Raw genomic sequence first — 72089 nt, forward strand, 5'->3', positions numbered from 1 at the left:
TAGATAAAGGTACAAACACCAGGAGCACCCAAAGAAACGCCCTCCAAATAGGTCAACAAGTGAATAACTAACCTCTCTAAGAATGGGGTAGAAGAACTCAGAGAAACAAAAATGACCCCACATCCCCAACATACTTAATTTGAGGCTCAAGGGAAAGTCTTTTAGGATAATCTCTAAATGGGGAAAATCTACATGCCCATCCATTACTCAAGCCTATCTATGACTCACAACTCTCCTTCTAGACTAGGCTCTCTCTTTAAATAAAGGGTTTATATATCTAACCTTATAAGATCTAGTCATCACCATCTACATAAAAAAGAGTGAAATATGAATTAGACTGAAAGGTATGAAGGAAATTTATAGGATTTGGATCCAAATAAGGGAAATTTCCTAAAGACATCCTATATCCCCTCAAATATTGATACAAACATCTATGTACCAATCTAAGAGAGTTTATTAGATATACCATTCTTACACTATTAAGACTAATGAACTTGGTTGCTCTAATACCAATTTGTCACAACCCAAAAACCAAAAGCCATGATGGCACTTGTCGCAGTAAACCTAGGTTAGGGTTAATCCATAATGAATAGGTTGAATTTATATTTTGAACTAGCTGAAGTGGCCAGAAGTACAAAAGAGTAAAAGGAGGAATTTGTTATAAATAGTAAAAAGTAACAAGACTAAACTGCTTTTGATTGTACTATATTTGAGATGAACACTACGATTGTGTTCCCCCTAGCTTCTTAACTCTGTAAGTTTATCATGCTCAATTTGGCTATCTTACTATCCACACATGTAGAACTCTACAAGATAGGTATCAACAACCGTCTTATGAATGCCTTGGTAAATTTCACTCTTTACCGTGTGAGTCTTAGAGTGTCACCTTTCAAACCCTTGTGTTTGATCCTAGTTTAACTATCACCTTATTAGTACCAAAGTAATTAGATAAGGGTTTATTGCCTCGAATCACTATTATAATCTTTTTTTCCCAATCTTGACTTCTTTTGTGAAGATGATCATGAATACAGACAAATCCTTAACTTCTACAGTAGTTAAGGAAGAAAACAAATCAAAGAAGATCACAATGCATGCATAAATAATGATCTAGAAGAACCTCATATGTCTGCTATTCCACCAGGGTTCCCACGACCTTAGCTAAGGGGTTTAGCTACTTATAGTAGTAAGAAAACCACAGAATGCAATAAAGAAAGCATAGAAATAATCTCACAGCAATGGAAGAATAAAACCCAAAGTTCCAAATTAATCAATAAACCAAAAGCCAAGAACATAAGTCTTCCAAGGTCAAAAGTCAATCTTGAAATCAATATATATTTGTGAATAATATGAGTGTGTAAAAGTGCATAAAATAACTAAAAATATCAAAATGTATTTATATATTATATAAGAACCCTAAAAATCTAAACCAAAATGAACAGGGAAACTTGGGTCGATGGTAAGTGGCACCTGCTCCACATAGGTAAGCATCATAGGTGGCAGGAAACTTTAGAATCCCATCATGCTGTAAGAACTGTATTTTTAAAGACACCTATAGGGTATAAGTGGTACGTATACCTCATAGGTTGTATCATCATATGTATCAGACAAAGCTTCAGTATTTAGATTCTTAGGACATCACACTCTGATACCCACGATGGTACTTATGGCATTGTAAGTAGTACTTATGTGTTGTAAGTTTCTAATCCTCAATATCAAGAACAACATTAACTTTCAGAGTCTCTGAATTCACCATTCTAATACCTCATGAGGCCACCTAGGACATCGTAGTTAGTACCTACACTCAGCATATAAATAGGGATGATAATAAATTGGCTCACTACATAGCTAATCTAGTTATTGACAACATTGACTAGCCGGTTTTTATTTTATTTTAGGAATTACCAATGTTAGGAAGGAAAATCATAAACATTGAAAAGTCATAGATCCCATTATTAAGATTTTAAGAACAATAAGGATCAAACCACACGAACAAAATTAACATCAGAGATAAGACATTTGACATGCAGATTTTAAGCAACCTAGATATGTAAAAGAGTTTTTACTAATATTAGGAATGTTACTGCTACTAAATCAGATAGGTTAATATATGTTAGTACATAAAATTCATCAAAAAAAATAAATAAAGGAGAGTGACATCATATCTTGCTTTAGCTTTGGTGGTCAGCTACAAGCTTAGCGATTGAGAAGAGAAGAAAGATCCACTCCAATGGACATCCAGGATAACTGTGCACTCTAGTTGGCTACCTCTTTCGATGTCATCAAATGAAAATAACGCATTCTCATAAATATTTAAACAATATCAGTAGAGAAAAGAAAAATAAGCTTGCAAAAAAATGGTAGATTTCTTTCCTTATTCAAGTGATACATTTTGTGTGTAGAAGAATAGGAGCAAAGCATCAGGATCGAAGAACACCTAACCAACAAAAGAAAAAGGTGCAGAGCTTGGTTGCAATGACAAAATGAGGCAACATAGTTGAAGAAATTATGTGCTCAAAATGGGGAGAGATGGCAACTTATATAGATAGTTCAAATATGTGCTCAAATCCTTGATCTATCTCTGGTTAATATGAAAATACCAAAGGTATAACATGAACCCCCACCCCTCAGAACAAGCACATTAAAGCCCTAAAACTAGAAGTTTTCTAAATCATGCTATCCTTATGGTGCCTAAATTATTACACAAAACTACAAGATTAATCTTTACAAATATAAGTAATATGGATAGGTAGATTTAAATATCAAGACATTACCTTTCCATTTGCACTGCCACCATCATATCCTTTCTTCCCATCAGTATTACTCGATGAAACTTATTCATCCCGTAAATTAAAAAAATTACAAAAAGCCTACTTCATAAAAAAATAAAAACTAAGAAAAAGCTATTACTTCCTCTGTGCTAATTTATGTGTCACTTTTTATTTTTGAAAGTCAAACAATTTAAGTTTGACCATAAGTTTGGGCACGAAATCTTCAAGTTTTTTTTAAATAAATTTTTTTTTATAAACTATGCAAAAACAATTATGTCAAAATTAATGACAATTCAGAATATTTAAAAGATATATGAAAAATTGTGATTAAAGATAAACTTGTTTGAATCTCAAAATCTAAAAGACGACACAAAAATTAAATTGTTTGATTTTGATAGTTTCTACAATTACATAGATCATATCTATTTATACAAATACCTTAATGTTTTTCACTCGTTAATACATATAGTCCAATAAGCATATATTGAATTGGTAAAAAATGGGATCCCCAATAGCCAAAGACAAAAGATTCATATAAGAAAACATAAGTAAACAAGCCTCTACTTGAGCCTTCAAGGATAAAGGTACATGAACAACCATTTGATCTCCATCAAATAGCATTGAATCCCTTGCAAACTATTAGATGTAAGAAAATAGTGTGTATATCCACTAAAATAGGCTAGAATGCATGTATGTATAATCTATGCAAAGTGGGTGTTCTATTCAGCAATACAGGATGTCCCTGCATAAATTCAAGAAGGATTTCTCATACAATCGGCTCTTGTATAGAATTTTACTCTTAGGAAATCCTATATTCAAAGAAAAATATTATCTAATTAGACCATAAAAATATTTGGAAAAGTTCTATTGCTATTTCACGAGGCAATTCATATTGATGTAATGAAAGTGAAGGACCCATGACAATGATAGAATGTCTTGAATAATCTACTCATTTTATAAGCAGAGTTTTATGTAATTTTTCTTTATTTTCTTCAATTACATCAAAAAATGGATTGTGAACTTTATTTTGACCGTCTTTCATTTCCTGTCCCTAGATTCCATTATCAAGAAATGTAAACATTGCTTCTTGTACTAATTTCTCCTGACACATTACTAATTTTCCTGGCATAGATCTACTTATTGTTATTTCTTTTTCAAGAATTGTATCCACGACTTCTTATACTAATTTCTCCTAACACATTACTAATTCTCCTAGGATGATCTAATTGTTGTTAGTAGATCTCTAATGGTATTGTCCCAATAGATAACTCTTTTATACAGTTTAAAAATATCTAATCTTATTAGTTTACCCCCATCAATCTGAATGATTTGTCTCAAATCAGGATAAAGAATTGGTAATAGACAAACAACCATCGATTCTAGCTCAATATTTGTTCAAAAAAATGCTTATAAAATTCCACACATCTAACCAAAAAGTCCTTTCTGCTTCCAACTTTTCGATCTTCCCTTTCATTCCCAGTGTGCCCTTCTTCGCCTTACTTTTCCCCATTCAGATAATTCATATTCTGAATCATCTAATTATTCTCAAAAGCACCTATACCAATAGAGAATTTTCAATTATGAAATGTATCAAAACACAGGGTAGTAAAAAAAAGTGGAATTTTGTATTTCTAAGATTGGATGCATATTCAAATAAACCTTGTAATTATAAGAAAGTGGGATTTTAGTTATGGGCCTTGCAAAAGAAAATTTGGAATAGGATTCTATAAGGTCTCCCCCTTTCAAAATTAAACATGAAACTTTTCTTTCATCCAACTCAAGTAGTTACACTAAATAAGGAAAGGAGTTCTCATTTTCAAACTCTAAAAATTGACAACATGAAAGCTTTTTTACAAAGTAAAAATAGAAATTCCTCTTTATTTGATTTGTTACGAAATCTAGATCAATTTCCTTTTTATTTAGGAGTATTGAATCTACCTTAATTTTGAGCTTCATGTTACTCTTTCCAAGTGACATGTCAGGTCCAGAGCATCTCACTTGGATGTACTAGGATGACCACTTTATCTTCCAAGTATGTAAAATTAGAATTTCATCAAATCACATATCACGGTATACTAGGCCTTCTAATTCTTTAAGAGGTTTATCTAAAATTTTCTCAATATAACTAGTAAGAAATTTTAAATACCACACATGGGTTACTAGGCATGAAAGTTTGATGCAACCCATTTGATACCTTTGTATCTAAGAATAAATAAATCCAACTCTGCATTGTTCATAAAATTTTGGGTCTTCTTTTTCATCTCATATTTCTAGATAGTATCCATAAGCACAAATTCTACATTTTATAGGACAAAAATACTTTCACAAAATTACACATCTTTTTCTAGTTTGTTAGTTTTGTCATAAAAAATATAGGGTTTTGTTACCTCTCCAATTATCTCTCCATTAGCTAGGATGTTTCTAGATTAAGCACTTATTTATTGAGGAGAAATTGATCCAATTTAGAGTTGTTGACATTTATATTGATCCTAGAAAAAATCCTCTTCATTTTGATTAATCTTCCTTCCTATTAATCTGGAAGTTCTTATCAGATATAAGGAATGATTCAATTCCAGCACTAAAGATTGTACTTCTCGAATGAGAAATCAAATAGATTCTAAAGCATACTCAGGATTAGGTTTGTTCCCCCCAATGATCGTAGTACCAACTACTTCCTAACGAAACATAATATGATCCAATTTGTAAGTAGCATCTTTTGTAAAATATGAGCAACCCAAAACCCTTCTAGATCCCAAACCTCTATTTTTCTTGCGTATTCTCCCCATTGCTTGGATTTTCTTCTAAGGGGTTGTTGTGTAATAAGTGTATATGTCCACTGGATTGCCCATAGATTTTATCATTAACTTGATGAATTAGTTTCAAGATATAAGGCTTTTGTATTATCAAGGTTGGTTCAAAAGGATTCCCTATCGTTCCATCAAATATTCTATTTTTTCCTAGATATTTAGCTTCAAATATGAAACACCCTAGGTTCCTAGTCCTTGGAAAATTTCTTAGATTTCTGGTCACTATACAGGATATGACTAGGGAAAATGACTTATACACTAGGATACTAGTGGTATGGGTTATTCGTATGCTAAACAGTGTTGGTTGGTAGGTTAGATTTATTTTTGGAATGGATATGACTTGGGTGGTATGAGTCGTATCGGTGGATACGGGTTGTCTAGTTACTTCACTTAGTCTTACACTTGGTAACTTAAGTTGGATCTAATAATGAGTTTCCATGAGTCGTATGCCAAGGTACGAGTTGTACCATGGACTCTTATGGTGGTCCGTATTCAATTCTCTTGAGATTTTATTCTACCAGTGGTACAGATCATGGGTACTAGTCGTATACTTAGATACAACATGGTTTGGAGTGATTCATACCTTGGATATTAAGTCTATGTGAGATAGCCTTGGGTACGAGTGGTGGGTACCACTTACATTAGAGGGTCTGAATGGTATGGATAGTCGTACCCGCCTAATTGGATTTCTGGGAGTTTAAGTGAGTGCAATCTGGATATTTTCCCACTTAACCTAATAAGGCTCCAGGACTTATATTCCTTTTGGGAGGTTATTTTCCTTATTATTCAATTCATTAACACTTAGAAACTTCTCTTAAACACTCTACAATTTTGTCCCAAGTTTTTGGGTAAGGGAAGGCTAGGGTTTAATCTTAAGAATTAATTTGGGGCTTGTGTTGGTGATTTTTCTCCATCATATTCTTAGTTTAAGGAATTTTCTCTTCCTTCATTGTTAGTTCCAACTAAAGGCATGGTTTTATAAAATGTTTTCATGGTTTGATTATTGTATGGTTTTGGATGTTCAAATATAACTTGGGGGTTTTGGTTATAAATGCATGGTATGGTTTTACCATGTTTTAATTATGCTTTTATATGCATTAATGGTGTTTTTGGGTAATTGGTTGCATGGGAATGGTTATTTGGTAATTGTCTTTGGTTTTGGAAATACTATCACCCCAATGTGTTCGATATAATGCCTAAAGGAATGTTTTCACTACATTATTGGATTTTAGTGGAACTTATGCATGGTTTAAACTTGGTAATGGAACCCTGAATGGTTCAATGGTTTGAAATGGTTTGGTGGTCACGGTTATGGTTACTTGGACACCTTGTGGGGTACAATAAAATCCCCCAAGTAAACATGTTAATGAATAACTTGTGGGGTACATGGGACTCCCCCAAGAAACTTAATTAATGGAACACTTGTGGGGTACATAGGACTCCCCCAAGTTAACTTGGTAAATGGGTACACGATAATATATTTACCTTAAGAGGTTTGGCTAAGGACAATACTTGCAAGTTATAGTCAGTATGATGATACCACTATTCATAGCCTTGGTACGTAATAAATGGAATAATGGATTGGTTAGTTAGGAATGGTTTTTATTGGGTAATAATGGAGAGGTATGATATCTAATCGTTAAAGTGGGAGTTCCATGAATGAGCACTAGAAACTCATTTTGCCCACATGAAGGGTAGGGCATGACAACCCTTTTACGATAATATGAGGTATGTGCCAATCCTCTAAGTACATTGTACATATGTATCATGGAGGGTGATGATACTTGAGAATCCCTTACTCTTGTGGTATCTCTGGTTCATGCGGCTACACGCATCGAGGCCCGTTCAGGTGGATACGTTGGACCCATATAGCCCGTGGATGTTTAAGGACAGTTAATCTTCACATACCTAGGTTAATGGTTTGAAATGCAGGCTAAACCCGGTTCTCTTTCCCGGCATGGTTATATATATATATTGTTTGTATTCATATGGTTGGTTTACTTTGTTTTACTGGTTGTCATTCTTTTATCCTTATCTTGAGTTCATGCTAACGTTCACCTGCTAACCATCCTCGGATTGCTATATCCCTAACGATGTATAGGAACTGACCCTTCTACTCCTCCTTCTTAGCTATCAGACTTACAAGATCAGCTACTGGATTGAAATGGTGAGCTTCTATCTTTTCGGAAGGCTCCATTTCATGAATTTTATTTTATAGTTTGTTTTATGTATGGATATTAGTTTTGGCTATAGTTGGGGACATGTCCCAACTAGATTTTTTTGTATTCTTTTGGTTAAAGGATTTTGTAGGACTACTATAGGTTGGTATGGGTGGGACAGGTAGGGGTGTCAACCTAAGTATTGGCATTGGTATTGGGGCTGATACCGGTTGATGGTATTGCTGGTTGTTCCATCCTCTTTTATTTTGGGATTATATATAATTATTTTGGAACTCATATGGTTATGGTTTGGTTGGTTTAGCTATTGGTTAGGTTCAGACGGTTGGACTAGATTGGGTCGGTCTCGGTAATAGACCTATTTCAGAGTTTGTAAATTGGATAGTTAGGCTATCTTATTATATTCTTGAAGTTTATCCAACTCAGGGCATGCGACTTAAGGTTGGGTTTGGTAACAGGGGTGGTATCCGATCCGTGTTGGACTTGGGATGCCTATTACGACAAGGCCCCAGGTTGGGTTATGATAGAATACTAAAGCATACTTCCTTATACTTCTTCTTAGTGACATTAAAATACTTTTTTAGTAGATTCAAAAGCATCAATAGATGAGATTAAATATAACATAAGGTGCAGTCTATACCCTACGGGTTTGAGGAATTGAGACTTTCTTACTCTTAGGCTCACTGTAAGGCTAAAAATATCAGGAAGACAAATATTAGATTCTTCCTTTTATCTGAACTAAATTTAATCATGATTTTTACTCTATTATGATACCTTCCTTATTTCAATAGAAATCAAGGATGGAGGTGACATAGCTATACTTATTTATAGTGGGAAACTCCTACTCAAAGGCCCTAGTACTACAGACTTTGCACTAGATCAAATTGAAGCCTTTTATGGCATCCCTTCTAAGAGATCTTATCCCTTGCCTTATTATGTGTAATCAGCTACTTGACACCTTTCTTCATTCTGTTCCTTTCCTTTTATATCTAAGGTATTACTAATTATTCTTGAATTGCCCTATTGTAAATAAGGTTACACAAGGGTACAAAAGAATGATATTCTGAGCCTGGGCACATTCCTTTGACAACTTTTTTTAGCCTTCTTTACTATGTCAATTCATGTATATTGAATATGGCTAATGGCGATCCTTTCCTTGATACTTTACCTAGAGGATAATCTCAACTATCATCTCTTGACCAAATAGGACTATGTCACTAGAATAGGTGAGGAAGACCTCTAATAGTTGTACTAGTAATTCAAGATAAACTCTGCCCATACCAAGAGGTGGAATGTTTATTTTACAAATTCTACCTTTTTTCATGCGATCTTAAAGTAATTCTACAGCTTTCTCTCTTTCCTGTGCTTTTTTGTAGTCTTTCCAAAGGGTAGTGAATGCCTTCCTTATAAGTTCTCACTCTCTCAAAAGGATATAACACATAAGAAATCTTAGCTTCTCTAAATTTATAAGGTGTAAGCTTTTCCATGATATTAGTGTCTTAGCTCTTCACGCTTTCTACAAGATATTTTATGAAAAAAGTGTAAGGAGGTTGTAAGGAAGATTGGTCTTCTTTGAAAGGCTAGGTTTTTGGTTTTCCCCTATGTGGTTGGCTGTCTTACCAACCTACTTCTCTTTATTTATATGATATATCAATAACTGAGCTCCACCTTTTCTTATGTTCTTCACCAATGCTCGCCAGATGTATCACTCATCATACTCCTTACGGGGTAGTAAGGAGTCTTCTTATGTGTTATAATTATTGCGATAATGAATCACATATATTGGTTGAGAATCACTTAGGAATTCATTGATAATAATTGTGCCAAGTTCTAGGGAGGCTACTCTACTTTTTTGTTAATTAAGTTGCTTTCCATCAGTCCACTCGTCTAGCATATTTCATGAATTTGTATAATTGATGTCATAAGGAAAGGGGCCATAATATTGCACCAGATATTTCGAGGTGTAGAAATAACAATTGTGAGAAGTGGAGAAACCATCAAAAATGATGATAGTGCGTGTAGGTTTCTAACTAAAGACTCATAGGTTCTGTAAAATAGCATAATTACAAGTACCTAGGAGCATACCAATGAAATGAACAAAATATGAACATTTAACATAATAAGTTCATAGATTGTATGTTGTAACTTATTCATGAGCAAATTTTTTGATGTTGTACCCATGACATTTGGAAAGTTCCGAACACTGGGAACTACCGGGGGAAGAGTTAGGAACATGAACAAGGAGAAGAGAGAACCACTTTAATAGAGTAATCAATTGTATTTTGCCATTTGTTCCCTATAGCAACTGTGGATCATAAAATTCCAAATTTGATGACTTATTAAGGGAAAGACAAATTTAGAGCATGTTATTGATATGTTGCAAAAAATATCAAAAGGCCTTCGTTGATTGTGTATGAACAAAATATGAATCCAAAGGTAGGGTAAAAAGGAGTTTAGCTAATAGAGATATTAACTCTTCTAGGAACCAGTAACACATAAACTATGTCACACCAAGACCAATCAATATTCGAATAGAATGGATTTGAACTTCTCCTAGAATGATTTCTAATGCAAACTAAAATTCATAAGATACATCTGAGTAATTCAAAGCATAAGCAGAAATATTTGATAGGATTTGATTTTAGTAATGACATACCAAATAGGATTAATTATGTATCATAATTATGTCACTACAAATCAGAACTTAAAGGACTGTAAAAATAGTGTTATGATGTTTCCGTATCAAGAATAAAAAGTTCTTCTCTTAGAGAAACATTTTCTTGACTTAGAGAAGTATTCCTTTTCGATAGGGATTCCCATAACCCTCGTAAATCTTGATGATGTTGCATTTTTTATTGGGATTGGTGATTTTATTTTGGACAGCCCTAGAAATACTCTATCTATGTCATTTTTATATTTTAATGGAGATGCCTATCTCTCAACACATAGCTTTTCAAAACCTAACATAGAGCCGAGTGATTGAATTCAAAGGGTTCAAGGTGTACTTTTATAATAGAATCTAGGTGTTGTGGATCAATAAGGAATTATAGATCCTACCACCCAAACAAAATTAGTTGATAGTGAGAGGAAATCTAGTCATGCGTGGAGAAAAAAACTTCATTTCTAGGAAATTATGCATTGTAACCTCATATTCTCTGTAAAAGGGGGGGAAGGGGAGGAAGTCCTCGAGTTTGTAGGAATTATTGTATGAATTATACCTATTTAGGATCCTTATTTGAATCATTCATATAGTGTCCCAAGAGTAGGAGTTTTAATGTAATAATAGAAAATAGGGAATGAATCTCATCAAAGAAGTTATGCTAGAGTTGATACTCAAAACAAAGTAAGAATTAAAGATATATAAAAAATTTTAGAACTTAAATAGCCGATCATAAATTTGGCCTAGTTATATAGAAAATAAAATATTTTAGTTGCAAATCTGCTCAGAGGTAGAACCTTAGAAGAATAAGAAAAAGATTGTTACCAATTAGGCTAGGAAGAAATAGTAGCGTCGAAAGTAACTTACTTGAATTGTGAACTATCCTATAATACTATGAAGTGGGAAAAGATAAGGATAACCTTTTTAAAAAGGATTGAGCATCTTGGCCACTATTTGCACATCTGGAGTTCTATATTGAACTAGGGAATAAAATTAAAGGGCAATGAAGGCCCTTAGATAGGACTTCACATATGAATAGAAGAGATTTTCTTTATAGTAGAGCTCATTATAACATCATAACCTAACTCTAGGACTACTACATACACTGATCCTTCTATTAAAAGTTTTCTTCCTCCTCTTGAATGTAGTTTGTCCTACAACTTGCTAAAGTGAAGGTTATTAAGAACTCTAAGCAAGTCACTCTTAACCCTATAGTGAATTCAAATATTATGTTCTAGGAGCTAATGAAAGCCAGCTCTTTTATCTAAGGCTAAGTAAGTAAAGATCCTTTGATACCCCCCGTTCAACTAATAGAGATAGCAAGGAGACAAAATAAGTCATATTCTATGATTGGTAAATAGATCAAATGACTTTGGGTTTTGGCATGAAGTACACATGGGAAATAATTCCATTCAACTAGTTTAATGACCCTAGAGGGAATAAATGCATTAAGCTTGAAATAATTAAATTCAATTGCTAGCTGGACTAACTATTTTCTCTCTATTTTATTTTGTAGTCTTCACTTTAGAAAGACCGGATTTTAATAGAGAGAATTTACTTATATTACATATGAAATTTAAGTAGGGATTCACTAAGACTAAGTTCTTAACCTGCTATGATATGATAATGACTTATTGCTTTGTTTCCTAATCTCATACCTTTGTTAGTCTTTAATCATCTCTAAAGGGAGTGAAGTCAAATTAGGGTTAGAATCCAATGTGATCTTAGAAATATTGACCCTACCTAACTAACTCTCTCTAAGTAAGAGCTTGCCCTGACTTATTAGTCTTATCAAAGTCGATAGGGAAAAGACAAAAGGTCAGTGCTTGTCCTATGAGTGACTCTGAAGTGGGATCCTTTAACTTGACTATTTCTCTTTTTTAGAAGGGAGAGACTGAATCCACCTAAAGCTAAGGAAAGCCCAGAAGTATGCAAAGACTGAAAAAAAGAGACGTGTACTATGAGACCACCAAGACTGATAGGATTTCCGACCAAAAGGGGTAAGTTTTCTTATAGGATCCACCCTCCTAACAAAAAAAGTATTTATTTGTTGTGGAAAAGCTATTTAAGTTGAAAAGCATAAAGATTGATAGAAATACACCTTCTCTAATTAGAATGGTATATGACTTTTTTCCTAAGAAAGGGTAGGGATGAATTAAATGAGTGACTATGAAAGTGAGGCAAACCTACATAAGGAAAGAAATCAATATATTCACTTTAATTCAAGCCTTAGAGAATCCAACTAAAAAGCCTAAAAACAAATTCACCTCCCTTTGAGTTTGATTGGAAAAATAAGGATGGCAGGCTTAGTTTTCAGTAAGCTAATGGTATTCAAGAATAAATTTGAATATTCCTCAATCCAGAATTATTAATGTAATCAATTCACTGCCAGTGCCTATGTGGATGAGGTTATCCCAAAGTAAATTACCCCGATACCTATAATGAAAGTTCAAACTTTCATCCACTATAGATTGAAAGTGTTTTTTTGTTAGTGCATTAAGATTGCATGAACCTACTCCTTACTAAACAAAGACTCATTAGAAAAACCACCGTCAGTACTCCTCCAAGTGGTCAATACTAGCGAGAGTCCCATATCTACCTTATTTCATTAGGCATATCGTGTTTTGGTCAGCTTTAAAGGCTAAGATAACCCAATCATATTTTTGCACCCTTGTGGAGTCAAGGAAAATCAAATTATCAAGTAGGAATACATAGAGCGTGAACCAAGGTTAATAGGTGGATCAAAATCAAAAGGCAAAGTTGTTGGTAAGACGTAGATAAAACCAAAGTATAGTTTGATGAAGCCATAGAAACTATTGCAATGCAATATCAGCTACTGAAAGCTAACTTCCAAAGAAGAATGAGTCACTTTCCAATACTTAATCCCTAAGGTAACTCTTAGCCTTATAGCTACATTAGCTATATTAGGTTATATAGGGTTAACATACAAGAATCTCAATTTAAAAATTCTTGAGATAGGATTACTCAACGATCCTTGTTACATCAACTCCCTTCTCCCGGGATAAAGCCTTTGAAGGAAAAGTATATGCCAAAAACTCTTTAGATTTAGATGTTATATGAACCCATAACAAGAAAATGTAGGCATATAGCTATCGAATTATAATCTTCTCACTCTGGACATAAGGTTCTTCTTTTAAAAATCTAAAATCCTTTCTTTATTTGCAAATATTTATATAATAATATTCCTAACAAATATTCCATTTAACTTGACTGTAGGATATCAACTTCCATAATCTAATGGAAAGATAAGAAAATAAAAGTGATGAAAGCATGCACACTTTCATTGGCTAACACAATGGATCAATATAAGGGAAACTGGCTAAGAAGCCTAAGCTAGCTACAACTGCCCTAGACTAGGCTACCTTTGTATGTTTTGATTCTTCTAGTGAGAAAATGTAACAATCTCATTTATCGCAAGCTATCAATAATGAAAAATGAGTGAGAGCATCTCAAACCACTTTAAGTATTAAGAATTAAGCAAGATCCTACATCTACCCCAAAGCAGTGGTGAGGTGGACATTTATTTTGTTGAATGGATGCCTACCTTGCATGGTCGCTTTCCTAGTTCACTGAACTAGGCTATGAAAGGCTTAACATCGGGTCCAATATAAACCAATCCTTATAAGTGATGGAGGCTCCATATGGGTAGATGTAGTCCCTGAAATCATAACGAAGGTAAGATAATTACAGGGGAAAAATATGTGGTCTCGAGCGAGTTCGAACTAAAATAGTATACAAGATCATCAACATAGTAATAAGATGCATCTGCTAAAGCCAATAATCAGGTAACAACAAGATGGACTGAATCTCAACCATAATTTGTTTTGGTCATGAATCTTTGTCATATTGACAAATCTGTCATACTCTGAAGGTTGTCCAACAAGAAGGAATGTAAACATATCAGATTGGGACACTAGTACATTGATAGATTCTAAGGAGTCACAACTGTTCTTAAATATATGAAGGTAAGATACAATATATGCAAGGGTTTATTCAACCTTTCTTGCATTTAGTTAAAAAGGGGGATGTTTACTCTTTCATTTAGTCTCAGGTACACTTCTGTCAAATATCCAATACATATTAAAGCACTTACCGACTAGGTATTAACATATTTAGCCTACGGATTGGTTCCCTTAACACGATAAAGGTTGAACCATCAACACTTTTGAGCACCCAAAAAAGTCAAAGTTCCTACATTTTCATGATCCAACTATTCATGAGTGTACCCACCCTAACCTATGGTGGGAGAACCATACTAAATCTCATCGTTACTTATTTAAGCATAATTATCACCTTCTTGATAGAATTAACTCACATGTTGTTAAATAATTCTAGAAAGGTCTCATTCAACAACTAATAATCAACCATAGACATTATCATTCATAAAATGAATAGAGTGAAAAAACCACTATTTAAAAAAGATGTGACCTAAAGTCATCATACAAAAACATATAAAAATAACTAAGTATATAAGTAACTAGAATATCCCAAATACATGATGATAAAGAATCATCTTAGTCCTAAAAATGGGACATCAACACCACAAGAAGATTTGAAGGTTACGAGGAAATGGTGCTCACCCTCAAAATTAGATTTGGACTGCTAACTAGAGCCAAGGTCGCGTGTCAACCACTATAATATGTTCTACACTCAACAAAAAGAATAGTAAATGTTTAATAAATACATCAACAAGTCTTGGAGCATTATAGGCTGATTAACTTAACAATGTACAAGTAAGTAAGCTAAACAAGTATAAAAATTATCAAAATACTCATAAATCAAGACTTCAATAATAAACACATCATAAATTTATATCTCATGAGGTTACTTTCACAAGATCTTATACTTAGTCATTTTCATAAAAAACTCATCATCACATAAAATCATCATAAACACACTCTACATATATGAATAAGTGTGTGCATGTAAGATGTGCTCATCATCTCTCACTTTTCTTAACCTCATCAACAACATCATATCATATCAACAAGGTACCTGACCCCTTATCATATCATCATCATTCTCGTACTGGCATGGTAACTGACCTTTCATCACTCATATCATCACAATGCAAATAAAATAAAATACAGTCAATAATTCACAATTCATGTTAGAAAGCAATCATACATTTAATTCACAAACAAGCATAAATTCAAAAAAGTCTAAGTGCTACAATGAAACTATAGCCTACCTCAATTCCTTGCTCAAAGTCACCTTTTAACCATTCTTTTTCCCTTTTATTCTTGTTCAACATGTTCTTGGTCTATATAAAAAGAAGAATGCACACTCATTTCAATAATCCATTCATTTTTAACCACTAGGGATCATAACCCATTAAATTTAGTAATTAATCACCCTGTTTTATCAAGATAGGGTTTTCTATCATTTAAACCTCATGAACCCTACAAGAATTAGCATAAAAAATCATAATCCTAGTTTCATTAGTATTTTCTAACACCCTAGGATCATTCTGTACTAAATTTATACACATTTCTATCATTTTTCATCAAATTCTATAAACTAGGATTAAACTCCAAACCCTATCATCAATCCATCTCTAGTGATTTTCTAAGGTTAAAGGAAGTAAATTCAAGTCTAGAATGTAATTACTTACCCCTACTGAAAATCACCTTCCCAAGAGTACCCTTGTGCTTTTAAAAAAAGTGGGGAATAAAAATGTTTCTGGTATATAAAACTGTCAAATTACTAAATGTTACCGCTGTAGTCGTTAATGTTACTTTATAGTGGTTCATAACTTAAACTGGGGTGCATTGTGGTGGCTCATTTTACTGCTGCAACAACTAGTTTTTCTAGTACAGTGGTCTGATGTAGAACATTGGGACCCCTCTTTAGTTTTTACTATTTTACAACAGATTTTCCAAGTTATGAAATTGTGAACCAACCCTCTCACGTTAAATTCTATAATCGGAGTTATATAACTCTATTTCAGGTGTTGGAAGTTGTTATGACTTTATAAAAGCATTGGCTCTCTAATTATTGCAACAAACACCACCAATAACCCACACATTATACTATATTCTAATAGATTATAACATCCTTTAAAACTGCCCAACATCAGACTGGACTTGAATTTCTCAAAATCTAACTAAGGGAAATCTAGGTGAGATTCTTACCCCATATTTTGATGTAACAATAATTTGGGTCATTACATTAGATACCAATTTACCACTGGGTCATCCTCAAATGAACACAGGCCCAAAATACATATCAAATAAAGGAGGATTACTTGAATCCAAGAACAAGTATGGTATGGCTTGTGCAAATCCACTTTTGTGTCCCACTTAGCTTCCTCAATAGTCAGTTCCTCTACTGAAATTTCACACAAGAACAACTCATGTCCTTAAATTTCTCACATCCTTACCCAAAAAGGCAATAGGTTCCTCTTTGTAGGTCAACTCTTTATTGAATAACTTGGGTCCTAATAAACTATCAAGTCACCATCTTTGTGGTACTTTTTAACATTGTCACACGAAATAAAAGGATAGACCCCAACATATTGGGAGGAAAGGACAACCTATACGCTACGCACCTTTCTCTCTTCAAAACACACATGGCCCAATGCACCTTTGACTCAACTTGCCCTTCTTGTTAAACAACATTACACCCTTCATGGGTGACACTTTTAGTTTTACTTTTTGTCTCCCCTTTAACTTTATGTCCCTTATTTTTTTATCTCCAACTTTCTTTTGTCGCCTTTGAGCAACTATAAGCTTCTCTTGTATGAATATCACTAAGCAGGCTATGCTCTATGACCTTACCTTGAATGCATCAAACCATCCAATTTGAGACCCACACCTCCTACCATATTATGCCATAAATAGAGCCATATCAATACTAGAGTAGTAGTTTTTGTTGTAGACAAATTCACACAATGATAAGTATTGGTCCTACTGGCCTTTGAAGTTTAAAACACCATCCCAAAGCATGTCTTTAAGCACTTAGATAGTTCGCTATGACGGCTATCGATTTGTGGGTGAAAACTTGTACTCAGGTCCAACTTGGAACCCAACTCTGACTAAAACCTTGCCCAAAAATAAGAAGTAAACCGACTACCTTCATTGGAAACAATCAAAATAGGTATTCTATGCAACGTCAAAATTTATTTCACATAAATATTGGCTAACTTAGCTGCACTATAGTCTACCTTGATCAAATGAAATGAGATGACATAGTCAATCAGTCAACGATGACCCGTATAGTGTTGCACTTCCTCAATGTTTTAGGAAGGCCAACCATAAAGTCCATGGTTATCCTCTCCTATTTCTAATCTGATTAGGTATTCTCTAAATGGTACCCTCTAGTTTCCAATGTTCATACTTGACTTGTTGATAATTTTAATACTTATCCACAATATTAACAATGTCCCACTTCATCATTCACCACAATAATGTTACCTCAATTCTTTATTTATTTTATTGGCACCCAAATGTATAGAGTACCTAGAATTGTGAGCCTCTTCTAGGATGGCCAGAATCAGATTATCCTCTTGAGGCATTCATAACCATCTCCAAATTCTCAATACTTCTTTATCATCTAGGATGACCTCTCTTATTTTTCCTTACAACACCTTCTTTTTAAGGTTGCTTAACTTCTTTTCCATGAACTGATAGTTTTTTATTTGATCATAGAATGTGGACCTGACCTATACATATGCAAACACCTTTCCTTTCCCAATCTCCTATGACATAAAAAATTTTAGCTGAAGACAACACCTCTCTCGTTAATGGGTGTTTGGACACTGCCAGCAATGTTAAAATTCCCATTCTCACTAGTTTCTAGCTTAGTGCATTAGCGACCACATTGGCATTTCTTGGGTAATATAGGATTGAAATGTCATATTTCTTAATCAACTCCATTTACATCCTTTGCCTCATGTTCAAATCCTTCTAAGTAAACACATGTTGTAGGTTGTAGTGGTTTGTTAACACTTCACAGGTTACTCCATAGATATAGTATCTTCAAATCTTCAAAGAGAATATTAGCACTGCCAATTCTAAGCCATGTGTAGGATAATTCTTCTCATAGGTCTTTAATTTTCTTAAAGAATAGGCAATCACATTTGATCTGCATCAAAACAAAACTTAAACCCAATTGTGAGGCATCACTATAATAAAGAAATGTTTACCCTTAATAGGCAGAGTTAATATCAATGCCAAAGTTAACAAGTTTTTGAGCTTTTGGAAGCTCTCCTCACACTTTTAATCCCACACAAATTAAACCTCCTTCTAAGTATAACGGATCATATGTGAAGCAATGGTAGTGAACCCTTTAAAAAACTGATGATAGTAACTGGCCAACCCCACAAAGTTGTAAATTGTAATCAAAGTTGTTGGTCTAGCCTAATTCTTAACAACTTCGACCTTTGGCGGGTCTACCTTAACCCCTTCCTTAGTGTCCCAAAAAGGACAACGAAGAAATCTAGAATTCATACTTAGAATATTAAACATATAATCTCCTAAAAAGGAAACTAAAGAAAGCTACAATTGACACTTAGAATACTTAACATACAATTGTTTCTTCTTGAATGACTCCAAAATAGTAGGTAAATGAGTTTCATGTTTTTCTTCACTTTTAGAATACACTAGTATATTATCAATAAACACAATGATGAATAAATACAAGAAAGGACTTAAAGACTCTACTCAATAGGCTCATGAAAGAAACTGGGGCATTGGTCAAGCCCAAGGACATAACTAGAAACTCGTAGTGTCCACAACGAGTTTGAAAAGTGGTTTTTGGAGTGAACTTTGACCTATTCTTAAGATGATGATAACGCGACCTCAAATTAATTTTGGAGAAAAATACAGATTTTCGAGTAGGTCATCTATATTAGGCAAGGGATATATGTTCCAAATGATTACGTTATTCAACTGGTGGTAGTCTAAACAAATCCTCATGTTATCATCCCTTTTTCAAAAATAAAATAGGTACACCCCAAAGAAGGAACACTTGGAGATTAAACACTTTTCAAGAAACTCTTATAATTGAGACTTCAACTCTTTCAACTCTATTAGTGCCATAGATTATGGAGAAATAGAGATGGGTCAAGTCTCGGGCTCTAATTCTATATAAAAATCAATCTCCCATTCTTGAGGCATAACAAGAAAATCTTCCAAAAACACCTATAATAATTCACACACTACTAGAACTAATGATATAGGAGGGACTATGGATTTATCTTCTCGAAGATGGGCCAAAATGCCCTACAACCCTTATGCACTATTTTTAGGCATGAATGGCTAATACAAACCTCACAAGGCTAAGAAAATAAGTACCCTCCCACTCTAAATTCTTATTTTAGCATTGTTATAGTGGTAGTTTTGTCATAAAAAGTGAGGACAACACAATGGGGAGACAACCAACTCATTCTCAAAATTATATCAAATTTCTCCATGTCTGATAATTCTAAGTTTGCTAGAGTCTTTCCCCCACAGATATCACAGGACACGTACGATATACCTAATCAATGCACACAGACACCTACACTGGTATAGATACATACATAAGAGAATTAACGTATTCATATTCCAAGTTGCAACCCATAGTGAGTTTCATAGACACATAAGAAATAAAAGAACTAGGATAAAATAATATAGAAGCCATATGATCACGGACAAGAATAGTAGCTATGATCACGACATCATAAAATTTTGTCTTAGGGAATATCAAAACTATATAACAATATGCTCTAGCACTAACTTGACCACCACCTCTACCTCTCTGAGATTCTTTCTTACCAATATGTCCTCCAGCTCGGTTAGCCTGGTTGCCACCCCTAGCTGAGCCACCATGCCACCTTATGGAAACCCCTTACTATTTTCTTTACAACCACGACATACTGGAACCAGAGTAGTCGAAGTTGGTTGCTCAGTCAACTGACCTATTGTCAAAATATTAGGACAATACCTTCTGATGTAGCCTGTTTTTTCATACTTAAAGCATATAGATCCTAAGGTAGGACTCTAAATCAAAGAGAATGATGGTTTATAGCTGTCAGCTTAGGAAGGCTGATAACTAACCTCAGATAAGCCCCTTTCAAACACTGGCATAGATAAATTATTAGACCGAGAAGAACGATGCCCTTATGAGAAAGTTTTGCTAAACTGGCCTAAAGTTCATGCCTTTTTCTAATCTACTTTAATTTTTTACTATTTTTCAAGTGACTTAGCCTTCTTGACAAACTCAGTGATATCCTAAAAGGACTTTCGAAACACAATCCCTCGATAAAGTAGCCAAATAGTTCTCTTAATTCAAATACTTCATAAAAAACAAATCTACTCTTTTTTCAAGGTGATTAATTGTATTGAATATAAAAAGAGGGCATGAAACTTACCCTCATAGGTTGCCATAGACTTCTTACCCTAATCCAACCTAAAAAATGCATCCTTCTTCTAATCCCTATAAGTGCAGGAAACATACTTATGAAGTAACACATTTGTAATACCCTGTACTTCTACCTATCTTAAAATTATCCCAAGTATGCTAGAAACTTACTTTGAAATATGAATATGCTTTTATATATGTGGAATTTCAAAGATTTTCACTTTTTGTAATATGGGAAATTGAATAAGCTTTCCATCGATACCTATTCTATCAAAATTTGACATTAGAAGAAAAAGTTATGGCCAAAATACAAAAAGCAATCAAAACTACCCAGGAGTGACGGTGAACGATGACGGACGATCGAGATAGCGATAGAACATCGCCCAAGACATTATAAAGGAAGTAGTGAGACCATATTCTGCTTAAGGGTGATGGCTCAGGACAACGGACCATCGAGCTAGCGATGGACCATCGCTCAAGCATTGTAGCAGAGGCAGTGAACCCCTATTCTGCCTGGGTGCAACAGTCAGAACTGATGGACCATCAACCTATCAACGGACCATCACACCCAACATTGCATAGTTCGTTCAGTTATTTTAAAGTCATTTTTAAAAGGGTATTTGGATCTTTTTCCATCCATTTAACCCCTAATTATATCAAATCAAGGCTCATAAGTTCATTATCCATCTACAACATCTAATTAGGGTTTTCTCTCAAAGATAATCCCCAAGAACAAGATCCAAATCATTCTTTAAGAAACTAAGAGATTCCAAGTTCTTTAAGTCCAAGAACTTCAAGAAACTCACAACCTAGGTATGCCATGTGTTGATTCATCGGTCCTTTTCACCCATAAAGCTCAAGAATATTTTTTCAAAATCTAAGATTTGTGTATGTATGAATGTTCATGATTTAAATCGAATTGAAATTCATGTTCATGATGTTTTGGGATTTTTTATTCATATTTTAAATTACATATTCCAATGATTGACCCTAGTATGTGATGATTTGCATAATAATCATGATAAACCCTTCAAACTTGAAAATTTATTCATGTAACCATGATAGTTAGATGCATTGATAATGGTATAACCAAAGTATGCTCCTCATGTGTTTGATTAAATGCCTATGTGAAGGAAAAGTGCTATACTAGTATGATAATATGAAATCCCCAATCATGTACAAGTTTATGCATGCCAAATGTTTGATGAAATATCTTAGTCAGTGAATTATGGATACATGTGTAACCCTTGTGGTGCTTTAGAACTTCTACTATATGAAATATCTAACTTATTGTATTATGGATTGTGATGTTGGTCATGTATTCAAGAAAGTCATGCTTTGTCAGTTTCATGCTATCGAGTCTTGGGGGTACTTGTACCCAACAATTTAGCTGTGTTCCTAGAGCCAGTGTCATGTTTTTAAGATACTCTCAGTCGAGCAATGTTCATAGAAATTCAGTCAGTCATGTGACTTAGGAAAACTCAATAATCTCAGATATTCAATAATCTCAATAGTATTCCGTCAGTCAATAGAACTCAGTTAATATAGTCCAGTTTAGTTCAGTAATCCATGTTTAGTGTCTATTCAGATGGGAGTAGAAATTAGCACTGAGTGATCCCTAGTATGGGAACACACGCTGTAAGATGAGGGTATGATTCTTAGAAGTCATTCTTGCATTCAAGAACTATGTAGCCAGCATAGGTTGAGACATCAACACTGTCAGATAAGGGTTGAAGAGGTGGATAAGCACTGTCAGATAAGGGCCCCACCATTCTTTTTTGGGGATACTGTCAGATGAGGGTCACCCACAGCTTGTCATTACCAATGGCACAGTATAGACACCTGTCCAATCAGGGCACAAATTGGACCCAAGCTCAGCTATTGTGGCATATTTTGGGGTATGTCAGTTAGATACTACTTCCTACAGTTTCAGTTATACAATCAGGACTATCAGATACTGTCATTCAGTCTCAGTAATAGAACTCAGATAGTTCTACAAGATTTTGGACTTTCAGATAGATTTAACTCAGAATAGTACAGAACTTAGCTAGTTTTATCAAAACCTAGAATGTCAGATACAGTCGCTCAGTATCAATTATTTCAGTTACATAGATATCAGTATCTTATGTTATCAGTACTCAGAATCAGTAATCATGTTATCACAAACTCAGTTATAGTTATTATTTAGTCATGCATGTTTTCTCATGTTCATGTTATGCAATCAGTTAGTATAGTCATGCATGTGAACCCTTTTGCATTCAGTCTACCTCACATGTATACCAATACATTCAAATGTACTAACGCATTTGACCTATGGTTTTTATACCATAGGTTTAGAAGCACGAGCTCCAAAGTATTAGTAGCATTTCAATCTCAGCAGTCAGAGTTAACAGTGAGTCCTTATCCTTCAAGGACATGACCATTACTTTATTATCTGATTAATTAATTTATTTCAGTAGTTGGAGTTAGTTGGGGACATGTCCCATCAACTCCTTATTCAGACAGTTCAGTCAGTTAGAGGCTTTTCAAACTATCATATTCAGACAGTTTATTTCAGTTATTTAGGTATTTCATACCCCATCCATATGTTTTGTTTTATCAGTTATCTTATAGTTTTGAACCTTATGTCCTTACAACATTTATTTTTACATTTATAAAGTATATTATGTAGTGTTCAAGTATAGATATCAGTCATGGGTTAGCTTGTGGTCCTTTGGGGTCATGAGCACCATGAAGCATTCTAGCTAGAAGATTCGGGGCATTACAACATTCTAGAATTATGCTCAAGTGAGTGGCAATAAGGAAATCTTGTACTCTAAAAATGATCTCCACCATTCTTTGGCTTCATTTTGTAGTTAAAAATAAATAAACTCTAGCCCATAACTTTTAATAACTCCCATCTTATGTAGATGTTCATGACAATCAATTAGAAATTCAAAAGCATCCTTAGACACTATAAACTATAATACTGGAGGCTTTATTTTCTAAACTTGTAGAATAAATAGTGCTTATCTCAAGTCATTACTGGAACAAGTACATATTGGGATACATCCGTATTTCAATGCCCTCATCTATTCTTGGTTATATGTAGTTATATGCTATAGAACTAAGGGTGGAGCAATCAGGGCAGTTGGAGTGTATCAGGTACCGACCAAGCTACCTAAGAACCCTAACACATGCTGATTTACCATTGCAGATTAAGGTACTAGAGTTGAACCATTGGTTTTTGGTACCATATTCTCAAATGCGATTATCTCCTTCCTCTCAACTACTTCTTATTTATTTTGAACATTCCCTATGGCATCCGTAGGGGAGAATGAACAACTGTTGTACCCTACTTATGATAGACGCAACACCCCATCCTCTTTTCTAGCTTTACCTCTGACTCGTGGCTTACCCCTAACTGTAGCCTCAGTGGATGATGTGGGTGCTGCTATGGGTATGGAAGTTATAGATATTGCTACTCAAGTAGTATGAGTATTCACTATCTGAAAATAAGAGATAATGAGTTAAATACCAATTTGTATCACCAGATACCAATTGGACCTAAGTAATACCATGAAAGAAGAAAGGAAATAAATTATTTTCCTACAGTCCCATAGAATCATAAAGAAAAGTACAGATATCTTTGTACCATTATATAGGACTCTACTAGACCTATTATTGTGCGATGAAATCTAGGAACATAGTGCTTTGATACCATATTTATCATAACCAAATTGGTCATGGATGACACCCACTCTAACCTATAGGGAGAGAACCATACTAAATTTATACTTACTCATTTAAGTACTATTATCACCTTTCTAATAGTATGAACTCATATATTATTAGATAATTCAAGGAATCTCTCATTAAATAGGTAATAAATCATAGAAATTATCATTCATAAAATAAATAGAGTGCAGAACCTCTATTTATTACAATCTCAAGACTTAAAGTTACTGAACAAGAACATATAAAATCAACTAAGTATAGAAGTAACTAGAATATCTCAAAACATTAAGATAAGAAATTTTCTTGGTCCAAAATAAGGGTATAACACCCTGGGTTACCCTTAGAAAATTTCTTGGATTTTTGGTTTTTGAACAAGTTTTGACTAGGGGGACGAGTCATACATTAGGGTATGAGTGGTATGGGTTGGTCGTATACCGACCAGTGTTGGTTGATAGGTTGGATTTGGTTTCTGGAATGGATACGACTTAAGTGGTATGAGTTATATTGGTGGATATGGATTGTTGGGTTTGGTCCTTTACTTCACTTAATCTTAGAATTAGAAACTTAAGTTGGATCTGAGTACGAGTGGCTCACAATGATCAATAAGCCAGGGTATAAGTCATACCATGGACTCATATGGTAGACAATGTTTTTTTTTTTTTTGATTCTAGTCTGCCAGGAGTACAGGTTAGAGGTACGAGTTGTATTATTTAGGTACGATTGAGTTTTGGTTAGACATACCTTTGACAATGTTGGGTCCAAGGGGAGGCCTAGGGAATGAGTGACAGGTAACACTCATATTAGAGGGTACATCTGGTATGGTTAGTCGTACCTTCTGATGAGATTTAATGTAGTTTAAGTGAGGGAAATCTATACATTTCCCCACTTAACCTAATAAGTCCCTATTTAACTCATTTGGGATGTTATTTGCCGTATTATTCTAGTCATTATCACTTAGAAAACACTCTCTAATCCTCTCTAAAAATTTTGGGCAAATGAAGCTAGGGTTTCATCTTAAGGATTAATCTGGGGTTTGTGTTGGTGATTTATCTCCATTATATTCTCAATTAAGGCATGTACTCTTCCCTCATTGTTAGTTCCAACTAAAGGCATGGTTTATACAATTTTATTATGGTATAATTTATTGTATAGTTTTCAGTTTTCAAATATGTATTGGGGATTTTGTTATAATGGCTTGGTTATGATTTTCCCATGTTTTAATTATGTTATTACATGTTTTAATGGTGGTTTTGGATAATTTCTTCCATGGGATTGATCACAGATAATTGGTTTTGGTTTTGGAAATACTATGCCCCCAACATATTTAATAAAATGCCTATGATAATGCTATTACTATATTATTGGACTTTTAATGGAACTATTGCATGGTTTGAACTTGGTAATGAAACTCTAAATTGTTGAAATGGTTTAGAGTGTTTAAATAGAATGGTTTGATTTTCATGGTTATGGTTAACTGAACATCCTTATGGGGCACTATACTACCCCGAGTCTGTACCCCAGATGCTACACGGTGCTTATAATCCTGAAGGACCACAAGCTAACCCATGACTGGTACCTGCTGTAATAACTGAGTAATAAATACTGTAATTATGTAGAAATAGGCAGAAACCTATGCCATAAGGTTCAAATCTGGAAATAAATCTGAATGTGGCATCAAAATACAAAAAGTAAATATAAGTACTAGAAAACTATTTGAATATACTCTTGTCTGAAAAAACCTCTAACTGTCTGAACTGTGGAATTAATAGGTCAAGTCCCCAACTAAATCAATCTACTAAAATAAAAATGAACTTCTGTAAATAATAAGCATGTCCTCAAACTATAAAGACTCACCACTACTCTGAAAGCTAAGAATCTGAACTGCTAAGGGTGCTCCGGAGCCCGTGCATTTGAACCTATGATATAAGACATCGTAGTGCAAAGAAAATCATGCATCAGTACTTTGAATGTACAGGTATGCATAGTGAGGTAGGCTGAAATGCATGGGTTCATGTGCATGAACAATAATAATTTGATAACATGAGTATGACCGAGTAAGAGTACATGCATGAACACATAGACTATAACTGAGATCGTGCTAATATTGAGTACCAAATCAGAGTACTAATAACCGATATCTAGGTTTACGAATACTGTATTACTGATTATCTAAATGACTATATTTGACAATTCTGAGTACTGTGGAACCATACAGAGTTTTGTACTGAGCTGAGTGATCATGTCTGATAGTCCTGAATCTGTAAAACTGAACTGAGTTCTATACTGAGACTAAAACTGGAACTGAGACTGTGGGATTTAATTATCTAACCGATATGCCCTTTCTTTAGCTGATTTGGGTTCCAACCTATAACCTAAGTTGGAAGGGTGTCAATATCGTGCCACGAGTAAAGACAAGTTGTGAGTTAACCCTCTCTGACAGAAAGCTCTTCCGTCAACCTTCACTGGTAGGATAACTCACATGAGAAGTATCAACCCTCATAATATTTGGCAGGAAGATATCTCAGCATATGCTGACTACGTAGTTCTGGAACACAAGAATTTCTTTTTAGGATCACGCCCTCTGCTGGCAGGTGAGTCCCCATCCTTGGGTTCACTCGGTGCTGAATCCTACTCCCAACTGAATAGACACTAAAATGGTTTCTAGTCTGTACTAAGCTGGACTAAGATGTCACTAAGATTACTATTTAGCTGAACTGAACTGATGTTACTAAGATTACTGTTTAGCTGAACTGAACTGAGTTCACTAAGTTCCATTGACTGATGAAATACTACTGGATTCTATTAGCTGACTGAGTTTACTGAGGTCTAAACTGGATACTGAATTAAACTGGACTAATATGGATTCTACTGATTTTTCCTAATTTTTGTAATTGACTGAGAGTACTACTGATCGTTTCATGACTGATACTATTCTATGACTGACCATGGCTCTAGGTAATCAGCTAAATTGTTGGGTACAAGTACTCCCAGGACTGGATAGCATAAATTAAGAGACAGGGAAAACATAAGACACGTAAACTATGAACTTGATCATTATCCATACATTGGGGCATTTTAACAAAGACTTGCATGATATAACTTGCAAATAAGCTAACTTGACAAGATTTCATTCTATTAATAATTCACATGGACACTTTATCAAGATCTTGGTGAGCATAGAATATGCACATAGTATTGGACAACAAGTGAGTATCACAATTTATCTCTAATTTCACAAGTCAAGGGTTTTGTCATGGATTCACATTAATTTACACATATAATAATCAATTCCACATGATATATATATATATATATATATATATATATATATAAAATCATGAATTAGGAACTTAATCCAAATAGCAATCATGGATACACTTTAATTAAAACCATGGAAATCATAAAATCAATTACTTGAAGTTCAAAAGAGATTCTTGGACTCCAAAGGTGGACGGAACCCTTGGATGAACACTTCATATACCTTAGTTGAGGAATTTCTTAAAATTGATGGTAGAACTCTTGAGATTTGAATCTTGAATTGAAAACCCTAAGGCTTGTTCTTGAGAGATTTTGAGATAAATTGAGTATACTTTTGTGAATTAGGGCTGAATTTCATATTTTTGGGGGATGAAGGTTGGGTGGAATAGACCCAAATACTCCGAAGGATGCGGTCTTTTAAATGACTGAAAATTGTACCATCGATGCATAGACCGATATGATAGCCAACGCATCACATCGAGTCCATGTCGACTCATTGGAAATTGATGCTAGGAGCTGGGGAAAACATTTATCAATGCAATAGTCAATACGGCGCGCTAAGATTGCGTTGATTCACTATTTTAGGTTTTCAAATGAGCTTCAAACGAAGTTCGAAAAATCCAAAACTTTTTAGGAAACACCTATGGACATTCCTGATCGTGAATCAACCTAAATATCAATATTTAATGGATGTAAAGATCATGAAATAAGATTACCAACCTTTGTAGGTTAAAATGACACTAAGTTTGAGTACTTAGCTAAAATATTCTAAGTGTGGGACCCCTTGATAAACCTAAAGGACTGAATTAAGCTTAGGATTTTGTTGGGTGTTACATTATCTCCACCTCGGGAACATTCGTCCTCGAATGAGACTGCTGAGACTGAGAATACTGAGAGACTGACTTACTTACTAGACATAAATATCTGGAACATAAGTATATGACTGATATTACTGGTATTCTAAATTATCATACTGAACATGCATATCTGATGCATGAATATAACTGAACATGATTAATGAATGCATGACTGGGATTACAAATAAACTGTATCGATAAACTGAACATGCATATACGATGCATAGATACATGATTGAACTGGCTCCTGAACAAATAAATGTAAATGTAATGGTAACTAATACCAAATTTGTAACTAAAATCTGAACATGAAACTGAGTAGGTTCATGGAAAAACTATTACTTAAACTGAAAAATACTGATGGAATCAAGATTATTTTTGTAGTATGCATGAACGGGAACATAAGAACATAACTGATATTGGAACGTGATACATGAACTGAATATCATGAACTAAACTAATCCCCTTGAATATGTGGCTTACGGCTAAGATTGGAACTTGAGGGTCAACTTATGAGTATCCACTACTCCAAACTGGATTTGTTATATAAAGAGAACTTGGAGGTTTAGGATATGAATGCTCGGGGTTATAGTGTATCTCCCCCTTGGGACATTATGTCCCTCAAAGAATTCTGACTTGGCTGAGATACTGAAGAAAACTGGGGTGATACACAAGGCACCTATGAACTGAATCATGACTGAATATCTGGGATATGAAACTGAGACATGATACATGAATAAGCTTAGCACGCACTACTTGATTGATATATCTTGGAATAATTTAATTCATGAGACATCGAACAAAGAAACTAGATGGAAAGGCAAAAACCATATCACATGAACTTGTCTATTTGACTTCCAATACTGAATTACTGGCTTTAAGGAATAACTCACACTAAAATCTTATTCTTAACTATACTCTCCACCTTAGTATGACACTTCACCTGGGATTACTATAAAATAATCACATGGGCCCTGCGCACGAATGCATAAGCATACTAACTTATCTGATTAACTAAAATGACTAATAGCTAAATACTAGGTAGGTAAGACTGAACTGTACTTAGTATGAATAACTAGACTAAAACTGTAGGGTATTATGCATATGAGGAAGGAACGGACTGAGTAACATGAGATAATAGAGCATGAATTCATGAAAACTACATTATCTGAGAATGCAAGACCAAACATATAACATGGTTCTGAAATATTCTATAAATTGGTGTACTAAAATATTGATAACTGAATAACTGCTAACTATATGCTATGGTCAAGAAAACCTGAAACTGAACTGAGTTACTGATCTGATTACTTGACTGAGAGTAAAACTATAACTAAGACTGTAACTGAGACAATGACTGATTCGGTAACTAGGACTAAACACACTATAAGGCATGAGTGCAGAAGTCATGAGCTGCATGACCTGAGTTTGGAGTTCATGATTTCACGAAATATAATTCGTACTTCTGAGTGAACTGAAGCTCCTCATACTAGGAATTGGAAACACATATGAATCTATAGAAAGTGTGTGAATATAAGACCTGTTCATGGAGCTGAGATGTAAAGCATGCATAGGTATCATGATGACTGAAGTACAAGCTTTGAACTAATGTAAAGACTGTTTGGGCATCATTCCCACCCATTATTTTTTTGCACATACCAATATTACTACTGAAATCTGGAAGCCTGACTTCCTAAGATATCATAAGTGGAGAGTTCCTGTATACCCGTCGGGCTATAATAGACTGACCCACTGGGGTGGAGACTGAGAAAGGTTTTGTTAATATCTGGTCTAACCTTAAAGTTAACTGCTATACAAGGAGTTACAAAAGATGGAGTAGCTCCTGGATTTGATGAGACATAAATATGTAAATGGGAGGTCTGTAACTTACTAGTGAATGCATCAGGAGAACTTTCTCAATCTTTTCTAGACTGAAGTGCATAGCGCCTATTTGGGTGCTTCCCACTGGCGGCACTAGAAATGGCACCCTACTGATTCGGGTGATCGAACTAAGCTGAAGGATGATTGTGCTGAATTTGTATACCAGTCTTAGGGTAGTCTAGGACTCTGTGACCTAACTTGCCATATATAAAACACACATTACTTCCGGCTCTACACATACCCTTATGATTCTTACCACTTTCTCTACAAAGTGGATTAGTACGAATACCGCTCGCACTACTCTAGGTTTTGGAGCCTGGCGCCCCATTATGTCTATCATTCCTGAACCTTAGTACTAGTTTACTATCTGAAGATAGAACTAGGGATAAAAACTTATGACTAAACTAAGAACGGTTACCACACTCTGACCTTGGCTGGGCAAAAATAAAGCTACCGCTCTGGCTCTCTTATTTTCTCTCTCCTTATTCTTAAGTTTCTATTCGCCAATCTTTTGTGCATGGACCATAAGACTAGATATGTCCATCTTCCCAATCAACATCACAGTCCTATACTCCTTAACCACTCAACCCGATATTCAAGACACAAACTTGCTCATTCTAGATCTATTGTCTGCTACTACATGGGGAGCATACCCGGTTAACTGAGTAGACTTAAGGGAATACTCTTTCACACTTATGCTGCCCTGCCTGAGATTGATAAACCCTAACACCTTGACTTCTTTCAGCTCTAAGGGAAAAAATCTATCTAAGAAGGCTATAGCAAACTCTTCCTACTTTATGGGCTCTACATCTACACCCCTGTCTACCTTTCACTAGTTAAACCACGTATAGGATACATCTTGTAGCTGATAGATAGATAATTAAGTACTCTCACTAGAATTCACTCCCATGATATCTGTGAATTTTTGTACCTGATCAAGAAATTCCTGGGGGTCCTTATCTGACTTAGACCCAGTAAATGATGGAGGGTTCATTCGGGTAAAGTTCTGGATCTTGGAAGCAGTAGTATTGACCACTTGGTTGGATGGAATAGCTACTGGTATTTCATTTTGGGCTTCCACAAAATGATTTAAGGTGGTAAAAGTTGCTCTGAACTTTGCATGGGAGACATGCTCGCCTAAAGGATCTTGATATATGGGATGAGGGGCTGACTAATCTCCTGTTCCTCTTCCTTGAGTCCTCTTTGGAGACATATTCTAAAAGTAAATGAGAAACTAGGATTTTAAAGAGAGTGTAAATGGAGCTCATACTCACTCTCATGCCATGAATACTGAAAGAAAGGAAACTATTCCTAAAACATCTCGTAGTCTCATGTCCATAAGTGTGGCGCGCAACACACCTATGCATAAGATCTACTATATGAGGCTTTCAAACTTCATAGAACTCTGTTGAACCTTAGGCTCTGATATCAAGTTTGTAATGCCCTGATTCTGTACCCCGGATGCTATACGGTGCTCAAAATTCAAAGGACCATAAGCTAACCCATGACCGACCTGTTGCAATAACTGAGTAATAAATATTATAATTATGCAAAAATAGGCAGAAACATATTCCATAAGTATCAAATATTTAAAAAAATCTTAATGTAATATCAAAATACCAAAAATAAATATAAGTACTAAAAAACTAAACAACTATCTGAATATACCCTAGTCTGAAAAAGCCTCTAACTGTCTGAACTATGGAGTTGATGGGACAAGCCCTAAACAAACTCCATCTACTAAAATAAACCTGAAGTACTGTAAATAATAAGCATGTCCTCGAACTATGAGGCCTCACTGCTCTGAAAGCTGAGAATCTGAACTGCTAAGGGTGCTCTAGAACCCGTGCATCTGCACCTATGATATAACACATCATAGAGCAAAGAAAAGCATCCGTCAGTGCTTTGAATGTACTGGTATGCTCAGTGAGGTAGGATAAAATGCATGGGTTCATATGCATGAACAATAATAATTGGATAACATTAGTATGATTGAGTCAGAGTACAAACATGAACACATAGACTAAATGAGATCGTGCTAATACTGAGTATCGAATTGAAATACTAATAACCAATATCTGGGTTTATGAAAATTATATTACTGATTATATGACTGATTGTACCTGACAGTTCTGAGTATTATGGAACAATACTGAGTTTTGCTCTGAGCTGAGTGACCATGTTTGATAGTCCTGAATCTGTAAAATTGAACTAAGTTCTATACTGACATTGAGAATGGAATTGAGACTGCGGGAGGTAATTATTTAACCGACATGCCTCTTCTCTAGTTGATTTGGGGTCCAACTTATAACCCCAGTTGGAAAGGTATCAATACTATACCATGAGTAAAGACAAGTAAGTTAACCCTCTCTGACAGAAAGCTCTTCCGACAACCCTCACTGGTAGGATAACTCGGATGAAAAGTATCAACCCTTATAATATCTTGCATGAAGATATCTCAACCTATACTGGATAGTAGTTCTGAAACACAAGGATTGCTTATAAGGATCACGCCCTCTACTGGCAGGTGAGTCCCCATCCTTGGGTTCACTCGATGCTGAATCCTACTCCCAACTGAATAGACACTAAACTGATTTCTAGTCTGTACTTGGCTGGACTAAGATGTTACTGAGATTAATATTTATCTAAACTAACTAAGTCTACTTAGTTCGATTGACTGATGGAATACTACTAGATTCTGTTAGTTGACTGAGTTTACTAAGGTCTGAACTGAATATTCAATTAGACATGACTAATATGGATTCTACTAAGTTTTTCCTGAATTCTATAACTGACTGAGAGTACTACTTATTGTGTCATCACTGAGACTCTTCTTTGACTGGCTGTGGCTATAGGTAATTAGCTAAATTATTGGGTACAAGTACCACCAGGACTCGATAGCATAAATTAAGAGACATGGCATAACATGAAACATGTAAACTGTGAACTTGATCATCATTCATACATAGAGGTATTTTAACAAACACTTGCATGATATAACTTGCAAATAAGTTAACTTGACATGATTTCATTATCTTAATAATTCACATGGACACTTTATCAAGAACTTGGTGAGCATAGAATATGCACATAGTATTGGACAACAAGTGAGCACCCTAATTCATCTCTAATTTCACAAGTCAAGGGGTTTTCATGGATTCATATAAATCTACACATATAATGATCAATGTCACATGAGATATATATATAATCATGAATTAGGAACTTAATACAAATAGAAATCATGGATACACTTTAATTCCAACCATAGAAATCATAAATCAATTACTTGAAGTTCAAAAGAGATTCTTGGACTCCAAGGATGGAAGGAACCCTTGGATGAACACTTCACATACCTTAGTTAAGGAATTTATGAAAATTGATGGGATAATTCTTGATATTTGAATCTTGAATTGAAAATCCGAAGGTTTATTCTTAAGAGATTTTGAGAGAAAGTGAGTATACTTTTGTGAATTAGGGCTGAATTTCGTGTTTTGGGGCGTTGAAGGTTGGGATAAAACACCCAAATACCCCAAGGATGCGGTCTTTTAAATGACTAAAAATTGTACCATTGACGTGCAGACCGACGTCCCACATCATTAGCATCAATGCGATAGAAAATGCATCGCGTCGAGTCTACATTGACTCATTAAAAATTGACACTGGGAGTTGGGGTAAACACTTATAATGTGATAGTCAACCCGTTGCACCAAGATCGTGTTCATTCACTATTTTAGGTTTCGAAAGAAGCTTCAAACGAAGTCTAAAAAATCTAAAACTTGTAAACACCTACAAATATTCCTGATCATAAATCAACCTAAACATCCATATTTAATGAATGTAAAGGTCGTGAAATAATATTTCCAACTTTCGTAGGTTAAAATAACACTAAGTTTGAGTTCTTAGCTAAAATATTTTAAGTCCGGGAGCCCTTGACAGGCCTAAAGGACTGAATTAAGCTTAGGATTTTACGGGGTCTTACAAGTACAATAGAACCCCCCAAGTAAACATATTAATGAACAAATTTTGGGGTACATGGGACTCTCCCAAGAAAATTTAATAATGGAACACTTGTGGGGTACATGGGACTCCCCTAAGTTAACTTGGTAAATGGGTACACGAGAATCTCTTTAACTTGAAAGGTTTGGCTAAGGAAAATAATTGCAAGTTATAGTTGCTATGATAATACCACTATTAATATCCTTGGTTAATAATAAATAGAGTAATGAATTGGTTTGTTAGAAATGGTTTTAATTAGACAATAAATAGTGGGATGTGATAGCTAATAGTGAAGATGGGAATTCAATAAATGAACACTAAAAACTCATATTTGCTGATATAAGGGGTTTATCATGGAGACTATATATGATACTATAAGGTACGTAGGAATTCTTTAAGTACACTATACATATGTATCATGGAGAGATAAAGGTACTTAGAAATCTCCTACTCTTGTGGTATCTCTGATTCGTGTGGCTACACACATTGAGACCTTTTTAGGGGGTTACACTGGACCCATATAGCCTGTGAGTGGTTAAGGATGGTTTAACTACATATACCCAAGTTAGTGGTTTTTAAATGCATATTATACCTAGTTTCCTTTCCCTGTATGGTTATATATATATGTATGTTTTGTATGCATATGGATGGTTTACATGGTTTTGCTGGATAACATTATTTTATCGTTTTATGAGTTCATGCTAGTATTCACCTTCTAACCTATCCTCGAGAAGATGTATCCCCATGCGATGTAAGAATTAGCCATCCTATTTCTCCTGCATAGTGACCAAACTTAGAGATCAACTTTTAGATTGAAGAGCTGAGCTTCCATCTTTTCAGAAGTCTCCATTTCATATTTTGGATATTTTTCATATACTTTGGTTATTTTATGGATATTGGTTTTGTGAATGGTTGGGGACATGTCCCAATCAGATATTAGTTTTCTTTTGGTTAGAGACTTTTGTGAAATTATTATGGGTTGGTATAAGCGGGATCGGTATTGGTGTCATCCTTGGTATTGATATTGGTATTGGGGCTGATATCATTGGACTTAATTTCTTATTGTTCCATCTTATTTTATTTTAGGATTATATATTAATATTATGGAACTCATATGGTTATGGTTCTAAATTATGGTTTGGTTGATATTGGTTATCGATTGGGTATCGAATAGTTGGACTTATTTGGGTGGTCATGGATATAGACCTATCCTAGAGTCTTAGATTATGTAATGACGCTATCTTTTTATATGTTCAGAATTCATCCAACTCGGGATATGAATTGGTCTGTTGGGTTGGGTAGCGAGGGTGTTCTCCAGTCCCGGTTGGACTTGGGGTACCCATTACGACAAGGCCCTAGTTCGGTTTGTGTCAAATGGACATCAACACCATAAGAAAATTTAAAGGATGCTCAAAAATGGTGCTCACCATCAAAACTAAATCTGGATTGCTAACTAGAAATGAGGTCGCGTGTTAGCTGCTGGAATATATTCTTCACTCAAGAAAACAAAGTACAAGTAGCATCAATACAACAAGTACGGGTAAGCTTCATAGGACAACTAACTTAATAATGTACAAGTAACTAATCCAATCAAGTATCAAAGAAATAAAAAAAACTCATAAATCAAGAAATCAACAATAAACACATCATACAATTATATCTCACAAGGTAACTTTCATAAGCTTTTGTACGTAGTCATTATCATAAAAAAACTCATCATTACATAAAATCATCATAAAGAAACTCAAAATATATGAATGAGTGCATCATCTTTTTCTTTTTTTAACCTCATCATAAAAATTATATCATACTAATATGGTATCCGACCCTTATCATATCATCATTATTCCCATACCTGTGTGATACCTAACCCTTCATCACTTATCAACATCCCAATGAAAATGAAATGAAATGCAATCAACAATTCAAAAATCACGTTAGAAAGAAATCATAGGAGAATAATTCACAAACTATTACAAATCCAAGAATGTCTAAGTGCTACAACAAGACCATAGCTTATCGCAATTCCTTGCTTAGAGCCACCTTTGAACCATATTCTTTCCCACTCATTCTTGTTCAATATGTTCATGATGTATGCAACAGCAAGAATACACAACCATTTTGATAATTCATTATCTTTTAACCACTAAGGATCATCACCCAATAATTTTAGCCATTAACTCACCCTATTTAATCATTATAGGGCCTTCTATCATTTAAACCCCATGAACCCTACTAGAATTAGAATAAGCAATCATAATCCTAGTTCCATTAGTATTTTTCAACACCCTAGGATCATTCTTTACTAAAATTATACATATTTTTATACTTCTCATCAGATTCAATAAACTAAGGTTAAACCCTAAATCCTAGCATTAATATATTTGTAGTAATTTTCTAAGGTTAAAGGAAGTGAATTCAAGTCTAGAATGTAATTATTTACCTCCAAAGATGAAAAACTTTGAAACCCCACTAAAATTGCCTTCCCTAGAGCTTCCTTGTAGTTTATAAAAAGTTAGGAAATGAAAATATTTTATGTTTTTAAAACTGTCAAGCTAATGAGTGTTGCTGTTGTAATGGATAATTACTGATGCAACAGTTTACAGCTCAAATTGGGGTTCACTGTGGTCCCTTCTTTTTCCACTGCACTGACATACTGCTACTGCAATTACTTTTGTTTTTGTAGCATCTGAGGTAGAACCTTGGTACCCCCTCCTCAATTTTCCTTATTTTACAATACACTTCTTAAGTTATGACATCATGAACTAACCCTCTCATAGTAAACTCTTTAACCAGAGTTTGATAACTTTATTTTACGTGTTAAAAGCTGCTACAATTTCCTAAAGGTGTTGTCTATCTAATTATTACATCAAGAACCACCAACGATACATATTAATGCCAAATTTTAATTGATTACAACACCCTCTAAAACCAACTAATATTAGACTAGCCCTGATTCCTCAAAATCTAATCAACGAAAGTCTACATAAGATGTTTACCCTATTTTTATATGTAACAATGATCTAGGTCATTACATACAACTTCTAGGGTAATGTGATACTATGGTTACAAAAATAGAACTATCCTATCAGAATATCACTAGAAAGATCAGCAGGCAATGAAGGTCCAAAATAAGTAAAATATATAGGACTAAACTCTTGTTGGTACTTAAATTTCTACATAGAGTGGCTTTGTTGTACATCATGAAACTTTATGTTAACACACCTCTCGACATCCATTGGTTAATCTTTACATTCGTTGATGCTATTTTGAGAAAATAGCAAAAAGGGGACAACAATTGGAACTCCCTTGTTTTTTTTTGTCCCTTAGAAATTTCCTAATCTTTAAGCTTACTACCTTTATTACTAAATGACCATATGAGTCATATGGTGTCTTTATGGGTTAGGTGACCCTAGTCGTAGGGTGTCTAGTAGATGGTGTTTGGGTTTTTTATCTTATTTACGACTTGGTTATATGAGTCATTAAGGGTGATGACGAGTTGTTAGGACAAAAATTAACCAATTCATTAACTTAGTGTATTTAATTTTCTCTGAGTACAAGTATCTCACTAAGAGCCATGACGATAGGTTATGAGTCGTGTGGTTAAGTCATAGGTTTTCTAGTGTTTGACCTATTTGAGTATTGTATTAGTTATGACTAGACCCTATGAGTTATTAGGTCAGGCTACGAGTGGGATCATAGAGTTATAAGGTGGACACTGTATAGGTTTCCAACTCACTGTAGAGGATACGACTTAAGGCTATGAGTCATTTGATTTGGTGACAAGTCTATGGGTTGACTCGTAACCAAAGATAGTTTTTTTTTTTCAGATTTTAAGTTGAGGATATTTTGGACATTTCCCACTTTAAGTCACTGTGATACCATGACTTCAAACCTTCTTTGGGACTTTATTAACTCATCATTCCTAATAAAATACTCCCACATTCTATCTTAAACTATCTGTTTAAGCTAAGTCTAGGGTTTTAAAGAAAGTGGTCATCTAGGATTCTAAGAGTGTAATCTCTTCAAAATTTCTTGGTATTTCAGGAATGTTACTCTTCCCTCGTTATTATTTTACTAAAATCACATGTTTTAATAAATGGCTTGTACGGTATTGAAATAAAGAGTTGTGTGATGTAGTGATGAGTCAATGGGTCGACCGTAACCAAAGATTGTTTTTTTACAAATTTTAAGTTAAGGGTAATCTGGACATTTCCCACTTTAAGTCCGTGTGATACCATGACATAAACCTTCTTTGGGACTTTATTAACACATCATTCCCAATAAAATACTCCCACATTCTCTCTCAAACTCTCTGCTCAAGCTAAGGCTAGAGTTTCAAAGAAAGTGGTCATATAGATGCCATCTCTTCCAAATTTCTTGGTATTTCAGGGATGTTACTCTTCTCTAATTTTTATTTTACTAAAATCACATGTTTTAATAAATGGCTTTGATGGTATTGTTATACTATTGAAATAAAGGTTGGGTTGTTTGAACGCCTAATGTTGAATGATGTTTTCTCATTGTTTAATTATGGTTTTCCAAATTTTCACTACGGGTTTGAACATGTGGGTGCATGGGTATTGTGGTAGAACTTAATAATGGTAACTTTCTCTAAATTTGTGACTTTTGAAATATTTATGATCCCAACCTTGTACTATAAAATTGGTTTGTAGTTATGAGAATGGTGGGAATTTGAATTAGGGGTACAATGGAATCCTAAAGTGTTTGGTTTGACTTATTTTGTGAAACAAATACATGTTGTAAATGATTAAATGATTAAGCACGGTTTTGAAAACCTTTTAGGGTATAATGAAATCCCCTAAGTAAATGAATTATGAAAACCTTTTGGAGTACATGAGAATTCCCCAAGTGATATTAATAACAAAGTTTGTGGGGTGCATGGGAATCCCCTAGTGTTGTCTAATGACCTTGTTTCCAAACTATAGTCAGTAAGATGATACCTCTTAATAATGCCTTAATAATTATCTCCTGGAACTGGTCGTTTGGTTATATGTTAAATATTCTAATTGAGTAATAATGGGATTATGATAGCTAACCATCAAGGTGTGGGTCTAAAGGACGGACACTAGGAACTAATATTTGCCAACATGAGGGTTTGTCTTGTTGACCATATGCTTGTGGGGTACATAGAAATCCCCCAAGCCTATATTTGTATATATATATCATGGAGGGTGAAGGGTACAAGGGGATCCCCGACTATCTATGGTATCTCCAGTTCATATGACTATATGCACTGGGGCCCGTTTAAGGGGTACATTGGACTAATATATCCTGCTTGTGGATTTGTGACATTAAAGGTACATAATCCAGGTAAAGGTTCTAAATGCATGCCAAACCTTGTTCCCTATCTCGGCACAATATCTATAAGTATGTATATATATATATGCATATGCATTTGTATGTGGTTACTTGCATTGGTTTGATATGGTTTTGAATTGATGGCATTATGTTATCTTTATACCTGAGTTAAATGCTTAGCATTCACCCCGCTAACCATCTTTAGGCGTTGTATCCTTAGACGATGTAGGAACCAACCATACTTCTACTCTTTCTTCACAGTGACATAGTAATTTAGGGATGACTTTTGAGTCAGACTAAAGCGGCAAGCGTCCATATTCTAGAAGACCCTATTTCGTGCTATCAACTTCCTTATATCATTTTTATTTCTTTGGTTTTGGTTTTGGCTATGGTCAGGGGAACATACCGACTGGATATTCATTAATTCTTATTAGATGCTTTGTTGAACTACTATAGGCAAGGACGGTGTTGACATTGGTATTAGCAATAGTATTGGTATTGGCATTCTGATCAGTAGTAGATAGCCATTTGGTTGTGGATGTTTGGTTTTGGTTATACACTTATTTTAATGTCCTTAAATTAATGTTATCTTATCTTGTTATATTTTTAAAATTCAACCGACATGGGGTGTAGGGAGGTTAATAGTTTGGGTATTGGAGGTGGTCTCCAATCTTAGTTGGACTTGATATACTCGACACAACTAGGCCTTGGTTTGGTTCATCCCATATTGGTATCAGAGCAAGGTTCATGGTCAATTGGGCGTCCATAAAGCTATGTTGAGTAGAGTCTCTTTTAAGGATGTGTAGCATACCACACTCATAAGGGAGAGGCTACAAGGCATTTAGGAATGTTTCTCTTTCTTCTATTCTATTTTCAGGCTGTAGAGTCTAAAGTCCTAAAATCTTCTCTAATTCTCATTTGTTCTCTTTTTAGATCATGCCTCCCAGTTGATTTGAAGCTCACAGAAACTCCTATATCCCACCTGAGGATAATATTGTTTGGACACATCCTACTTATGGGGTCCAGACTTGGTCTAGGGGTCCAGTTCTTGCTCTCTTTTTTGGAGTTCTACTGGTCCCCTTCATTCCTTCTTAAGCTCCTAAAGCTGATTTGATGAATGTTGAGTTTTGTCAATCCATATGTTGACTCATTTTGTAGCTTCTCTATCTGAGCGTGGTGCTTCTATTACTCCAGCTTCAGAGGCCACATGGGTTGTCTATTTTATGAGGTTGAACTCTTCGACCTTTACTCGAGTTAAGGGCAAGGAGGATCCTCAAAGTTTCCTTAATGAGATGGAAAATATCTTCCATGTAATACATGTCACTAATGTGGAGGGCGTGGAGTTTGTTACCTATAAATTAAAAAATGTGTCATACCAGTGGTATGAGGAATAGGACCAGTAAAGGGGTGGCGATGCTGATTCAGCCCCGTGAGATGATTTTTCTAATGCTTTACTAGACCATTTTTTTCTGAAGGGTTGAGAGAGTTGAAGTAGGATGAGTTTTTTAATTAGAAGTAAGGAAAGATGTCAGTTAAGGAATTTGCCTTGAATTTCACTAGTTATCTTAGTATGCTCGGGGTCTTTAGTACAACGGCTAGAATGAGAAAGTTTGCTTCAGGGTTGTTTTGAGACTTGATTTTTAAGAGTAAGGCTTCCTTATATATAAGAACATAGATATCTTCAGGTTAGTTGTGTACATATAACAAGTTAAGGAAAAGAAGTAGAAGAAGGAGGATTTAGGGAGAGGCAGAGCAAGAAGTTTAGATTTTTTGAGTATGGCGATGGACAACAACATAGTGGCGGGGATGGTGAAAAGTGGTCGAAGAGGAAGTGGGTCAATTTTGGTTCCTTCTCGATCGCTAGTGCTCCCTACCCAAAGTCATATAGTGACAAGCATTTTTAGGGGAGAAATGGTTCTAGGGCATAGGGTGCTTAATCTCAGGCTAGTGGGGATGAATTAGCTTCATCATATCCTTCTGTAGATTTTATAGTCGAAAGCATTAGAGTTTCTGTGACGTGGAAAGGGATAAGTGCTTTAGGTACGATCAATTAAGGAATATTCTTAGAAACTATCTAGTAGCCAAGGTTGTTTCTGGGTCAAACAAGGTTTTGATTGCCTTTTCATTAGCTGTGGCACCATAGGGTGCCGCATCTGGCTCCGACACTGGTCAAAATTGACTCTGTGCTCTCACTACCCTTTAGGAGTCTGAGGCATCACCTAATGTCATTACTGGTATGTTAAAACTCTTTTCCCATAATGTGTATTGTTTACTTGATCTGGGGTCTACTCTTTCTTATCTGTACATTTTAGTTTCGATACCGAGTGCAGTTTAGACCCCTTTTCTATTTCTACCCTGGTAGGCAACTCTGTGATTGCTCGAAGAGTCTATAGGGGTTGTGTGGTATCTGTGGGTAGTCAGAAGACTTTAGTGGATCTATTTAAATTAGACATGGTTCATTTCAATGTCATATTAGGGATGACTATGTCATACTCATGCAATGCTTCTTTAGATTGTTGGACCCGTAAGGTCATTTTTAAATTCCCTAATAAGTTGGTCATTATGTTGGAATATAGTTCTCTAGTGCCTATGAGGAGGTTCATATCATATCTTAGATCCTAGAAGTTAATCTCCAAGGGGTGTCTCTAGCATCTGAGCTAGGTTAAAGATTCTAACTTGGAGGATCCTTCTTTACATTGTGTCCCGGTGGTGAATGAATTTCCTGAGGTCTTTCCTATGACCTTCCCAGTGTCCCTCCCAATAGAGAGATTGATTTTGGGATTGATCTTGTTTGGACACTCGTTCTATATTTATTGCCCCATATAGAATGGCTCAAAATTAGTTAAAGAAGCTTAAGGAGCAATTAAAGGATCTTTTACGCAAGGGTTTCGTCCGTCCTAGTGTGTCTCTGTGGGGTGCACCGGTATTGTTCGTGTGTAAAAAGGATGGGTCCCTAAGGATGTGTATTGATTACCAATAATTAAATATGGTAATTGTAAAGAATAAATTCCCTCTTCCAAGAATAGATGACTTATTTGATCAGCTTCAGGGTGCTAAGTTCTTTTCCAATATTTATCTTTGATCTGAGTATTATTAGTTAAATATTAGGGAGAAGATATCCCTAAGACTACCTTCCGTATCCAAAATAGGTATTTTGAGTTCTTGGTTATGTCTTTTGGGTTGACTAATGCCCCGGTAGCATTCATAGAATTGATAAACAGGGTCTTCTATTAATTTCTAGATTTATTCATCATCGTATTCATAAATGATATTTTGGTATACTCAAAGAGTGAGGTGGATCACATCGATCACCTCCGCATAGTACTGCAGACCCTAAAAGATCAGTAGTTGTATGCCAAATTTTCAAAATGTGAATTCTGGTTGAATGTTATAAATTTTTTGGGTTATGTCATTTCTCGTGAAGGGGTCATACTGGATCTACCAAAGGTTGCAGTGGTTAAGAAGTGGCCTTGACCAATGACTCTAACTGATATTCAAAGCTTTTTGGGTTTGCTAGTTAGTATAGGAGATTGGTGGAGAGTTTTTTTACTATAGTTGCTCCGTTGACTAAGTCAACTCAGAAGAAGTTAAATTTCTTGTGGTCCAATGCTTGTGAGGGTAGTTTTGAGAAGTTAAAGGATAAAATAACTTCAACTCTGGTCTTGAATTTGCCTTAAGGCACTGATAATTTTGTGGTCTATTGTGATGCGTCCCGTGTTGGGCTCAATTGAATTATGATGCAGAATGGCAAAGTGATAGCTTATGCCTACAAACTGTTGAAGGTACATAAGAAGAATTATTTGACTCATGACTTTGAGTTATTGTCTATGGTATTTGCATTAAAAATCTTGTGTCGTTATTCATATAAAGTGCATATCAATATCTTTTAAGATCATAAGAGCCTGCGATATGTGTTCGCCAGAAAAATCTTGACCTCAAGCAAAGAAAATGGCTTAAGCTGCTCAAGGATTTTCATATGAGTCTTCACTACCATCTAAGTAAAGCTAACTTGATTGATGATGCTATTAGTAGGTGATCCATAGGGTGTCTAGATCATATGGATGAGGGAAAATGAGAATTGGTAAAGGACATTCACCATTTGGCTTACCTTGGAGTTCGTCTCTTTGACTTGAAAGATCGTGGTATATTTGTTCAATATGTGGTGAAGTCATCAATTGGTGCTGAGGTGAAAGAGAAAAAAGTATTAGATCCTATCTTAATGCAAATTAAGGGTGATATAGGTAGACATAAAGCGGTGGCCTTTGAGGTTAGTGGTGATGGTACCTTGTGGTGCCAAGGGATATTATATGTTCCCGATGTAGATGGATTGTAAGAAAGGATCTTGTCTGAAGCTTATGATTCACGTTACACCATTCATCTTGGTTCGATAAAGATGTATCATGATCTTAAGGAAATATATTGGTGTAACAATATAAAGTAAGATATGGCATATTTTGTGGCTAAATAAATGGTGTGTCCATAGGTGAAGGTTGAGCATTTGCAAGCCAAAGGGTTGTGTCAAGAAATTGAGTTGCATGTATGGAATCGGGAAGTGATCAATATGGATTTCATTACCGCTCTTCCTCATTCCCAGAATTAGTTTGATTCAATTTGGGTCATCGTGGATAGGATGACAAAGTTTCTCACTTTTTGCCAGTAATGACAAATTTCTCGATGGAAGATTATGCCAAATTGTTTATTGAGGAAATTGTAAAGTTGCATGGGGCATCTATTTCTATCATGTTCGACTGTGGTGCTCAGTTCTCATCATACTTTTGGCGGTCATTTTATAGAGGTTTATGGACTAAAGTGAGTCTTAGTATGACTTTCCACTCGCAGTTAGATGGACAAGTAGAAGGGACTATTTAGACATTAGAGGATATGCTTTGAGATTGTGTGATTAACTATGGTGGTAGTTAGGTTGAATATTTTCCTCTTATAGAGTTTATGTATAATAGTAGCTACCATTCTAGCATTGGGATGGTTCCATTTGAGGCCTTGTACAGCAGGAGGTGTAGGTCTCTATTAGATGGTTCAAGGTTGTTGAGGTAGAGATGTTTGGACAAAATTTTGTTCACCAATCCATGGAGAAGGTGAAGGAGATTTGGGATAGGCTTAAAGCCATCCAACGTCTCCAAAATTCCTATAAAAATGTAAGGAATTGGAAGTTAGAGATTGGGGATAGGGTATTCTTAAATGTATCTCCTATGAAGAAGGTAATGCAGTTTGGGAAGAAGGGAAAGCTCAGTCCCTGGTATATGGGTCCTTATTTGGTCTTAAAGAGGGTCGGTAATGTTGTATATGAATTGGAGTTGCCCCTAGCTTGATCTCCGTTCACCCGGTGTTCCATGTGTCTATATTGAGGAAGTGTGTGGGTGATCTATCGCTGATTTATCTAATCAAGGATATTGGTATTTCAGATTTCTTGTCTTATGAGGAATTCCCTATTGAGATTTTGGATCGGCAAGTTCGTCCATTTTGAATGAAGGACGTAGCTTCAATTAAGATTCTATGGAGGAACCACAAGGTTGAAGAGACTACTTAGGAAGCTGAAGAGGACATGAAGTCCAAGTATCAATTCTTTCTTTTTGCTCTGAAAGATCATGCGTAGGGTATGTGTTATTCTTAAAATCTTTGTTTTCTGACTTTGTTAAATAAAAGATTGATTTCCTTGGCATCTTTGTTTTCTAACTTGGTTAAAGGTAAGAGTAGAGATGTTTGGGGTTTAATCGTACTAGTCACTGCCTTTTCCCATCATTTGAGGACAAATGATCTAAGTGGGGGAGAATTGAAATACCCCAAATTTTTGGCCCTTGTAAACTTCCTAAGCTTTGAGCTCACTGCCTTAATTATGACTTAACCATACAAGTCATATGGTGTCTTAACGGGATAGGTGACCCTAGTCGTAGGGTGTTCAGTGGATGGTGGTTGGGTTTTTTGTCTTGGTTATAACTTGGTAATAAGAGTCATTAAGGGTGGTGATAAGTCGTTAGGACAAACCTTAACCAAATCAGTAACTTAGTGGGTTGACTTTGCTCTAAGTATGAGTAGCTCACAAGGAGCTGTGAGGACAGGTTGTGAGTTGTGAGGTGAAGTCATAGGTTGTCCAATGTCTGACATATTTGGGTGTTGTGTTGGTTATGACTAGACCCTACTAGTTGTTGGGTCAGGTTGCGAGTGGTATTATGGAGTCGTAATTTTGATAGTGTATAGGTGTCCAACTCACTATCTAGGATATGATTCAAGGCTATGAGTCATGTGATATGGTGATGAGTCAATAGGTTAACTCGTAACAAAAGATAATTTTTTTATAACTTTTAAGTTGAGGGTATTCAAGACATTTCCCACTTTAAGTCCCTTTGATACCATGACTTAATACCTTCCTTGGGACTTCATTAACATATCATCCCTAATAAAACACTCCCACATTCTCTCTCAAACTCTCTGTTCAAACTAAGGCTAGGGTTTCAAAGAAAGTGGTCATTTAGGGTTCTAAGGGTGCAATCTCTTCCAAATTTCTTAGTATTTCAAGCATGTTACTCTTCCCTCATTGTTATTTTATGAAAATCACATATTTTAATAAATGGCTTTCATGGTATTGTTATCGTTTTAAAATAAATGTTGGGGTTCTTTGAATGTTTAATATTGAATGATGTTTTCCCATGGTTAATTATGGTTTTCCATGTTTTAATTATGGTTTTGAACATATGGGTGCACGGGTATGGTGGTGGAACTTGATAATGGTAACTTTCTCTACACTTGTGACTTTTGAAGTGGTTATAACACCAATCTTGTACTATAAAATTAGTTTGTAGTTATGAGAAAGGTGGGATAGGGGTACAATGGAATCCCCAAAGTGTTTGATTGGACTTATTTCTTGAAACTAATGCATAGTGTAATTGATTAATGGTTAAGGATGGTTTTGAAAACCTTATGGGGTACAATAGAATCCCCTTAGTGAATGAATTATGAAAACCTTGTGGGGTGCATGGGAATTCCCTAAGTGATTTTAATATGGGAGTTTGCAAGGTACATGGGAATCCCCTAAGCGCTGGCTAATGACATTATTTGCAAACTATAGTTGGTATAATGATACCTCTTAAAAATGCCTTAATAATTGACTCTTAGAATTGGTGGTTTTGTTATGTGCTAAATATTTTAACTGGGCAATAATGGGTATTGTGATAGCTAGCTGTAAAGGTGTGAGTCCAAAGGATGGATACTGGAAACTCCTAGTTGCTGACATGAGGGTTGGACTTGGTGACCATCTGCTTGTGGGGTACATAGGAATCCCCCAAGTCTATACTTGTATATATGTATCATGGAGGGCGAAGGGTACAAGGGAATCCCCAGATATTTATGATATCTTAGGTTCGTGCAGCTACGCACACTGGGCCCGTTCATAGTGTAACACTGGACCCATATAGCCTGTGGGTGGATTTATGATGGTAAAGCTACACAATGCAGGTAAATATTTTAAATTTATGCTTAACTTTGTTCCCTATCCCGATAGGGTATATATGTATATGTATTTGCATGTGGTTATTTGCATTGGTTTGATTTCGTTTTGAATTGATAGCATTATTTTATCTTTATCCCTGAGTTACATTCTAGAGTTCACCTCGCTAACCATCTTCGGGTTCTGTATCCCCCCGCGATGCAGGAACCGATAATATTTCTACTCCTCCTTCTCAGTGACTTGGTGATTCGGGGATAGCTTTTGAGTCAGACTAAATTGTGAACTTCCATATTCTGGAAGACCCCATTTCATGCTATGGACTTTCTTATAGTATCATTTTTATTTCTTTAGTTTTTGTTTTGGCTATGGTCGAGGGCATGTCCCGCCTGGATATTCTTTTATTCTGGTAGAGGCTTTGTTGGACTACTATGGGCATGGGCGATGTCGGTATTAGTATTAGCATTAGTATTGGTTTTGGCATTGGGATCAGTAGTGGACGACCATTTGGTTTTGGATGTCTAATTTTGGTTATAGACTCATTTTAATATCTTTAAATTAATGTTATCTTATCTTGTTATATGTTCAGAATTTATCCGACATGGGGTGTAGAGCAGTTAATGATTTGGGTGTTGGTGGTGGTCTCCGGTCCTAGTTGGACTTGAGATACCCGACATAACTAGGTCTTGGTTCGGGTCGTGTCAACAAAATTCTATATCGGGGTTGCCATAGTAAAATATACTATAGAGGGGAAAATCCTAACAAAATCTCTATAAGATGAGGATTTTATCCCAAAATCTCCTACTGTATGAGTGACTATCTTGCCTAACCTTTGAAATTGAGATACTTCTCTCTCTTATTCCTTATTTAGGTCCTGCCCGTAGCTTGGAAGAAAACTACCTATGCTAAATAGAGCAAAAAGATCAACATGATTGAAGAAGTAAAGATGACTCAAAAAATGGAGAGGCCAAAGGGGGAAATAGGGGTGCACTTACAACCCTTTAATTAGAAGGAATTCACGTAAGCTGGGGACATGTTCAATTAGATGAGAATGACATTCTTTTTGACTTTTTATTTGCGAACAAACTTCTACCTTAGCTAAATGTAAACCTTGACCAGAAAATAGTCTTTCCTAATCTATCTCATTGTATTATTGAAAGAATATAGGCTCCTTCTTGAAAAGATACCACTAATTTACCTTCCTTATGTCTCAAATATGATTAATCCGGCAAAGTGGGTAAAGAATTACCTAGACTTTGTAGTTCTGCTTAGTATCACCTACTATGATAATAATCCTAAAGACTAGGATTATAGACCAGGTGACTTGACATATTGCTTATTATCTAGTTCCCTTGTGTAGGTATAAGACTTCCTTATTCTAGGTTATTTGGTATGCATTTTGTTATGGACTTCTACCAATTTAATATTGATAACAATGAGAATCTTCAAGTTGAACTAGCTTTTGGGTTACTGAAAACCTCTTTACCTTCAATGTAGTACATGTTTTTGAAGTAGGAAAAACCTCTGCCTTAATAAAACTTGTGTAACCCAAAGCTACAAACCAAAGGAGAGATTCTATGTCGCAATCAATAGAAAGAATATGAAATAGATCCACTTTATTTATCATAATAAATTCTATTTGGTTGATACACTGTTGTCAATGTAAATATTGAATATAAAAAAAAAATATTTCAAAAGAAATTTCATAAGAGAAGAAGATAAGATAAAGAAGGAATTGATAAAGATGGTTGGAAAGTTCAATACCTTCTTAATCGAGAAACTATCCTTGCTTGTACTTCTCATTATTTATAAGATTGGGTTTGTATGAAGTGTACTGATTGTTCAATCTATGCTTTGCATGAACATCTCAATCTCCAAAATAAAATAAATGAGGGGAATTAATGAGACGAGTGTTCTTGAACAGAAAATCATAGTGGAAAAAGAGTGAGAAGAATTCTCAAGTTGAGATATTAGAAAGTGCAAAACCAATGGGTGTGGAAGCTGCTACAATTGTTTCAGCATGATCTATTGTTGGTATTGGAAACTTCCTTTGTTTCTTGATTTTTTTTGTGGCACAAAATTCATCATTGGAAAAACTATTATTTAGTTAATCCATTTTGGTTGTTGCTCTAACTGAAACTATTGCATCATTTGCCCCAATGATGGCCTTTTTAATCTCGTTCATATTCCAATTTCATTAGAAATTATTTAGGGTAGGTCAATAAGAAGGAAAGGATGCCTGTGTTTAGACTAACTGGACGAGAAGGTTTGTTAGGTTCCTACTATGATAAAAGATTATTTACTAGTAGAAGGAAGATAGCTGGGAGTGAGGAGATTGAGAACAAAGAAGGCTCTAGTGTTGGGTTGTCTTCTTGGTCCCATTTTAAACATAGTAAGAAGATTGCCTGCTGGTAAAGACATAAACATTGTTCTTATACGATCCAAGTTGATCAAATAATCAAAACCTTCCCCAATAAATATAGGATTCATCGTATGCAAATTTGTAAGCAAAGTTGATTAACAAGTATGGTGTACTTTATCTCACATGGAAAGGTAAGTATCAACTAGATGCCTTAGAGGCACCACATATTGCACCATTGGAAATAATGTTTTTAGTGACCTAACCTTAAGGGGGTCGTAGATTAAGTTCTGGGGTAAGGTTAGGAGTCTTGCATCCCTTCAAAGCTCTCTTATAGAAAAAAGTTTAGTAGAACTGCCAGGTTATTGGAAATGACCAAAGAATAAAAACATTGCACATAGTGATAAACTTTACTAGTACTCTAAGATAAATATGGTACTATCTGGCAAAGCAGGTTTAACATATGCTCTTGGTCCAAGATTTTTCTATTATTTCTAGATATTTTTATGCCTAGTATTGAAGGAGAAAGATTAGATACACCTTATCTGCTATTTGAAATATTAATTAAGGTTAGGTACAATAGACTAGAATTCCATAATAGAAAACTTTTTGTACACCAGCCCTTACCATTAGTGTATGTATACGTGCTTTTAGCATTCTATAAGTTATAAATTCCCCCTTAAGTTCTTTTGTCGAAATTCAGAGGATAGATTATTTAGAAGCCATAAAAGCAATCCCAAGAACCTTTGATCGCCGGTGCACATTCAAACGAGAGTATAATATAAGTGAGGGTGTGCCCCCTTTTGTTAGCAACAAAAAGTTAGCAGTCCAGGTAGCTCTCTTTCAAGTCCTCATAGGCCGAGTCGAAAAAAAGCCAAAGCTATTTAGTGGTGAATAAGTGGATCAAAAAATCCTTCCAACTATCGGTTGTAGTCATTAAATGTCATAAAATATAGAAATGTAGTGGTGGTTGTCTAGCTATAACCTTTAGTTTATTCTGGCCTCAATAAGAAGGAAATGCAAGTACTCTTCCTTGCTCACATTCTCTACTAGGATGTCCATTCCTTTATGAATTCCATAGGTAATCCGTCAGAGACAGGGACTTACAATATACTGTTATAGTGGGTATATTTTTATACTTGTGTTATTGCTACTAAAATCTATTTCACATCTTTTAGAATAACACAACGAGTCCACTTATAGAAGCTAACAATGCTGACCGAATGGGGCAAGCTGGATACGTTTTTTGGCCCTGACCACTATAGTAAGAACCATTAAAGTTAGTCGTATTGTGGGACATCTTGGATAATGCATTATCTTGACCAACCTGCTTAACCCCCTCAAGCTTCTTTACATAATTAGCCACATCATTGGAACTCTTACCTATAGAACTCATGTGAACAGACAATACCTGAATATTAGTGTTCAAACCATTAACAAACAACCAGATCCTCTCCTCCTTATTGCCTAATAGATGGGTAGAAAATCGGGAAAGAGCAGGGAACCAAGCCTCTTAAGCTGCAACTGGCATACTTCCCTGCTCAAGATCAAGAAAATCACCTTTCTTGTGGTTATAAAGAGTCTGGGGCACATACTTCTCAAAAAATATGGTATTAAACTACGCCCAAGTCAAAGGAGTTAATGTCATTGACCAACACTCTACATACGCTCTCCACCACTACTTGACATTGCCCAGCAGTTGGGACGTCACAAACTCAACACAATATCATTGTACAATCCCAACTTGTGAAGCCTCTCAAAACAATCAATGATAAACTCAAAATTAACCTCAGTATCAGCACTATGAAATGAAGGAGGTTTTACTTTCAAAACTTAGTTAGCAACTCATGCTCAGAACCAGTCATGATAGGAACAGTTATGACAAGGAAAGACATTTATCACCAAAGCCTCACCCATTTTGGGAGCGAAAGGGGTAGTGGGATAAACTCCTGGTACTTGGAAAGTCGGCATAGTAGGAGTGGCTCTAGTGTTATCCAACCCACTCAAAAAAACCAAAACATGTTGAATGGCCTTAAAAGACATCGTAAGAAGGGTTGAACCTCAAGTTGGTGCAGCCACCTCCTCCTCCATATTATCCTCATCTCCTAATTTAGCTTTCTCAAAATGATCTTATATTGAGGAATAATATTGACCTCTTATGAATCTGATCAGTTGTTGCTTGAGCTTCACCCTTGGTGGGTGTTGCTCTCCTCCTTCCCCTTTCTCTGTCTTATCTCAGGGTAATTGATTCCACAGCTGGAAATGCTGGTGCTGGGGTTGCTTCTCTCATTCCATCCTCTTTATTGTTCATCATCTATAGAAAAGAAAATAAAGAAAGTAAGAAACCAATTTGGATTGCCATATACCAATTGGAATCAAGTTATAGCATTAAAGAAGAAAGAAAGGATAGCCTCTTGAATAAAAGTATAGAAGTCTCTTTGCTATTTTACAAAAATCTACTGGAACCATTTTTGCACAATGAGATCAACGTAACTAAGGCTCATATACCAACTTTGTCACAACTCAAACCAGCCGTGAGTGGAACCCACAGTAATTCTCCGGTGGGAGAACCAACTAACCCAAAATAATAACCAGTACTTAGCTAAAAATAGGCAACTAATCCAATGTCATTAACCCGAAATGATATCCATTGCTGATATAAACATAATTACAAATATAATTGTAGAAATACCGTACTTAATGAAATCTGCCTAGAACTTGAATGTCAATTGTACCAAAACTACTGATAAATGTCAAAGGGAATGCAACCCTGAAAGCTAACATTGTATCAAAGTTCAGAACAAAGAACTTAAAATAGTAACAAAAGAATTCATGGTAGCTTGAAAGATGCAGATCACCCTTGAATTTGATCAATGTTGGAGATCACAACTAAGGTCTCAAAAAACTCACTGGAATATACTCTCTACTTAACAAAAGGAAAATCAAATAGAGTATCAGTACACAACAAATAATGGTGTACTAATAGGGTTATCAGCCAACACAAAATGAGAAATATGAACACATAACCATAACATAGTATGATAAGACAACCATGAACACATGACATGCAACCATACCTCAATCTTATGAAACTTGATCTTATTCAACAGCATCATGGACTTAAGTTGATATGAGTGAAAATGGATAGTAAAAAAATCCAAGTTAAATACATCAACCAAACTCTAAGTCAATAACTATGAGTCAATAATTACATAAATCATGTTTCAGTTACGAAAGTAGACAAAAAACATAGAGTTATATCACAACTCTCAATCACCCCAGACCACTCAAGGATATATAAATAAACAATAATGGAAATTAGCATCCATCCTGGTCTATAATTTACAAAAAAAACATTCATCCCAATTTTCACAAGAAACCACCTTTGGTGGTTAAACTCATAGACCCGGTTCAATTAGGGAACCAATATAATAATGAAACATAAAATTCCTTCTTCACTCAAGAAACCAACATAATCAAAAAAATATATAATCCCTGCTTCACTAAGAGAACTAACATAACCAATAAAATATATAATTACCAATTTATTTAAGGAACTACGGCACTCACTTTTACCTTGTACATATAAGCTAAGGGTCTTATGTCTATGCCTACTAGCTATGACCTACAAGGGATGAGCTCTTGTCTATCTACTAAATTCCAAATATCAAGTGTCTTCCAACCTTATACCAACCAAATCCCGTGAAGATTTTCAGATGTCGGCATCTCGCAATAATAACAGATATCACAATAATCATAACCACTATTATAACATAACAACACTTGTAAAATCCAACAAGATTTAAATATAAGTTCATTGAATGCAATAAGCACTTGGGAGATGAAACATTCATTTACTTTCCTTTAACATACACTATGCAAGCTATATGAAGAAATAGTTATCATGCACACACAAAAAAAGTTAGATTTAACTACATTAAACCATCACCTAACTCAATTTAAGTCTTTCCTAGTAATAGATACAAGATAGACAGGTCGACCACAGGTGCCATAACATCCTTCTCCACTTGTATAACTCGTCTTTCCAAGTTACCCCAACTAGACATAAGCAAATGCTCTATTGAACCTGAGTTTTCCTTTTCTGGCTTCCTTAGCTTTATTGTGGACTAAAAATAAGAATAGCACACATAATCAATAAAATAACCTATAATGTCAATCATTACAACCTAAATGAACCTCCAGGCCAAATTAATGATCATTCACCCGTTCTAAAGTATTCCTACCATTAATTCACCGTGAAAATACCAATTTCATGATTACTTTAGTGAATTAATGTAACGCAAGAGTAAACTAATGATTAACTACTAAAATCCATGGGTTTTACACCTAACTTATTAGTTTGAAACAAAAAATTCACTAATTCAAGCTTGAACCCTCCCCCAAAACCCATAAAATAGTGATTCAAAGGTTAATTAATCAAAAAACTAGTTAATGGGGATGAAATATTTACCTTTAAAGACTCTGTCAATAAAAAACTAATAATCTACTAAATCACTTAAGCCCTTCCCCAAAAATGAGTTTAGAATAATAAAATATTTTTGGAAAAATTCTTTAATATTAGAAATTTACCCTGCTATATGTGCTAAGTTATAACAGCGACATTGCTATTACTGGATCTATCACAATAGCGGGATTGAACGGGTTTGACTTTTGCTATAGCGAGACTTTTTCCATTGTAGCACATGTTTCTATAGAGACATTCCACACAATACAATGGGACTGGTGAGTCAAAAACTAATAAAAGCTCCCAATTTTACCTTTTTGGCATTGCACCCTTAACCCATGACATCCTAAACTAACCCCTTTACGTCAAATTTGATATCGGAAGTTCTACTTACTCATATTTACTTTGGAAAAATCCTATGGATTCCTTATTATCTTACAAACATGAAATTAAGCTAAACTTTATTAAATTTACCCAATCCATTCCTGAATTGTCCTAGACCATACCTCGCTCTAATTTTGTTCAAGCTTAGTCTAACCTAAAATTTTCTAACTCCAAATTTGAGGAAAATCTTAACCTAAACTTGATCAGATCTTCTATATATTCGATTGACCCTAAAGCTAGGAAGACTGCCCTACCTTTGACTGAGAGTGTCTTCGCCAAGAAACTCTTCTTGTGTACTTGACTTATAGGCTTGACGCCCATTTCCTCTAGGCTAGTTCATTCCCGGAAAAGAAAACTAGTTGAATTAGCGAGGATCCTTAAGAAAGCGGGTGCCATTCTATCAGCTTCGTCCCAATGGATATCTCTTCTCTCAAATAGCAACCTAAGGAATCTCTCTTTCCACATGAGGTTTGAGGGATAAGGTCTTCTGGAAACCTTTTGAAGTGGGCAAACCAATAATGAAAAGGTCATTATAATAGTAGGAATAGCATAAATAGAGGACGTGGTTGGTGGGGGAGGAAGTCTAGTAGTGCCCTGGTGAGCTATTTATAATTCTTCTCTCCTATTTTTCTCTTTCTCTCTTAAATACGTTTAACCTTAACACTCTTCTTTACAACATTGTTGTAGGTAGTATTTATTTTTGGTAAGTGTTGTAGGTAGTATTAAATGCAAATAGGTCCTCTTAATTCTATGAAATGGTTAAATTGAATGCTTACAAGTTCTTTAATTTCCAATTAAACCTTTTAAGGGTCGTTTGGTAGCCGATTATAGTTAGACCAACAACAAACGTTTACAAAAATTCCATTTAGACACTTAAACATAAGCATGTTCCTATTGAACATAATACCATACACAACTTTGTGACAATAAGTTGACTTGGCATTTCATAAATGGCGCACATATAATTAACTGTATGATGTGAAATATAACATTCCACATATTAAAATATTATTCCACATGCATTGCTTAACTTATCCATATTGTTGCTTCACCACCCTCGTCACTTAAACCCAGTGATAATATTTTGTTCTCTACCTAATTTGCATAGCCACAGGGGAGGCCATGAAATTAGGGAAGGCCATGAAATTAACTTATATATGGATTAGTGATGTTGAGTTTAATTATTCATCTATTTACTTATTTCGCTCTCTGTCCTGAATATCATAATATATAGATTCTTTCATAACTTATACTTATATTAGTTATGCAAGTTTCTCAATTATAAATCAAAACAACAATAACAACAAACCCAGTGTATTCATGGTTAGAAAGAAAATATCATATATGAATAACTTACCTACTAAGAACTAAAAAACATAGTATTACTTATGTATGATTTACTACATGCAGAAGTTATTTCCAAACCAGCTACCAAACAACCCCATACTTTTAAAGTTTAAATGTTGAAGAAATTAATTACAATTCAAACAACCAATAACCCTACTGATGGTCCATTTTGATATTACCAAAATACAATCAGCCCTTTCTTTTTGCCTAATAACAAATTTAACTCGCTATAGTAAAACAGATAGAGCCATTTTTCCTCTTGAGAGAGCCTTCTCTAAATCATGTTATCCATGAAATACCTAAAATTAGTAAACCAAACTACCAAAGTAATCTTTACAAAGATAATTAATATAAGGAGCTACATTTAAATATCTACTTTACCTCTCCATTAGCTACCACCACCATCTCCTTTCTTACTGTCGACATTATTCGATGAAACTTTCTAATCCCCTAAATTAAAAATTATAAAAACTACTTCATAGAAAACATAGAAAATTAAGGAAAAACTATTACTCCCACTGTTTCAATTCATGTGTCACTTTTTAATTTTTGAGAGTAACACAGTTTAAGTTTGACCATAAATTTAAACACAAATTTTTCATAATTTTTAAAATAAAATTATATATTTTTAAATTATGTAAAAGGTTCTATAACTCAAAATTATTGACAATTTAAATATTTAAAAGATATATTAAAAATCATGGTCAAAGATAAACTAGTTTGAATCTCAAAATCTGAGAGGCGACACATAAATTGGGATGAAGGGAATACTTTCCACTAAATACAAATATTTCAAGAAATTAATGAGACAGTACATTATACGCTAAGTTGAGCAAGCTATTCACGTTCAGTGTCGCACCTATATCGAATTCTCTAAAATTACAGTACTTTTGGAGAATCCAATGCATACTCATTGACATTTTTAAAGAGTCTGAATAATATTGATTATATACAAAAAAAATTATTAATTTTTACTAAATACAAATATTTTAAGAAATTAATGTGACATTGCATTACATTCTAAGTTGCACAGATTCTACACCTTCAATATCGCATCCATGTCAGATTCTCCAAAATACACTACTTTTAAAGAATCCAACACCCACCTCTTGATAGTCTTGAAGAGTTCGAGAAACATAGGTTATATGTACTTGAAAAGGCTATAATTTGATGAAGCTTAGTGGGAAAATCATCAATGGAAAATCAAGCTTAGTAGTGCCCCCATGTAGTGCCCCCATGAGCTCCTATGTACTTCTTCTCTCTTCTTTTCTTCCCTTTCTCTTCCATTTTTTCTTTTCTCTGAAATACAATTAACCCTATCACTCTTCCCTACAACATTAAAGTCTACAACATTAAATGTGAATAGGTTCTCTTAATTCTTTAAAATACTTAAATAGGATACTTACAAGTTCTTAAATTATTAATTAATCCTTTTAAGGTTGGTTATAGTTAGGCCAAACAAAAACTTGTACAAAAAATACATTTAGATACTTAAACTTAGGTATGTTTTAACTAAACACAATACCATATACAATTTTATCACAACAATCTTACTTGACATTTCATAAATGACACACACGTATTTGATTGTATAACATGAAAAATTATATTCTACATATTAAAAATATTATTCCATATACACTAATTAACTCATCCATACCACTTCTTCACCATCATCATCAGTTAGATCCAGTAATAATATTCCGTTCTCTAAGTAATTTGCATAGCCACTAGGTGTAGACACCTAATTTTGTCCTTCCCCGAAATTATTTTTTACCAATTTTACCCTCTTCTCACCACATAACCTACCCCATATAATTATTCCCCACTAGAAGACAAAATAACAAACTCCCTAATAAATTAAAAACCCCTTCCTATCAAATTATGACACCTCACTATCCCATACCCCTACCATTCAACCCTACCCCCATATTTCTTTCCCAAGAAGAAAGCAAAAAAATACAAAAATAGACATCTCACAAATAGAAAGACCTCTTTACAGGCTTAATCAAAGGCTGGATTGTTCTGGACTATCTGCTTCAGTATAGACCTCTTTATGCATATGTTGTCCAAAGCATGGAAGATGGCCTGCTGGATGTAGCCTATCTATGAGAAAATTATGGATTTGAACATCTCCTCCACAATCATCATTGAGTGGCCTACTAGCATCTTTGGCACTAATGATACAAAGTCTTGCTTTAGGCTGGGATCTCTGCCCAAATCAAAGTAGATCTTCGCCATCTTTTAGAAGTAGATATCAATGACATTTTTGTCGAACAATAGGCAATTTATCTTGAAGAATAGTCGTTAGAGCTTTTCTTATCTCTGGCCTACATCTCCATAAAATACCTCATGCAGGATCCTGATATTGAAGGCAAAGTTCTGCGATGTTAGATAAGTGTTTTTATTGGAAATTCCAAGAGCATTCTGCCAATCTTTGAATATTCTAGAGAATCTATATGTGAACTTCGAGAGTATCATGTATTTCACCCGTTCAACCAGATTCTTTGTCGCCATCTAAGTATAAGGTCTTGGATTCTCTAGAACCAAGCTGAAATCTTGATGTCATCGAGAGTGAATGTATGAAATCTGATTCCTATGAATTTTTTGTTGACGTAACTAGATTTTGCCTTCTTTCTGGGATAAGATCTCCCATCATCCCTTCTTGGTCGTCAACAACTTTAGAGATCTCTGGTTTATTTGAGTGGTGCATGTATATTGATGGATAGTCATCTTCTGGAGATTTAATTAAGGATTTAGGATTGTCCTAAACATATTCCCATGAATTAATAAACTCCTCTCTATCTTTCACATATCCATCAATTGGGAAGTTAACATCGGTATCAGTGTACATCTGTATTAGAATAATCTTTCTCACTTAAAGTAGGACTAATGGGATCATCATACTGGATTTGCTCATTGAACTTTAGAGACTCTTCCACTATATCAAGGATTGTTGTGGCTTGAGGATTTGGAACTACATTATCATTGATGTTCAAACCATACAGATTTGGGACAATCTGGTCTGAATCAGTATCTGGATCACGATGGGGTGGAAACCACTTGGGATTGAGAAGGCTATCATTAAGTAAGGTGCTCAATTCTTTATCTTAGTCTGTCACTTATGGCTTATGGATTATCATATTATCATCTGGGAAGGTGATGTCATGGTACAAGATCATCATAGTCCCTATGTATGTGTCAGATTTAATTTTCTTTTTTGACTGTTTATGAGTTTTATCAGCTTTTCTTTTAGAACTATGGAATCTTTTCTTTCACTTTCATGATTAGCAATGTCAAACTCTTTTTCATCTTGAGGTCCTGGTGATGTAGGCATATGGGAGCTTGAAGTATGAGTGGAAAAGATGTGGCTCATCTTTGGTGGAGAGTATGGATGTGCCGACATTGGGAACAAGGTTGGATTTGAAGTAAGCTATGAGTTCTCTGGGGTTGAAAACCACCGTGTCTTAGCTATTGGATTTGTTTTGTCAGTGAAGCCATTTCATTTTACTGCAAGTCAAATAAATAAGACAGTGAGACGCCCGGTGGACATATATCATATTGCATAGATTGGAGCCTGAGTTTCAACTTATGGAAAATTCCGTCATGCTGAGTGGATGGTTGTTTTTCCCTCTTGTTCATTCCTTCTACTTTACTTGCCAACTTATTTTGGGTGTGAGCAATATTATTTACGGCTTGGTTGATGCTGTACAGCATCATATTTTGGCACATGGCATTTTCAGACTGCCAATTGAGTGTTGCTTTTATGTCTCTAGGGACATCTTCTCTCCGGATGATAGGATAATAGTTTTAGCTGGTATTTTCTCTTTAGGGTTGTGAAGCTTTGTTGCTAAAGCAAACCGTCCTTATGGATATGTATCTCAATTGTAGGAAAGTTGTGATGTGTCAATTAAAAGCTTTGATTTTGTATGGTTTTCTGCTGATATGGACGTGAATCACCTATCATGTTTGAAAGGTTAGTATCTATGTCTGTGTTGCTGATGGGAGATTTGATTTTGAATGGTGTTCTGGCTACATAGTCGTGAAACTGCTTTTCATATTGGAAAGTTTGGCAGTTTGTTGCTAGCTGCTTGGCCGCCTTCGTGTGCAGTCCTCCTTGCCCCGCTATCTCTCCATCTATTTGGTATCAGAGCCATCCCTACTCCCAGAGGGATGGAGGAAGCATGAGTTTGCATACACCTCTGTTGATTGTAAACACGTAAGCCAGCTTTACATTTTTATTTTTAGTGTTACTTTTCCTTTCACTTTTTCTTAGTTGATGTCCTTAAATCCGTCCTTAGTTTTCACTTCCAAGTATCACTATCAAAGTCCTGTACATATTTGTGTCATAGTTTTATTTCCATTATCTAAGTCAGTGTTTTCCAGTTATTGTATTCTACGTCTTGCACATAATCTAGTCGTAGTTTCTTTTCTTATATTTTAGAACAAAAAGATAAGAAATACATAGAGTATTTTCTTTATTGAGTATTTTCCTTAGATCTCTAGAACAAATACATCGATCCCTTATTATCCAAATAATATGTCTTACTCCGTCTATTCACTAGCCTTCTCTGCTTTGTCCGATCCGTACAGATTTCTACCAAAGTTAGACATGTTTCTAACCATTCATAGGACTCTGTCATGTAAGGATGACAACCTCTTTGAAGTAGAGGTACTACAGCCTGAATAAGATATATTCTCCATATATATACCTCTACCCAACCCCTACTCTACCTTTCTCAACAAAACATGTAACCCATGGATTCAGATTGATTCCTTGCATCAAAATAGGCCAAAAGGAGTTAAGGAATACTTTGCTACCACAACTCTTGATTAGCTTATCCTTAGAACTCTAGATGACCATTTCATCACTCAACGGATGCCAAAGAACTTTCCACAAGAGTGGAGAAACCATGTTATACCCATATCCATTTTGGTGTTGTTCGTGTTGTATTGACGCATCATGGTAAAAAAAGCCAGCCACTAAAGGCATATGTTTCTCTCCTTGGTACTAGATTTTGCAAATACCAACATCCGAATATGGGAACTCTACATGTTATCTTGGATACAGGGAAACTTGTTGTTGCTCTATTTCCAAACCTTACCATGTCCCTTTCTGATCCAATGTTAACTGAGGCACTAAAATTCCAATTCCAAATCTAGGAAAAAATCGATGCTAGCTTATACCCAACCATACATTACCAATTAGCTTGGCAAGTACAAAACCATGAGAATACTCTTTCTATGCTAGGCGACAAAACCTTCTTGTCCTTAGTTATAGATGCTACCCAAAGAGCCATCCTTGGTGTACAAATCTCAAAACAAGTATCTAGAGAAGATTTTCTCAAAGTCACTCTAGATTCGTGCGTCAACTATTAAAAGAAGTTGAGATTCCATTCTCCGCATCTCAATACTTTATTTGAGGTGACAAATCTCCAGACATCTCTTCCTATCGCATTCCCATCCCCTCTGATACATATCTAAAGGAAGGAAGCTCAGAACCATTATATGTTTTACACTTTCTTGAAAGATCCATATGAGACAATGACTGGGTTCAACAATTCAATCAAAAGGGATGTAATGTGCACTGGTTCAAATGTCCTTTCAAGGGACAGTTCCCATGGGATAGCAACTGTAGCTGCGCAAATTGTAATGCAATCAGGCTAAGCGGTGATGATGATGAATACTGGGATTTGAACCATGCCAAACTCTTAGAGGTACTAGAAGAAATAACATAAGCTATCCAGTCTGTCGCATGTACTCCAGACACCTCAATACTATCCTTCATTGACCAGCAAAGAAGAAAAATGGCATCACTCAAAGAACAGATTGCCCTGCTGGGATATAGAACCATAAATTCATGAAATATCCTAACATATGCCACATCACCACAAAGGCTACACTAACCATTTTACACATCACTGCTAAGTTCATATACCTTTGAGATACTCAATCCAACTCAAGAATATGAGCAGAGATCTAACCTTCCCAGATGCTCATGGAAAAGGAAAGAAGCCATATTAGACTACCAGATAGCTGAAAGAATGCAAGGACAAGTTAAAAGAATGAAGGCCTCGCACAATGCTAATATGATTGACTCAATGGCTATCGCTTTACCAAAAGATTATATCTTTGCAGAACTAGATGATACAGTCCCAGATGGTGACCTACAGATCCCAAAAAAAGCACCACAAGATGAGGACTGGGATTCCATCAAGCATAGTTTCCTTAATGGCGACCATGAATGTGTGGAATTCTTTTGGATTGATAATCCTCCTATGCCAGAATAGGACACCTCAGAGTTCAATACAATAAAAGAAAGAAATCATACTCCTCAGCAATTTCATGGTGACCCTATTAAGGAATATCTGAATTCCCCTAATGCCTTTGAAGACATCAACCAAGAGGAAGGGATAGAGCAACAACACCCTTAGCCAACTGATCCGGCAAGCATGATGATCACAAACTATAATCCAAATCCTGTTCTTCTCATAGAGAATGAAGAGACTATTGGAATAATTGCCACCAACCTTGTTGATCCATATACTAAGCCTGAAGGGTCTTCCCTTCTCTCAAAATGTCAGGAAAGGCATAAAAGGTACATGCAATACAAGCGGGCCAAAAAGAAAAAATTACCAGATAAGGAGCTGATGTACGAAAATGATGCCAAATCCCCTAGAAAGAAGGATCCAAGGAAATCCAAGTACTTCATCTTTCATGACAGAGGACACTTTGTAAAAACATGTCCAAAGTCCAACGAGAAAAAAATGATAGGCTCAATCCTCAAATGAAACAATGGCGGTTGATAAGTTTTCGATCAAAGATAAGGTTCTTTATTCTAATCCAGACAACATTCCTAAATCTATTTGCAACACAGACACAAGAGTGCCCAAGGACAATCCATCTCTCTTCATTGAAGACCAACCTCAAACTCTCATTATTGATGACTACATGAAGAAGATATCATCACCCATCAGTGAAGGTAAATTCAATAGGTTAGCAAAACTGATGGAGGAGATCAACATACTCATGGAAGGTATCAACATAGTCTCTAAGTTGGAAACACTTTATTTCGAACTCAAGCTATATCTATCAAGATGGGACAAGCCTCTTCATATCATCGCCTTCATGGAAACCAAAGCAGCTACCTTAATACTGAATCTCATTATCATCCTCACTTCCAGACCATTGGCACAATAGCAATAGAAGGAGTCCTCACAACTAGGGTGATCACGAGCTGGTCGATTATGATCAAATTCTTCAAAAGCATACTCTACAGAATAAGACTCCTCGGATCCAACATACCAATGATGGATTTGATCATTGGTTTGGATATATATAGGCAGCTTAAGAATAGCCTCATTATTCTAATGGAAGGTATAACCTTTATGGGCCGATCCAGGCAACATTCCACCATACCAAGATTGCTCTAAATTTCTGACAAAGATCCAGTAAAGAAGATGGAACACCAGCTGATGGAAAAATCCTGTGCAGAATCTCATAAAGAATTTCTCAAAAAGAACTAACATCCCTTATGGCTCAACCAAGATTTCTTCATCAGACTACCATTCAAAAGGAGTGAAAATGTCAATCCCACAAAGGCAAGTCATTTTGGTATGAATCTCGACCATCTTCAACTTTTAAAGAAGGAGCGTGCTAAAAACCTGGAGTTTGGTCTCATCAATCCGTTAGATTCCTAGTGGTCTTGTGAAGCATTCTATGTCAACAAGTATGTTGAATAGACAAGGGGGAAACTCTATCTAGTCATAAATTACCAACCCCTAAACCACTTCCTTCGAGGTAATAAATTCCATATTCCGAACAAGCTAACCTTATTCTCACACCAAGCAAAAGCCACCTTTTTCCAAATTCGAACACAAATCCAAATTCTGGCAGCTAAGTATACACCTAGAAGATAGATCCAAAACAAACTTTGCACACCTGATCACCACTACCAGTTGAAATTTTTGTTACTTGAGCTCAAACATGTGCCTTTAACTCTTACAAAAGGCTATGGTCAGAATACTCAACCCCATAATTCATACATCATTAGTCTACATCGATGATATACTGCTCTTTAGTAACACTATAAAGGAGCACCATGACCTCCTCCTCCACTTCCATGTCCTGGTAAAGCATTATGGTATAATGTTCATGGAAAAGAAGATGACCCTCGTGTGAGATAAGATTGAATTCTTAGGAATGCACTTTGCCCATGGGTCTTACCCTTCTAGACCAGTCATATGCCAAGCATTGCTTAAGTTTTTGGATACTAACTTAGTAGTTAAGCAGCTCCAGTAGTTTCTTAGTGTAATTAATCATGTCAGAGACTTCATCCCTAATGTTCAACCTATATCTCCCTACTCTTGAAGATGTTAAATAAAAATACTCTAGTCTAGGGAAAAAAGTAGGATGATGTTGTCCTAAAAATCAAAGGAATCTCCAGCAATGTAAAGACACTCCGTATCCCATCAGAAGGAAAAATGATATTACAGAGTGATGCTAGCAACGACTATTGGAATATAGTTCTCCTGGAAAAAAAAGATGGCCAGCAAAAAGTATACGGACATGCAAGTGTAAAGTTCAAACAGGAAGAACAACACTATTATTCCACTTTCAAGGAAATTCTTGCTGTGAAGAATAGAATCAAGAAGTTTTGCTTCTTCCTTATTCACACTAAATTTTAGATTGAGATGGCTATTATACCACTTAATTGTTTTCTCCCTATAAATTTAGTGTGATGCACATTAAGGGAAAAGAGAACATACTGGTAGACTTTCTGTCAAGGAGGAATTCTCTTCCAAACAAGGTTTGATGACAGAGAATAAGGAAACAATGTCGGCCATCTAACTCATGTAGCCACTCATTAAAGACGACATTGACTGGTGGATAGAATAAGGATACGCGAGCTCATCGCCACAAGCACCATCCGACACTACCTGAAAAATAATGTCAAATGATATGTGCAAGAAGTTTCCTTCTCTAGTGGGTTACCCTTCTCAGCGGGTTACCTTCTCCCATGGGTTACCCTTTTTAATAGGTTACCTTCTTCTCTAAAGAAACCTTGTTAGATGGGTTACCCTTTTCAGTGGGTTACTCTCATCTCTAAGAAAAACCTCTTAAGTGGGTTACCTTATCAGATGGGATAGTCTCAAAGCTGTTAACTCAGCTACTTTAAAGAAAAAAAGCTTATCCACCTACTTGCAAGATGCCTGTGAAGCTGTTTATGCACCTGCTTGCAAGCTGCTGCCTCACTTGCTTAGACATGATATCACATGCCAACAACATAGTGTGTGTTTTTTATTTGGCCAATCACATGTTAATAGGGACTGGTGTGAATAAAGTTAAGGCTTATCTAGTCATAACAGCTAAGGCTTATCCCTTACAAAAGGATAAGACTTATCTCGTCATAATGGATAATACCCATCCCTTAGCTAATAGGATAGGACTGCAGTATTTTATTTCATGTTTATCCATAGTATAGCTTATATAGTAAGCTTTTTTCATCTATAAAAGGAAGCCTAGGACTTTAGGCAAAAGACAACATTCTCTTTACCCATATAGATTATCATTCTCTCTACCTAATAACCTCTTGTATAGTTATCTTTCTTTTAATGAAAATATTTGTTGGCTAAACTCTCTGGATATTGCTTTCTCTCTTCCTAAGGGATGGTAATTCGATCCTTTAGGTCAGAGAAGAAGGGTAAGAAAATACTTCAGCAAGGTACTTGTTGCAACTGCAGTATGGAACTCTAAAGAAACTTTTCATGAATATGAGATGAAATTGGCTTTTTCCATACGTTGTAGATGTATAAGTAATTTCCATGTATATGAAATGAAACTAGCTTAGTCTATGCCATAGCTTTCCAAAATAATCTATTATCTGAGAAAGAACCACATATCTGAGGTCTGCCATAGTACACTTTTTATTCCATGGTCACTTAAGGGAAATAGGATAGGGAGAGCCACTGTAAGACCTGTTTATGTAATATATGGAAAAGCCTTGTACTAAGGAAACAAAAGATTTCATGTGTTCTAAGACTGGAAAAGTCATGCCATCCCATTGAGGGTTGTAAAGTCTTTGTTACAAAGTCAAACCATCCGGATGTGTAAATTAGGTTCAAATTCATGCCATCCCATTTATGTTTGTGAAGGCTTTATGTCTAACGCAAACCATCCTTATGAATGTGTAGCTCAATTGTAGGAAAGCTATGGTGTGTCAATTAAAATATTTGATTCTATATGGCTTGCTTCTATATGGACATAAATCACTTATCATGTTGGAAAGGTTAGTCTCTGTGTCTGTGGTGTTGATGAAAGCTTTAATTTCGTATAGTATGCCACCTATATAGTCATGAAACCGCCTATCATGTTTGAAAGTTTGGCAGTCTATTGTAAGCCGCCTGGCCGCTTGCATCGGAAGTCCTGCATGCCCTACTATCTCCCCATATATTTGGTATTAGAGCCATCACCACTCTTGGAGGGAGGGGGGAAGTAGGAGTTTGCATACACTTCTGCTGATTGCAAATACGTGAGCCAACTTTACATTTTATTTCTCTTTTGCTTTTACTTTTACTATGTCTTCGTTATTAGCCATAGATCTATTCATAATGTTTATTTTCTTATATTACTATCAAAGTCCAGTATATATTTGAGTCATAGTTTTATTTCCATTATAGCTATTGTATTTTGTGTCATGTGCATAATCGAGTTGTAGTTTCTTTTTCTTAGAACTTTAGAACAAATACATCGAGTCCTTATAGTCCAGAAAATACCAAAAATATGTTTGTCTCAGAGTCTTCACCATTCATGTCTTCTATGACTAGTTTATGTAGATTCTTCAAAACATGACACATGTCTCCAACCATCAACAGAACCCTGTCATGCAAGAAAGACTATATCTATGAAGTAGATGTGTCGTTAGAAGAACAAGACCTGTGTTCTACAAAACTACCTATACTAAACCCTTATCTAGGTGTTTCCAAACAGTTATACAATCCCTGGATGAAGATGCACTCTATGGTCCAAAAAAAGCCTAAGGGAGTTAAGGAATATGCTGCTGCTACATCACTTGTTGAAAACCCAATTCTAGTGACTCCAGAGGAACAGTTCATATCACTGCAGATGCCTGAGGATTTTCCACAACAATGGAATAGCCTTGGATTTACCCATCTCCATATTGGTATTATGTGAATTCTGCTGACATATAAAGGAAGAAAAGGCCAGCCAATTATGGCGGATCTTTCTCTTCTTGTTACTGATTCAACGAGTACCAACATGCTAATTTGGATACATTAGAGATTATCCTAGATGATGGTACAGTCTTTCTCATTATGTTTCCCAACTTCAACATGCCATTATCTGATCCATATTTGACGGAGGCGTTGAAAATCCAGGACTAAATTCTCAAAGATCCGCAGGACAGAGATGCCATTTAGGCAACTCTTTACTGTCAGATAGCCTGTGAGTCCAGAACTATAACATGAACCTATATTCTCTGAGTGGCAAGAACTCTCTATTTTTGAACATTGATACAACTGATAGAACCACAGAGTGCACCAAGATCCTGAGAAACAAATCTAGAGATAAGCTAGTCAGCATTATCCCAGCCTAATGGGTCACAACATATAAGAAGGTTAGAGCCTATCATCAACCTCTTAAGTCTACTGATGATTTCAACCACCTCTACCTCAAAAATCCACCCAAAAATACCTTTTACATCCCCATGTTCAACGCAAGTAATGATCTTCTGGATGTAAAGGAATTGAGAACCATCCTCAGGTTCCTCACTAGCTTTATGAAATAACACAATTGGATAAATCATTTCAATCATGAGGGTCGTACTTTGTTATGGCATGAATGCTTCTCGGGACATTACCCATGGAAGATAGACTGTGACTGTAGAATCTGTAAAAGAAGGGATACAGGGAAAGATGCCATGACACAAAGGGTCGAGAAGATAAGGTATTCTATCCAGGTTCCATATGATACTGATATGATGGCCTGGTCACATGCTCTCATCTTTCATATCCATCTCCTGCATTCCTAGATTATGACCTTGAGATCCAAAGTGCAGAAACCCAACATGATGAGACAGCGGAGATTCCCTTTATTAAGAGATAATCCCATAAATGTGATCCAGAAGAACAACTGCAGGACAACAAAGACATGTCAGTTGATCCAACACAGATGATGATCGCAAGTTATGAACCAAAGTCCACCACTTCAGATAATATCTTGCATATCCCTGAAGAGGAATACCATAATGGAAAAGAGGTCTTTATAAAACAATGTCTTCTCAGGAACAATGACAAAGTTGCTGACATGATCCACCTCAATCAAGTTGACTTGAGCCTTATTATTCCAAAGAATGATGAGCTTATACCAAAAGATCCATCTCATCAAATAGACTCCCATCCTTCTTAGAGGTATAAGAAACATTATTCTGCAATATTATGTCGGATGAATGTTTTGAATCTATGCACTCTGATTTTGTACATGATGATTCGATTCTCAAGATGGAAGGGTCTCTCCAACTCTTGAGAATCAGGAAACGAACAAAAGGTACATGCAGTTCAGATAGGCCAGAAATGAAAAACCGTTGGATAAAGAAATGATGATCAACAAAAATGTCAAATCCTTAAGGAAAAAAGATCCAGAAAAGCATAAATGCTTTATCTACTATAACAAAGGACACTTTTCAAAAGGATGTCCCAAATCCAGAGAGACGAAGAGGGAAGCATAAGCCTCGGAGAAAACCATGGCTTTTCATGACAATCTTGAGGATTCTCATCCAGCTGCAGAAGACATTCCCAAATCTACTTTTAACGTAGAGAAAGGAACATACGAGGACATCTTTATTAATAGCCAATCACAACCTTACATTAGTAAACAGTCATTTGATGCTAATGATGACCTCTATGCTAGTGAATGTGTCAAAGGTAATGAAGATACTTTGTAGCTATCAATCTAATTTCCTAAGAAGGAATGCCCGTCTATGTTAGAGAAACACTCCAGCAAACTAGCAATTTCTAAATCAGACTTCGATCTAGGTGAGCTAACTAGTGATCTAGTCCCAGAAAGGAGGCAAGAACCAACAATAGAGGCGAAGGAAACCATTGCTTCAATTCTATCCCTACCTCAGGACTTCATAACTTTTATGAAGATGAAGAATCTAGCTGAAAGAGGACAATGCATGATACTGTTAGACTACACATCCAAATTCTCCAAAATCCTTGCAAATTGGTAGAATACACTCAGGATTGTGGATCAAACCAAATATATCACATTTCAATACTTTTTCATCTACACCAAAATCCTGTTGAAAGCCTTCTACAGATATGCGAGCTGGGCTATCTTCTTTGTCTTGAATAGTCTATCCAAAAAGAAATCTGTATTGAAGTAGATTATTGAGGACAACCAAGTTTTTAATCCTCATTGCAATGAGAAAAATCTTGTTATGAAGTCCAATTTACCCTATTTAAACCCTCAGGAAGAATCACAGAGAAAGTTATTATTAGGAGATTCAAACTACCCAGGCCTCCAGATGATGAGACTAAGGTAGTCAATTAAACTAGGTATTTCAGACAAAGAAGCCCCGTAGATTACAAAAAGAAGAATTATAGTTTCTTCATCTACAAAAATCCTAGTCAGTCTGCATAAAGTTTTCCTCACTAAATAAGTTAAAAGATTTTGTCCACCTCTTTAGAGAAATGGGTGATCATGCTACAATCCTTCTCAATAAAGAAGAAGACCTTGAATCTGTCTTCTCGTTGGAAGAAGAACTGATGGAGGACACCTTTTTTTCCATAGACGTTTATGAAGAATCAGGGGATATATATGCTAATGATCTCTACCTAATATCCAGCACCAGAGAAGACAATCATAAATCAGCTAGTCAGTTTCTCAAGATCAACACATTAGGAATATTATCTTTTAGAATAGCAAATTTCTCCCTAGATCCATTCAAAAAATATATGGACCCTTTAAATCCATCTATCCTCCAAGAAAGAAAAAACTTCTACAAGCTTCAAGTATTCAAAAAGTGCAACAACACCATCTTAAAGCCATTTAGAGAACATTTGAAATATCTTTTCTGTTATGTGTTCATTATACTATTAGATGACTCCCAGTAAGAACTCCTATGGTTGTTCTGATACATACACCATTAGTGCTATATCATCACAGAGTTCAAGTGTTATGACTTCAGATATTATTATCAAATCCAACCAGTTTTAAAAAAATTCACACTATGGTTCAAGCCACGATTATACTAGATTTGATACTTCAAAGATTCCTGCAATGCATTGGCCTTTATGTTGTATCATCTGATCACAATCACAAGCCATGAAGTCAAAGCTTAGTTAGAAATTTCACTCCTCTAGAAATTTTCCATTTATATACTCTCCTTTAAAGATGAATATTATGAAACACAGTGCTTCATTTTACAGCTAAACAAATACATTCTAAAATAAATTTGACCAAAGGAATGGGGATAGTTGAACTACACCGATGGTCATCCCCACTGGTAAAAAGTTTGACAAGTGGCAAAGAAATATCAACCACAGTTTGTCATAACAAGAAATAAAGTCACAAACTCCATCAAAAGCGTACGGCTAAAAACTCCCCATCATACAGCAGAAGGAGTTACTTCACCATATCTATGAAGAGAATCTTGGAGGGCCAACAACGCCTTAGCTAGATGTACGGTGTAGATTTATAAGTGGAAGAAGGATATGCGAACTCATCGTTGCCGGCACCATACATTACTTGAAAGATAATGTCAGATGACATATGTAAAAAGTTACCCTCTCCAGTGGGTTACCCTTCCCAGTGGGTTACCCTATCTAGTAGGTTACCCTTTCCAGTGGGTTACCCTGCTCTCCAATAAAACCCTATCAAATAGGTTACCCTCATATAGAAGGAAACCCTCCTCAGTGGGTTATGCTTTTTGATAAGTTTGTCCTGAAGTTGTTGACTTAGCTACTTACAAGCCAAGGATCTTATCCAACTACTTAAAAGATGCTTGTGAAGCTTTTGAAGCACCAACTTGCAAGATACAGACTACCTGCTTGCTCATGTCATCACATGCCAACAACATAGTGTGTTTTATTTTTATTTGGCATGTCACATTTTAGTAGGTCCCGGTATGAATAAAGATAAGGCTTATCTAGTCATGACACGGTGGTTTCAACATCAATGATAATGCAGTTCCAGATCCTCAATCTACAACAGTCCTTGATCCTATAGAAGAATATATAAAGTGTAATGAGCAGATCCAAGATACTGATCCCATTAGTCCTGCTTCAAGTGATAAAAATTCTTTATATGCAGATGTACACTCTGACACTGGTGAGAACTTTCCAGCTGATGGATATGTGGAAGACAATGAGGAGTCTGTCAATTCCCAAGAATACATTGAGGACACTCCTAAATACTCAATTAAATCTCTAGAAGAAGACTATTGTAAGATCCCACAAAAATTCTTAGCTTAATTCAGTCCTTTAAGCTTGTGAAGGATCCCAAACTTAGAATATTTTAGCTAAGTATTAAGACTTAGGGTAATTTTAGCCTTCAGAAGTTGGAAATCCTATTTCAAGACCTTTTCATTCTTTAAATATTGATAAATAAGTTAATTCATGATCAGGAATTTCTGTAGGTGTTCTCGGACAAGTTTTAGATTTTTTAGACATAGTTTGAAGGACCTTTGGAATCCCAAACCAGTGATTCAATGCGATTTTGGCGTGCTGAGTTGACTATCACATTGTTAAATGTTTTCCCCATCTCCCAACATTAAATTCGAGCGAACCAACGTAGAATTGGCATAGGGCATTGGCTATCACATCGATACCAATAACGCGGTGCGTCGACCTGCACATCAGTAATACAATTTTTCAGTCTTTAAAAGGGTGCATACTTGGGGTTATTTGGGTCTTTTTCCCTCATCCTTCAGCCCCTAAAATACAAAATTAAACCCTTTAGAGAGCAATTATACTCATTCATTCTCCAATTATGTCCAGATTGACTCAGAATAAAGTCAAGTTCCAGTGGTCAGATTCCTGTGAGAAGAGTTTTCAGGAGTTGAAGACTTGGCTCACTACAGCTCCAGTTTTGACCCTACCAAATGGTTCCAATGGCTTTGTTATGTATTGTGATTCTTCCAGAGTTGGTTTGGGGTGTGTTCAGATGCAGAAAGGTTATGTTATAGCCTAAGCCTCTAGATAATTTAAACCCTATAAGAAGAACTACCCTACTCATAATCTTGAGTT

The 72089-nt window shown here is 35.5% G+C and overlaps 1 pseudogene; it reads right to left on the minus strand.

Annotated features, from left to right (window-relative positions):
- Positions 1–9639: 9639 nt before the first annotated feature.
- Positions 9640–58338, minus strand: LOC124885797 (annotated as a pseudogene).
- Positions 58339–72089: the final 13751 nt, after the last annotated feature.

This window comes from Capsicum annuum, chromosome 7 (genome assembly GCF_002878395.1).
Source record: "Capsicum annuum cultivar UCD-10X-F1 chromosome 7, UCD10Xv1.1, whole genome shotgun sequence".
Lineage (NCBI taxonomy): Eukaryota > Viridiplantae > Streptophyta > Magnoliopsida > Solanales > Solanaceae > Capsicum > Capsicum annuum.